The following is a 69,890-nucleotide window of genomic DNA, read 5'->3' on the forward strand; positions in this document are numbered from 1 at the left end:
TAAATATTAAGCAGCTGAAATGATTGAAATGATGATATCTCGTTTTTCTTGAATAACAAACGTACATAGATAACTTTAATTGTTGTTTAAAGGAAAAGGGAGAATACGAATATTGGTTTATGGAATAAATAATGTTTCCTTTTATTTTTTTATTTTAATTGTATTTATTATTATGATTAAATATTAAATTTAAGTATTTGTTATAAAAATTTGAATTCAATAGTCAGATATTTATTTTTACTGTTCCATTTTTTTTATCAGGGTATAGATATATGTAACTTTTCATCCACCGGTTGAATTTTTCCTGTGCAAAAATATTAATTTCATTTTTGGATGTCGTTTTTCTCTGCTGCCTAAATGCCGTCAAACAAAAACCGACAGAATCCGTTTTTGCTCTTATTTCGCTAATTGAAAAGTCACAATTTGCCACCTGTGACTGTTTTCCCCGCTTAATCGCCAGCCCTTTTTTGAATTTTCAACGAACTTTCTATGACCCATCCCTTTTTATGGCGCGACTAATTTCAGCCGGCAACGCGCTTTTAATTAGCTGCAAACTCCAGGACCCAAATTATGCATGACTCCCAAATGCAACAGTGTGGGTTTTTCTGTGTGTGTTTGTGGGTGTAAGTGTGTGTATGGCGACCGCGCCCATTTTAACTACAAAATAATTACGTGCTAGGCAATTAATGGCCCAAAGGGGTTAGAGTTACAAAAATCCGGTAATTTTTTGCCCTCGAAGCTGAAGCTTCCACGTGCGCCATGTGGCAACATCCGGAGGCCATTTGTTGCAAATCGACAACCATTTCCGGTGCATGAAATTCCGGACGGAGAGTGAGCGAGAGTGGAATAAAGCGGAACAGCATTTGTGAGTTGCGGTTTTTTAATGTGAAAAAGAACCCATCACATTGTTTAATGATAATTTAATCAGCTAAAGGAGAAGGGAAAAACAAGTTGAAGAAAAAGGGATTCAAAAGGTAATTAAACAGGAAAGACTGTTTGTAATTCTAAAAAAATATATGTGATGAGGTAGAACAAGTATTAAAAAATTAAACAAAATAATATAAAATGGTTAGATAATATACTTGGCTGCTTAATATTGGAATATATATCAAATTAAGTATAATTTTATGTTCAAGTGCAACCAATATCTTAATAATATTATCAACTAAATATGAAGAGAAAATAATTTGACGAAGAAAAAATGTATTTAAATGTTAATTAAACTTTTTGTAAAAAAAAGTAGAACGAAAGTTAAATAGTGATGAAAATGAATAGAAAATTTACTTGGCTTTGCTTAGTTACTTACATTTTATATCTCATTTTCTGCCCATGTGTGTGTGAGTTGATGACATTTTTTTTAAATTTCACGTTCATAAGTTAAACATTATCTTATCAGCTTATTTTCAATGATTGAAGTTTAAATGATGCTTCTTTTCTCGAATTTTGCCAGTCCTGTCCAATATATGTATTATCATTTAATAGCTTAAGTGGCAATACACAAAGTCATTGTTTATCTTGTGCCCAAGGCAAAGCAAATCAGCCAGTCAGCCAGCATCCTCTTGAAGGACAGACAGATGGGATTTCGGTGGGGCAACAGATGCGTTCGGCTTCAACTTGTCACCTAACGTTTAACGATAAATTTGCTGACAGCGACAACGGATAATTAGTTTCACTAACGAGAAAACTTCCACTGGCACCCACACACATGGCTCATGGATGGGAGCCGCCCTAATGCAACATGTTAACTTCGAGGGGAAGAAGCTGGAGCAGGATTTGCGAGGATAACAACGGAGCTGAGCTGATGTTCCACTGAACCGACGACGATATAGCAACAGGATGGACCATCCGGCGTAACGATTCACAAGCTTCAGTGCATCGTTCTCCTTGAGCTAATAAAATGATTATGTGTTATTTTTATGCTGACAGCACAAGGGAGTAAGTAAAATGGGATGGGGATAAGGACTTTCAGGGACAGACTCTTGCCAGCAATTGCCCATGATTGTTTACATATTAATCGCAACTTTTAATGGGCAGTAAAACCATTTTTGTTTGAGCGTTCACATAATTGAAGTGGCTTAATTTAAGCTCAAGGGAAAATTAAACGGTAATAATCCATGATAGGAAGTTGGGCATAAAGAATCAGCTAAAAAAGTAAAAAATTTTATAAAAAACGATATTGTATCCTTATGTAAAAGAAGATCTATTGTAAAGTTATAATAATTTTAAGAATATTGTTTTGAGCATGGTGCTAGAAGCTTTAAAGCAAAATTCAGAGACAAATTTAAAATTATGTATAAAAACTCTATATATTTTAATTTATTATATTTTGCAAATAGATCAACATTGTTTTTTTCTCAATCTTAGCCTCTTAGTTCTTTTTACGGCAGACATTTCAATGTTCTTCGAACTTTAAAGTTTAATTAATCGATAGGCTTCAAAAATTCCCAATTCAATCAACTTGAAAACGCATCAGCCGAAACTTGATGAGCAACTTGAGAGCTGTTTAACTAAATTAACAATGCCAGGCATGAAAACTTTTCAACTTTCCCCCCTCAAAACCCGCCTCTATTGAATTGAAATTTTTTATTGTTAGGTGAAAAGGCAAACAAACACGGAAATAAACAAACGAACAAAACGCACGACAGACTAGAGGACGAAGGACAACAACGGAAGCTGGCAAACAAGCGGAAGGCTCTTCTGGCACTCAACTAATGGCAACATAATGCGTTTATTGTGGGGGACTCAACTTCAGCTGGGGAATGGGATTTGGATTGGGAATGGGAACCAGCTGGGGAATCCCCCAAAGAAGTGATAACCCGGCGCAAATGTCAACGCAAAAGTCAATCAATGCATTGATGCTGAGCAGATGAGTGGAGGCAGGGGGCGGGGGCCGTGGCACGGGGCAAAGTGGGCCGGACTACATCCCCAGGGGGTGGCGCAATGCTCCCGTAGGCGTGGCAGACTCAACCAGACAAAAACTGGGGAGGTTACAGTGTAAAAAACAATGGTTTTTTTTTATCAACAATTTAAATTGGTACAGTATTTAACGAAAATTAAAATTAGGGAATTAGTTGATTGCTTTACTCAAATAATAGATATTTCTTTAGTGCTTGGTTTTAAGAAAAATATTTACAAAATAAAAATAATTAAATTTTTGAGACGTAAAAAACTTAAATATTGATCTATCAAAGGTTTCGCAATTGATTTAAATTTCTACAAATTGAAATCTACCTCAATTACTTCATATTTTACTATACATAAATTTCTTTCAATTTCTAACTATTAAATTATTAGGAATAATTTTCCGTGTAAAGGGTAGGCGTGGGGGTTTTTGGTTGTAGTAAAGTACGCACTTTTCAATGGGCCAAGCACAGACACAAGTCAGACAGAGCGCATTCAAAATCAATTCAATTGAAAAACATTTTCTCCTCCTGTTTTTTTTTCTTTGTCCCTTTTTTGGAGGGTTGACTTTTCACTCTGTGTTTTTTGGTATTCGTTTTCGTTTTGTTTTGTGGATAGTCTGCGTTGTCATTGCCGCTTTTTTGTTAGCTTAAAAATCACTTTGAGAGTTACACAAAGTTCAACCAAAATTGTGTTCATTTTCGTTTTCGCTTGGAATTGAATGATTTCCTGGATGCATTCAAAACGTTAATGAGACGTAATGTGATGGCCATGACGCGGATGAATCCCATTTCTCAGTGGGCCACTCATGGATCTGGATCGCCTTCGCAGTGCTGTCTCATCAAGTTGGACAATTAATTGCCAGTGACGCCCCCGTCGAGAGTCGTCGTCGTTTGTCAAAAACTTTGTTGCATACTTAGTGGCAGCCAGATATGGTATATATACAGTATAGTACAACGGCCAGAGATTGCCACATCATCATGCAAATGCCTCGACAGTTTTCAGATACTTATAGCTCATTAAGCCCGGAGCTCTGGCCTGGGGCCCAAAGTATTCGCCCAGTCATGCCACGCCCACATAATGACTAAGCCTGACAAATTTTCACAGCTCAACGCTTATTAAACTCGGCTGAAAACTTCAATTAGCTTGGGGGATACAAAGTCTTGAAGGCAGGAAGCTGGAGGAGATTCAAAGTTACTACGGAGTATATTTTACAAAATAAGAGACTCTTTTCAAAAAGGCTGCTAACGAATTCTGTTGCTTGCACTTAAATACCATAACAAACTTTTTAAATAGAAAGGGGGGTTACATCATAAAAATGACAAAAAATCAACCCCAAATATCAAACCAATTTTTAAACGCAGATTTTTAGAGACTGATGCCCCAATACTTTAGAGATATGCCACTTTAAAATCGGATGTTTGCAAAAAAAGTTATGGAATTAAAAGTGCAGGTTTATTGTACCTTTTTTGCAAAATTTTAAGAGGCTTAAGGCTTTTGTAGAGGCTTAAGCCACAAGACTTTAAAAATATATACAACTTTAAAATCGGATGCGTGAAAGAAAAGTTATTGATTTAGAACTGCAGGTTTTTGGTCACATTTTTGCTAAGACGATGTTTTCTGAGATTTAGAAAGGGGTTACATCATAAAAATGGCAAAAAAATCGACTCGAAATTACAAACCAATCCTTTAATGCAGAGTTTTAGAGACTGAAGCCCCAATACTTTAAAGATATGCCATTTTGAAATCGGACGTTTGCAAGAAAAGTTATGGTATTAAAACTGCAGGTTTTTGGTAACTTTTTTACAGTGAATTTTTCGGAAATAATTAAGAAAATATGTCCAAAAATAAAATAAACAATATTTTAAAACAAAATTTAAATGCAAATTTTAAGACACTTAAGCCACACGACTTTAAAGATATACAACTTTGAAATCGGATGCGTGAAAGAAAAGTTATGGATTTAGAACTGCAGGTTTTTGGTCACATTTTTGCAATGACGATTTTTTTCGGAGATTTAGTAAGGGGTTACATCATAAAAATGGCAAAAAATCGACTCGAAATTACAAACCAATCCTTAAACGCAGAGTTTTAGAGACTGAAGCCCCAATACTTTAAAGATATGCCATTTTGAAATCGGATGTTTGGAAGAAAAGTTATGGAATTAAAAGTGCAGGTTTTTGGTACCTTTTTTACAATGATTTGTTTGGGAAACTAATTAAGAAGATAGGTCAAAAAATAAAAAAAACCAAAATTTTAAAACAAAATTTAAATGCAAATTTTAAGAGGCTTAAGCCACAAGACTTTAAAGATATACAACTTTAAAATCGGATGCGTGAAAGAAAAGTTATGGATTTAAAACTGCAGGTTTTTGGTCACATTTTTGCAAAGACGATGTTTTCGGAGATTTAGTAAGGGGTTACATCATAAAAATGGCAAAAAATCGACTCGAAATTACAAACCAATTCTTAAACGCAGAGTTTTAGAGACTGAAGCCCCAATACTTTAAAGATATGCCATTTTGAAATCGGATGTTTGGAAGAAAAGTTATGGAATTAAAAGTGCAGGTTTTTGGTACCTTTTTTACAATGATTTGTTTGGGAAACTAATTAAGAAGATAGGTCAAAAAATAAAAAAAACAATATTTTAAAACAAAATTTAAATGCAAATTTTAAGAGGCTTAAGCCACAAGACTTTAAAGATATACAACTTTGAAATCGGATGCGTGAAAGAAAAGTTATGGATTTAGAACTGATGGTTTTTGGTCACTTTTCTGCAAAGACGATGTTTTCGGAGATTTAAAAAGGGGTTACATCATAAAAATGACAAAAAATCGACTCGAAATTACAAACCAATCCTTAAACGCAGAGTTTAAGAGAGTGAAGCCCTAATACTTTAAATATATGCCATTTCGAAATCGGATGTTTGCAAGAAAATTTATGGAATTAAAAGTGCAGGTTTTTGGTACCATTTTTACAATGATTTTTTTGGGAAATTAAATAAGAAGATAGGTAAACAAAAAACCAAAATTTGAAAGCAAAATTTAAATGCAAATTTTAAGAGGCTTAAGCCACAAGACTTTAAAGATATACAACTTTGGAATCGGATGCGTGAAAGAAAAGTTACGGATTTAGAACTGCAGGTTTTTGGTCACATTTTTGCAAAGACGATGTTTTCGGAGATTTAAAAAGGGGTTACATCATAAAAATGGCAAAAAATCGACTCGAAATTACAAACCAATCCTTAAACGCAGAGTTTTAGAGACTCAAGCCCCAATACTTTAAAGATATGCCATTTTGAAATCGGACGTTTGCAAGAAAAGTTATGGAATTAAAACTGCAGGTTTTTGGTAACTTTTTTACAGTGAATTTTTCGGAAATAATTAAGAAAATTGTCCAAAAATAAAAAAAACAATATTTTAAAACAAAATTTAAATGCAAATTTTAAGACACTTAAGCCACACGACTTTAAAGATATACAACTTTGAAATCGGATGCGTGAAAGAAAAGTTATGGATTTAGAACTGCAGGTTTTTGTTCACTTTTCTGCAAAGACGATTTTTTTCGGAGATTTAGTAAGGGGTTACATCATAAAAATGGCAAAAAATCGACTCGAAATTACAAACCAATCCTTAAACGCAGAGTTTTAGAGACTGAAGCCCCAATACTTTAAAGATATGCCATTTTGAAATCGGATGTTTGGAAGAAAAGTTATGGAATTAAAAGTGCAGGTTTTTGGTACCTTTTTTACAATGATTTGTTTGGGAAACTAATTAAGAAGATAGGTCAAAAAATAAAAAAAAACCAAAATTTTAAAACAAAATTTAAATGCAAATTTTAAGAGGCTTAAGCCACAAGACTTTAAAGATATACAACTTTGAAATCGGATGCGTGAAAGAAAAGTTACGGATTTAGAACTGCAGGTTTTTGGTCACATTTTTGCAAGGACGATGTTTTCGGAAATTTAGTAAGGGGTTACATCATAAAAATGGCAAAAAATCGACTCGAAATTACAAACCAATCCTTAAACGCAGAGTTTTAGAGACTGGAGCCCCAATACTTTTAAGATATGCTATTTTGCAATCGGATGTTTGGAAGAAAAGTTATGGAATTAAAACTGCAGGTTTTTGGTACCTTTTTTACAATGATTTTTTTCGGAAATGAATGTCGTAAAAATATCAACCAAATTAGACGAATTACTCCAGTTAACTTCAAAGCAACCTTTGGCCACCAACTATTTGCAAGCAGTTCAATTAATTACCCCCACCCAAAGGGTTTTGTTCGAATTTGGAAAATCTTTTTGGGACAGGCGGCAGGACATTTGTCACACGCTCGCTTTCACCAGCTCCATCATCATCTTGAATCATCTTGATTTGGCTGGCCATTCATTCATCCATTCGTTACCCTTATCCAGATCCTTATGTTGATGCTGGTGCCGGAGGGGGTCCTTTCTTGAGCTTTTCAATATTAATTGCGTAGCTTTGGCTCGCCGAAAACCAAGACGAAGACGGATAAGATGACTATGGGGTCAGGGGTCAAGTCGAACCAGCACAAAGGACACGCTGTCTGACCCGCGTCCTTTTCCCCTGCATTTGACTTTTGATGAATGGTCAAGAATTCGGCATGACATGAATGAGCATTTTAAATAAATTAGTTGTATTCGATACGCATTTCTTTTGGCCTGATTGAGTCCTTTGATTAGCTAGCTATAAATCAACAAAAAGGACTTGCAAAATGTAGTGTAGCTTGTCATATATATGACTCTCTGGGAGTAGAGTCATTGTTAGAAGTAAAATAAATTCGTTAAAGTTTGTTTATTAGGTAAATCTTTATATTTATACAATTTGCAGCCAATATTTTGTGAATCAAGACAATCAATGCAATTAATTAAGACAATAAACAGGTATACAAATTGTAATAAATGAGCGTTTTAAAATGATTAGTGGTTTTCAATACGCTTTTATTTTAAATCAAGGGAAAGACTTGAAAATGTAGAGGTATTAGTTTATCAACTATATAAGTAAGACAATCTTGGAAGTAAATGCTTACTAACTCTACAACCAATATTTTGTCAAGTAATTTTTAAATCCACTCCATCCATTTAAACTTACAATCCGCCCAAGATTTATGCCTGGGGCTTATTAATTAAGACAATAAACCGGCATAAAAATTGTTATAAGTTAATTAAGCTAAATGAAAAGCTCTTGAGCAGCCAGCTCCAGACAACGTAGCTGAAGGTGAAGATGGAGCACAAAAGTGCCAGATAAATTTGATATAAACAGAATATGAGCAGACCAAACGAAACCTAGAGAAAGACAAATGTCTGGCAATTTGGCTAAATGGCAAACTTGGCCAAGTAAAACATGCAATAATTATTATTGTCATGTGTGTATTTTGGGCGCTTTCCCCCCAAAAACTTCGTTCTTTGCTTCGGTTTGCCGTCTGTCTGGCACTCATCTTTCCAGATCCCCAAAATCACTCTGCTTTTTGCTCCGCTTCTCCACCGACTGACTGACAACGTGTGTTAATTATGGCCATCTGGGCGAGGAGACTCAACTTGAGTTTCGTTTTGTTTTGGGGCCCAAATCGCATTAGGGAAATTACCCTGAATGGCGAATACCTGGGCAGACATAAATAGTTCAGTTGTTTTGGCCATTGTCTTTGTCTGGCAGCCGCTTAAAGGCTTTCCCAGTTTACTTCTACACAGCTTCGAACTATGTGTAGTTTTTGCCTAATTAAGCGTTGAATTGGCATTCTCGAGTTAAACGAATCAATAGAATCTTTAAGCCGAGTCAGTCATGCTTCAATGCATACATAAGTATATGCACTTCAGTAAATATTAGCCTAAAGACTTATAAACTATTTCTTAATTCGAAACTTAAAAAAAATGTAAAATAAACAAACTCTACAATTATAAATATAAACATTTAAAATTCAAAAATTAAATCTTAATATTCGTTCCTTTTATTACAATTGCGTGTGCTTAAGAAAGAAATATAATCATTTTTAATGCTTTAAAGCCCAATAAAGCGAATTAATAAAGCCTTTCTCCAATTACAGATGTTATTTGGACACAACAAAATTTAACTATATAAATGCAGAACTTTAAATGCATTGCCATCCAAATATGCCTAGTTTTTAAATAAAATGTAATAAAAAAATATATATAATATTTTATTTACTGTGCATTCAGCTCGATAACCGATCATTAACCGCTTAAGTAAGCTGGGGAAGCCTAATAGTATAGATACTCGTTGAAAAGCCAGCTGAGGAGATATAATTAAATTGATGTACGCATAGTCACGCCTCCGGCATAATTGACTTGTCTTGACCTCAAAGTCCTGACCAAGCAACCTCAAAATCAGGCCCGAACACTTTGTCCAATTTGGGCGGATACAATTTCATTTTGGGCCCCTCCAATAATTGCTATTGACAGTTATGGTTAGCCGACAGACAACAGGATGATTAAAAATTTAATGAGTCTGAGTGGCGAGTGGTTTGGGAAAAGGGATAGACACTTTCCTGAGGCTAACCGCAGTCCATCAGTTTCTGGGAAAAATCAAAGATTTTTGGACGGAACAACAGAATTAAAACTGCCAGCAGGCATTTTCACTCGACCCTTGTTGTAGTTTTGTTTGATTTCCCCCACCTTCCGGCAACTATGGAAATTTGTTGTTCAACTTGTTGCTAAATACACAAACATAATTTGATTACGAAGTTACAAGGAATGGCATTAGAAGAGCGTATTTTGAGTGGCAAATTCGCAGAAATTGAAAATGTCTCAAGGTGTTGGGTAAGTGCAGCCGCAGGCCATCCAAAATCACAAAATGACATCTGCTCGAGTGCTCTTCGCAGTCTAATGAAAAGTGAAATGATATTTGGTGGCTTTGAGATTGGGGAGTCGAAAAATGGCCGGCACATTTCAGAAAAGCCAAATATTCTAGGAAATATTTCATATTTTGTGTGCTCAACGCAGCCTGAAATAAGATTTTAAATACTCTTTTAGGGGGTAACCAACTTTTGAGACAAATATGTTTTTATGGCTAAGTCTTAAAAATATTTACAAAAACAAAAGCCATAAATGAATATAAAATAATAGCCACATTTTGAATAGGAGTTTTTAGTAATTAAAAAAATAGATTTCAAAAATGTATATGGTCTTTTGAATCGTTTAATGCCTAAATTATATTTAAAATATAAAAAACAATAAAACAGTATACAAAGATATAAAGCAAACGCTTTATTTATTCATTCTAGACTTATAAAACTTATAAATAGCTCGGAGAATAAAATAAGAATATTTTTAATAGAATCAAAAATCAAGAATATGTAACACAAAGAGTATTTTATTATGTCATATTAAGATTTTTTCCAAGCTTCCATCGTGCATGTTGTATCCGTTGCTGATGTTTGTAATTCGAGCTTAGTGTAATGGAATTTTTAAGCGAATGTCACAGAGATGCACAAAGTACAATGAGACAACAAGCTGCTCAAATATGCAAAGATCTTTACCCCCAGCACACGCACTAGAAAACAGAAAAAGAACATAAAAAACACACAGGACACCTTACAGCTTATTACATTCAGCCAGCCAAGGAACTGCGACCCCATTTTCAAGGACTCCCCGCCGGAAAAAAAATGAAACTTATTTTCATAGACAAGAGCGAATCTTGTGTTTATTTGCGCTTATATGCACATCATCTATCATCTATCATCAGGTGGTGTGTGGGGCTCCGGCTTTCCTTTTCCATTTCCTTCCTGCCATTGCCCCACTGCATCAATTTTCTCGCTGCCATTATTATGATTGTTATTAACTTAAATAGAAAATACTTGACTGTTTCATAAATCTCACCCACTCGGTTTTCCCGCTGCGAGGAAAGGTCTGAAGTTGGGGTCTCGCTGCGTCAAGTAGATTTATTTGGCTGCTGCTGTTTTGTCGTGTGGTGATGAGTTCCCTTTTGATTTATTTGGGCGAAGAAAACTCGTACAAAGGAAGTTAAGTTAACCCCACGAAAAGAATGAAACATCTGATGGGATAATATTTATATCATCTGTTAATATTGGATCTTAAAGGTTGTAGTTTTTATTTTTTTATTTCTAGATACTAAAATTTCTTTTAAATTCCAAATCTACACAGAGATTTTAGGTCACCTTTTGACTATTTCCTTACCCAGGTACACAAAATGAAAAAAATTTTTAGTTAATGTAAAAAAAAAGATAATATGATTTTAAAAAGTGTTTCGATTTCCTCGGATCTTATTGGATTTAAAAGTTGTATTTAATTTACTTTGGCACTTTTTTTTCAAACTAACTAATTTAACATGTTGGAAAATTTTAGTTTAGTTTAGTTTTAATATACCTTCTTATTAAAAAAACCCCTTTGCAAATTATGATCATTGTATTCAAGTTTACTCATTCAAAAACCCAAAGCATCCAAACTTTTTAAACTGCTTAAATATGCTTCAACTGTTTGTCAACCAAGACCGCAGAATTCAATTAAAGCGTTTTGCGTTTCACCTCAGGAATTAGGCAAACTAATTGGCCTCCGTTTTCAGGGAGCGAAAGAAAAGCAGCCTTTTGCAGTCCGACAAAGACTGCGTCTGAAGGCGCTGAAAACTTTTAATAAATCCGCAAATTACTTTATAAGCAACTCGTTTTCGGGTTGGCTTGCTGCTTATTTTGTTTGCCTTGGGATGGTGGGATGACAATGGGAATGAGCGCGATAAGAAGTTGGCATAAACAAGCCCAAAGCCGTACATAAACTGCAGAGGGCGAAGGATGGCTGAAATGGCTGCAAAGGCTGAAAATTAAGGCAGATGGCCCGAGGATGAAAAGAAAATGCGTTCAGTCCAGTCAGGATATACTGCCATCCTACACAACACGTTGACTGCCGCGTTGGCAATTTTTATTTAGCTTTTGTAAGTTAATTTGTGCACTATTGTCCAGCAGGACCCGTCAAATGAAACGTTTGCCTTTTGCACTTTGCTCCTTTTCTCTTGCCTTTTTTTTAAATGTAATTCAATTTCAATGAAATTTAATCGTCCGTTCATGGCAGTGACCATACAATCACCCACCCCTCTTAAGCATTATTTGCGTCATTTTGTGGTGGTTAATTTCAGTGCAACGCTTTTACTATTCAATTATGTTGCCGCTTGTCGCCTCGTTCGCAGCATTTTTTATGCACTCTTGTTTATGATGAGGACTGCTTCGAAACTTCCTGCTCCATTGTCCTGCTAATGTTTGTCATCCCGCGTGTCCTGCTCCTTTCATTGTTATGAAAAATTAAATGGGCATAAATCATGCTAATGGCGCATTCAAAATTTATTATGCTTTAAAGCCCGGCAAGCACACAAAATCCACCATCAACTTATTTATGTATTTGCAATTATTTCTGCCTGGGGTGGAATTGGTTCCAAAGTCTAGTATTGAATGGTTTTTAGGTTTTAGTTTGGTGTGGGCTAGTACGGTTGATCTCATCTCGGTTTCAATTAGATGATTGTCAGAATGTGAGGATATTTTTATGGCGGGATAATGTCTGCGAAAGCTGATGATGTCAGCAGTGCTGTAGAAATAGGGGAAAGAATTGTTTTTAGTTGTACTTAATCTTGGAACAGTTGAAGGCAGATACATTTATTGAGGGTTTGGGCATGGAAATTGGATTGGCCAAACGATTTTATAATTGACAATAATTTAAAATTTATAATTTCTTATCAATTTACTAAAGTATTAGAATGCTGACAGAATTATAAAAAACGAAGGGTAAATATATATACCTGCTTTCTTAAACTTGATTAAAAATAGAATCCAAATTTGAATACAATCATATCTTCTATTACTCTGATTATATTTAATATTAATACATATTGAAAAATATGTAAATAAATAAATAATTAATGGAGAGAGGTTTAGAAATAGAGGACTTAATTAGCTTTATTAAATATTGCATATTTACGAAATTTTCAGATTATAATGAACTGATTATATATAGTCTAGTCTTATGCTGCTAACATTGTTTATGTATTTTTTTTTTGCAAAAACCACGTCTGTGCAAATCAAGCTCTCCACTTTGTGTCCTTGACGAATGTAACAAAAATGGTTGACAACTTTTGCGTGATTAACCCACCGGCAGCTGACATGGTGCATCCGCCCACTTAACCGCCATAAGTAACTGGGGCAATCTAAAATTTCATGCGCCACGCATCTGGTAACAATGTGCCCCGCCAAATCCGCCTCATAAAAGCAGGGGCAGTAGGGGGTTAAGGGCCCAGACCACCCACATAATGCAAATTGCTATTATAATTTGCACAGCAGCGGCGTCATTCATCAGGTTTAGTGGGTGTGTGGGTCTGTAGAAGTTAGACAAATTTCCCGGGGATTATCTGGAAGGATGCTCGACTGCCCTGGCTGCATTTTGCTGGTGCCCCACGCTGTTGCAACATTCTCTTGCAGCTCAACGCGCTGGCGCTTCATTCCATTTATTATAACAACTTTTTTAGACTTTTTCGGGGGTTATTTTCATTGCCAAAAATATATATTTCAAGTGGGTTCAAACTGCAGAGAGCATTTTATTTGGTTTTCTGGGATTTTTACCGAAAATTCACGACTTTGTTGCAAACTGTTTCGTATATACACACACGAACCTTGACTACGCAGACACATTGGCACTGCAGATACAGATACATTTGGCCATTGCAGTTTGCAGTACACAGATAGAGATACATACTCTGTTCGACCACCCGCAGAGCAGTTTTCATTTGGATTTTAGCTTAGTATCAGGGAAAGTTTGTTTTTTTTTCGTTGGATGGGAATATTCGAACAGAGATTAAAGTGATTTGAAATAAATAAAAACAACTTAAAACGTTTTATTTAATTTTCGCACAGAAGAAACTTAACTAAAAACAATACAAAACCATAAAATGTTTTGTATGTCAAACAATTTATAATATCTCCATAATAGCACAGATTTAATGGTATTTATTTAACAAAGCTATTAAAATGGTGAAAACTAAATTAAAAATTTTTAAATTCTTAAAAATAAATGGGATAACAAAATTGATTAATACAAACCTTGTCGATAAAATCAAAAAGTCACAGAATAAAAAACGATTTTTTCTGTGTTCAAAAGAATATAATATAAATAATTTAAATTCAATTAATTTAATTTAAATACACAAAAATACTCCAAATCAAGATAGGTAAATCCTTATTCGATTACAGCTAAAGCAACCGCAATAGGTCTTAGTTGATTTTCCTTTGCATTTTGGGTTTTCTTTTGTTTTTCCTGCCTGTCTCCCATTTCCCCCCTGTTTGCTGGCTTTTCCATTGGTCCACCTAGTGTGTTGTTTACATGTTCATTCGCGGGACTTTTCACTTGAAATTCGAAAGTCGACGTCGGCGCAAAGAGTTAAGACCTTACAGCATGTAGAGGAAAAGGAATCCTGTGGGGGAATGCCGCTTATTGTTCTGACCCACACACACACACATTGTTGCCTCAAATAAAGGATTTTTTGCGGTTGTCTTTGCATTAAGCTTGTTATGGCTTTAATTTAGAGGCATCCTTGGCGAAAATCGCATCAACGCAGCTGGAGATCGTTAAATAATTCATGTCAGGCCGCACCGAAATCGGAAAATGGAGGAAAAACCGAAGCAATGAAAGCCAAATTAAGCAGTGGAACGCGTTTAGCCGGTATGGGAATGGAAATGGGAGGATAATCGGTGGAGGATAACCAGGAGCCAGACTTTCCGAGGAGGATGTTCCCAGCTGGGCGCCTGATTTACGCTGCAATAATTTTCATCTCATTTTCATTACGTTTTCGGGCTTATCCTGGCACAGCCCTTCCTGCTTGTTTTTCCCCAGCACTTGCCATCTCCATCTTTTGCTTTTTGCATAAGGCTAAAAGGTGAGAAGCTCGTTTGGCCTGCAGGTTGGCCACTTGAGCCCGGCTATTTATCATTCCCCAGCAGCTTATACATAAGTTCCAGCCTGTCCATAGGCTTCTGGGTTCTGGATTCCTCGGTTACCAGGGGGAAAGTCCTCCAGACCTCCTCCTCCAGCCCGCAGCTGTGAAGTTTCCATGGTGTTGCCTTATTTTTTGCCCTGCAAGTGCCATCAAAAGTTGTGAACAAGTTGCAGGTTTGAAACAACAACAACTGGAACAGGAACAGGAATAAAAAGGATCAACAAGGTACTCAACACCAGCAGCAAGGGGAGAAAAAGGGAAATTGGAATGGCAACGAGTGTGGCACTTCGCAGTGGTGACAGATTTACATCAATTATTGATCAGGTGCGGGGTAACAGGTTGCTGATGGAGGGAAAAAGGGAAATTGAATATAAAATGGGTAAATCTTTAAGAGCATTGACAACTATTTCGAAAAAAAGCTTAACAAGTATTTGGCTTCGATTCGTATTGTCAAAATAAGATTGGTAAGTTTGTCAAAAGAAAAAGATCTATAAACAAATGCTATACAAATTTTATTCAAAATCGACCTACTTAGTACAGTTTAAATTAATATTTGTGGAACTTAATATTGCTCTTTAACTTAACAAAAATTAAACAAAATATAATCTAAACAAATCTAAACAAATCAAATCAAAATCAAAATGACCCATATTCTTTTTCCAATTGTATCAAAGATTTCTCAAAATTCCTCAAACAACTCTCGCTGAAAACTTTTCCCCTAGAATGTTTAACTTTTTGATTTGCGTAAAATTTGTTTGTGCCTTCTACGAAATCCTCACATCCGCTTTATTAAGTACTAAGACCTTTCAAAATGGTCGGCCAACAACAATAAGAATAAAAACGATTTTTACCAGGAAAAGGATTTGCAAATTCAAGAAGGAAAGCGAAATCCTCAACTCAATTAGTTGCACGCATCCATTAGATATTCCAGGCACAAAACAAAAGAGTAAAGCGATTGCAAAGCCATCGAATAGCCGAAGGCCAAGGGATCCTAAAAATGGGGGAATTTGGGGACTTGGGATCCAGAAAGGATGGAGATTATTTTTTGGCCGTGCAGGAGGTCAGACCACAAACAAAGATGTCACGCAGTGCGTTGCCCAAAGGGATTTGGCCATTGGTACGCCCAAAAATATAATATATGACATTTTGTTATGAATACTAATGCGAGCTGGAGGGTCGAAAGTGGGGGTGACTTAAAAGTTTATGCCAAGGATTGTTCTTTGCCTAGTCCAGAAATATTTATTGACAACTGGATTGGGAAATGGAGAAAATACTTGAGATGATTTAATGGGAAACTAGAAAGTTGTTGTAATTTTATTTTAATTGGCTACAGGGTGCAATTAAGAAAACTATTTTTAGAAGCAGATAGTATGTCTGTATGTTTCATAACTAAATTAAATAAATAATTATATATTTATTTATCATATATTAATATATGTGTTCTGTTAAATATTATTTACTCAAATAACATAAGGTAAAATATTTTAAACCCTAATACATCTATTTATCAAGCATACGACATGTTTTTAGGTCTAATTCTGATAATGTTATAACTTGTTTTTAACAAATAGCATTTACTCAGCATCAGGTAAAATATTTTCAATTTTAAAAATCGATAACAAAGTTGAGAAGTGATTTTAGTTAATAAAGCTTAAAAAGCCAGTATTTTTCATTCTCATATTTTAATAAACAGCTTCTGCTCAAAAGCGTTATTTTAAATACTTCAAATCTCTTGAACCTTGATTATAACTGTAAAAACGTTTCTTCTTTTTTTGAGCATTTAGAATACTAGGTAAATATATATTTAAGTAAATTGAAGGAATAGCCAATTTCTAAGGATTAATAGCAAAACGCATACCCAAACCCTGTAAAATAATCAAACTGATTCATAATCTCCTCTAGATTTCCACTTCCTCTGCAGCAAGAAGTACTATATAATCAAATCAATTGGCAGACAGGAAATGCCCAGACAGTTGGGCCAACCAACTGAGACTAATGCGTCGCCATCAGATATGCAAACAATCGGCGAGCTGGACGAATCTCCATTGGAGTCACAAATTTATTAACCGAACTGTTGGGGGCATGGGATATGGTTTTTTTTTGGGGGGAGGAGATACCTCTGCTCAATTGTGCTCCTTGGCTGGTTTTCGGCAGACACTGCGCAGGACATCGGGCAAAGGACGACCCGAAAGGCTGAGAACTGCACCCGGCTGGATATTCCGCAGTACATTGTACAATCGCTGGTGCTGATAGCCAAGGGGACCATTTCCATTGTAGATCTTGTCATCCACATAGACCACATCGATGCCCTCGTCCATGATCCTGGCATGATAGTGATGGTTGTGGGGGAAGAAGTTCAGCTCAGAGCCCAGTTCCTTTGTAATAAGGACATTTCTTCCATCAGCTGGCTGCTTGACCAGAAAAACCACGATATCCTTATCGCTGTAGAGACTTTGGCCAGCCGGCAAAAGCGTCAACTCCACAACAGCATTCTTGCAGCAAATGAACTCGGGTTCGTAGGGTTGCAGGGAATGGAAGCTCAGCAGAGTTGGATCCGGCTGGTAATGTTTATAATTTAAAAATTAAAAAAAAAAAAAAACAAAACGTAACTCCTCCACTCACATTAAATCGCTTTCTATAGCTATACAGCAACTCATCAGAACTGTAGATAGTACCATGCCAATTTGGCGGCATAAAGAACTCAACCTCCGCCGATGTCAGCAGTTTAGTGCCATGCTGCATTCAAATAACTATATTGTATATTATATATAATTATTTAGGCATACTTTATACCAGATCATAAGAATAGCTGTTTAGATTGTCGGCTGTCACCTCCTTGGGGTTCCCAAAAGCGTCCAGAAACATGGCTTTATTAGTTTTACAAAACGTATCTTGTTTCAGCTCAACGAGAATTTTGATGATGTTATAAATTTATCCGCGTGTGAGCTTTGTTTCCAGAAGTGCTTTGATCTAGGGGCTTATAAAGTGATTTTACAATATAATTTATCAGCACAATTTCTGTCAAAAAAGTTTTGCCGTGCTTTGAGTGTGACCGGAGTCTATTTCATCAGAGATCCATAGATTTTGGTGTTAATAGGCCATCAACAGTGCTGTAAGTTGTCCAAGAAAAGGGATTTCATAAATGCATAAGATTGTCTTTGAAAATAAGCTATTATAAATTTAACAGCAAATTTATGAGAGCTGAAATAAAATATTGAATTTTGATATTTAGTTCGTATTAAAAAAGTTTTTTTTTTAGGTAGTTCGTTTTTTTTTAGTTATTACTACCACATTGCATATCACAAGCCCAGGGTTGCATTTAAATCAACATATATCTTCTTGATTCGCTATCAAACTACTAAAAGAGTCATTTGTGATATTTTTATTATCTTTGATTATAATAAACAAATTTATGTTATTTTTTTGACAAAATCCATAAACTGTGCATTTCACAAGTGATTTTTGGTCCCAGAGTTGCAATTTAATTTATAGTGCTTTTTTCGTTAGACAAATTCTAAGGATGTCATTTGTGATATTTTTATATCACAACTATTTAGTTTTTAAGTCTTAAGTTTTACTTAATCACTTCAATACGCCAATTCATATTAAAGGACTTGTCAGTGTTGGTTGTCTTCAAAATTCAAGGTTGCATTTCACAAGTGATTTCCGGAGCCAGAGTTGCATTCTAATCCACAAAGAGAAGCCCCCCAAACATTTTCAAGGCGATTATCTGGGTCTGCTTGTTGGGCCCCATAAATTTGTCCACGCCCATAACTGGGCTGACAACTTAAGTGCGGTCATGTTTTTGGGGTCCTGCTCAGCTTAGCTCTCCCCTCCATTAGGAAAACAATTACAGACGACACTGACAGGCCCGAAATGCCGAGCGAATCTGAGATCCTGCAGGGGAATGGGTGGTATCCTAGCAGGAAGAGATAGCATTCGAAGTCTGGTCGGGATGTGGCCATAAATTATGAGTTTGTCGTCACATGCTGGCGGTCTTAGCCGGTGGTCCTGTCTATTAAGTAGCCTTTAGAGTCTCCGACTGTCCAGTGTGTCCAGTTTTTTGACACTCCTTGGGGCTTATTTTGCCAATCCTTTTTGGCTGCACAGTGCAATTCTGGGGGCAACATTCCGGTTACCGTTTTGTAAAGTTTTCCTAGGTGCTTTTCGGTGGTTTAACCCTCCCTCAATTCAAATCCCCAACAAACATAAATTATAGACCATTTTCATGCTCACGAACTAGAGAGAACGTCACATGTGTGTCTAAGTGATTTTCAATAAGTTCGTTTTCCTGGGGTTGGGTCAAAGTTTTTGGGGCACGATTTTTCACGGCTCCAGATGTCTATATATACATATAGATATATACTGTATGTGTATGGGAAGTAACATAATTTATGGCGCCTTCGCATGTGACTGTGTGTGTGTGTGTCTGAGCTGGCGGATTTTCGCAGGCGTCGATAATGACGAGCGATTTCTCATAGCCAAAAGTGAGTATTTTGGGTGGGTGCCCTCTCATTTCGCCAAAGCACCAGCCATTTGCAGCAGCTGCGACCGACCTTTGACATCCTTCAGGCCCGAAATTCTCCATTCCTCCACGTTCCCGGGCCCAACTATATGGCACGTAAAAGCAAACTTGATTCTCGGCCATCAAAAAACGCCATCCGTCTTCTAGCAAACGCTTTTCGCTTCTCGCTTTGACTGCCAAGCTGCCAAGTACGCGACGTGATTCAATATTTTTGCGAAATTATTTTTTAATCATAGTTCGACAGAAGTCAAACAAATATAGAATGTAGCGAAGAGACATGCTCGAATACAAAGTGAGCAGTCGGTTAAATCAATAAAACATAACATTGTAAGGTGACTTTTTCTTTAAGTCTTAAAAAGGCAAGTAATACCCAGCTGTATAGAATTTTAGAATAAAAAAGAAGTTTGCCCAGTGAAAGATTAAAGAACTTTAACATTTTTGGAATAAATTAAACAAACACATTTGTTTGGTAAGTGGAAAAAAGATTTTATTTTTAATCTAATTAAAAATTTTAAAAAAGAGATTATTATATAAAAACACTTATTTTTTTGTAAGTGAAAAAAGTCTGCTAGTTTCCGATCCTATTATAATTTAAGAAATTGAGTAATAAATAGAAGTATTGAAATATTTATAACTTTAAGATAAAGAAGTAGTTCAGTGGCCCAGCGAATAATAAAAAATACTTATTTCTTTGTTAGTGGGGAAAACATTTTATCTTATGAGGATTTTTAGTTTGTAAGTGGAAAAAAAAACAATTATTTTATTGTATTTATTATAAAATTAATATTTAAAAAAATTGAGTTTGAAGTCTGAACTGAACTAGATATTTTTTCTAAAAAGTGATATTATTTGCTCTTAAAATTATCAATCTACCATTTTTTCGAAAAGAAGTTCCAGCATACCTTGAATACCTCTTCGAAAAGAAAACCCCTGAGACAAAAGATGACAACTACATATGTATAAAACACATAAGCCAACAAAGAAGAAAACCAAAAAAAAGTGGAAAGAAAAACTTTTGCAATTTGTAAGATTTGCAGCTGGCATTGGTCGCCACTCTCGACTATTAACGCAATCGAATGACGTTCTTGGCTCGGATTCCGATTTGAATCCGCTTCCCTCTTTATGGTAAATGCCCGCAAAATGTTTGAAACGCTCAAATGGTGAAATTGTGAAATGGTGAAATGGCAACCAAATCAGCGGATCCCATGCCATCCTAAAAATTGCAATTGTGACAATGCTGACAATCTGCAGGCGACAACCAACAGCAGAGTTCCGAGGAAACTCGGAAGTCGGAGGGAATCGGAAAGTTACTGGCGATGAGGGGAAACAGACGGCCATGGCAGTTCCGTCTACATCTCCTATACAGAGAAAAAATATCTTATTTTCTAAAATTATATTAACCAATATTTTATTTATTTTCAAGCAATTACTTTATTGATTTTACCGTATAATGTTTTTTTTTCTATTTTATTCCATTTATGTGGTATTTTTAAAATACATTTAAATATTTTTTTTCAAATTTTTTTCGTAGTTTAAAAAATGTAACCTTTTCTAAATAATTTTACAGAAGTAAATATTTTTAACAAAGCAAAGAAGGGACACTTCTTTTATTTTCAAATATGTAGTTTGTCATTTTTTTTACAAATAGTTTGTAAAGCAAACCTTAAAATATTTGAATGAAAAATATATTCACCCTCTAAACTTTAGTCAAACTAAAGTATTTATCTAAAAAAAATTCAAAATTTTACCTGTGTATTGTCCGTCTAGGTTTTGCCTTCATGGCAACGTCAAGAAAACGGCGACACTTACAATCAGTATGAAATTTACGCGATTTTCATTGCGGCAAATGGTTCGCTTTTTTCGGTATTAACATTTCTCGCCAAGCATTCTGGGGAAGAATAAAGAAAGTGGGGGTAGTGATAAGTATGAGGTGTGGGAGCTGAATTCTACGGAGCCCAGCTGAAGTCGTGCCAATTTTCATGATTCCTTTCCTTTTTGGAAGGGCATAATAGTTCTTATAAAAAAAAATACAATTTAATAAAACTTTTAAAGAATTTTGGTAATTTCTAAAAAGTAAATATATTCTTGAAATATTGTTAAAGTAAATATTTGGGATATATAAAAAGTCAAAGTGTAAGCCGATATATATATTAAAAAGGCTTATCATGTTTCCAGTGTTTTAAATATTATTACTAAACCTTAAAAATATTAAAACGCTATTTATAAGCTTTATTTGCCTGGTTTATAATTTAAAAAACAAAATTTAAGATTTCCACTTAATGAATAAGATATGTTACCATTCATTAAAAGTCCTATCTGATATAATAACAAAAATCTTTATATGCCTTACTAATTCTTAAAAAGCTAAAGCTAAATGTGTTTCTTTTATTTATGTAAATAATAAAACATGACTTTACTTCGTCTGCAAAGTCACAAAGGCAAAGGCCATTAGTCTCCGGCGAGTGTAGCAGGTATTCGATGTACCCTCGATGGAATATGATTTTGTTGGCCGTGGCGCTGCAGCCATAACCGGGATAACAACAAACAGGCAAACAGCCCGCGGCTGCCACGAGCCAAAAGTGGCATCAGCTGCGGCAGTTGGCGCGGATATATCTTCCTGAACACTTCCACTTCCATAGACCGACATCTATCCGGGGGAGTGACTGCCTCTGGCCAAGAAGGATAATGCAATAAGCGTTTGCCAACGTCTTCGTCCTGCGAACTGCGAGCTGCGTTTGTGGGTGGGTTTTTCCCTTAGTTATTTTGGTTTGGGAGAGATTTTTCTAAGGGGGCTTGCACATGTGTGCCAGACAGGTTATGCGCTATAAAAAATTTAAGAAATTGCTACCAGCGCCAGCGCCAAAAACGACAATACTTACGAGCATTTCACAAATCAAAATACTTTCGAGACTTGGTATCCCCCTTGTCCTTTGTTGTCTGCCACGAGTTGTTATTGTTATTGTTCTCAATGTTAGCTTTCTTGTGTGCCAGACTTTTCCGCGTTTTCCCAATATTTTCTTCTTTTTTTTTTGTTTGACTCGGGGTAACAACTGATGCCCAAAGGAGCGATGCGAAAAACAATGTGCTAAATAAATAAATTTGTCCACGATTGCAACATCAAAATAAGGTGGAAAAACTTGGGATATGGCTGTGCGAATGGTTTGGTTTAATGGTGTGGCAGGTGATCAGGTAGGTATTATGTTGGATGTAAAGATTGAGAGAGTATGTGGTACAAGAAAACTATAAAAGATCAAATGGGAAAAGATAAATGTAAGCGATTAAGATTAAGTATGTATAACCGTTTCTTTTAATTACTTATATGTGCTTTATTAAATATTAAAAAAAAATACCATTTTAATTTTAGTTGAAAAACTGAAATCGTAATAGTTAGTATTATCTTCGCGAGTATATATATTGGGGACTTAAAAATATAGTTCTGAGTCAATTATTCCTTTCAATAAAGGATGCTGGTTAGGCTTAAATTGTGGATTTATGTTTCAATTACTTATCAACTTTTCCTTTTGAGTTTCTTTTTGGACGTATTTCTTGTTATAATATATGGAAATATAAGAGAAATAGTTCTCAGAATAACCTGAACACGTAAAGCATTTTTAAAAGTCTATATGATGGTTTGGTTACAATGTCATCAAATATAGATAAGAAGCCTTGTGGATTTATGTTTAAATTCTTTATCAATTATTCCTTTTGAGTTATTTCCCAGACTAGCAGTGTTTTTTTTTTTTTTTTGGCTCGAACTTCTTGGCCATATCTCTGTTTAATGGCGGCACTTGGCCAGCACCTCCCTGCCCCCTGGAACCATCCTGATATATGGCCCATTGCGTGCGTAGGAGAACACGAGCAGTTGGTAATATCCTAGGAGAATGGCATGCAAAAGGGAGCTGCCAACAAAAGCGAGCACAAATTGCGTCATGTTTTGCAATTCCCACGCCTTCCCCACCCCAACCCCCCCCCCTTTCGCAACTCCCACGCTCGGGTTAAAGGTCGCCGGAGTGTGTCTCCACCCACTTGATGTTGCTGCTGTTCCAGCTGTCCTCGCCTGAATGTTATTTAGCCGACAGTTTAGTGTGATCCCCCTTCGGAGGAATGGGAATGGGACTCCTTTCTTATGTCAACTGTTGATTGCTGTAGCAGTTGCAACCTGAACCCATCTGAACTGCAAAAATAATCAAAATTAATTCAATTTTGGCGGCTGGATTTAAAGGTAGCCACTTAATTAAATAGCCACACGCGTACTCCATATATATTCACGTATATTTTCCCATATCCTGTGGCACTGCACTGATTTTTATATATCAGGCCAAATTCTGTTTAAATCAAATTACATTCAACAAAATGCCCATAAAGCGAATGAATAACCACAAAATATTCGAGCACTTAAAATGGCAAAGTGATTGAATTGTGGAAAGGGCAGGGATTTTTGAAATGCCAACGTGACACGATCTTTCTGGATGGACAAAATTAGTTAACAGTTTTTTTATTAATTCTTAATCTAGGTTATTATAAATTTGTATCCTATGTAGACCATTATTATCATTAAACATTTTATTAAAGGTGTTTATTGTAGGTGCTTCTTTTAAATTCACTTAATTAAATTCAATTTATTTTTACTCCTTATATAAAAAGTTTTGGGATAATTATTTATTTAAATAATAAATATAAAGGAATTTTAAATATGCCTATACTAAATACTTTAAAGTCTTAAAACTTTTCTGTGTTATAAAATAAACTTTCTGTTGTATATATTTAAGGTAATGAAATTTTTTTTAAATCAATTTCCGTCATTTTATGTTATTCACGCACTCAACTCCAATTGTCAATGCACTTTGAACCACATTTATGAACCACAGTGACAGGTTGCAAAGGGGACCAACCGCAGGAAATACTAAGGACTCAACCCCAAATATAAACCAAATTTTTGAAAATAATAATATAAGTATATTAAAATTAATTAAATAAAATGAGTATGGCCCTTTGGGACTATTCCCAAAATACGCCCCTGTCCTCGGCAGAGGATATATGGATGAAAACTGCACTTCTGGCCTGTAATAACCAGCCGGATCTCATCTGTCCACTCCCAGCTGCAGGCTTATGGTTGCCTTTGATCAAATTATCCCTGGAACCCCACATCACCATTCCCCCTTAAGCATTGCACCTGTTTTTAAGCTCAGATGTCCGGCAAATGTGTACATATTTTAAATTTAATTACTACACGCTGCATGCAACAAACAGTGGCAGCCACAGCAAATCCGAGCAGAGGCCATCCATCCATCCATCCATCCATCCGAACGGGGCAATCCTTTCAGGGGGCAATGCGCTATAAATTCCCATACCCCAAATAGTTGGCTGGCCATTCAAAATATGCACAAGCCGCATATGGAAAAAAAAATATGAGTGCTTTAACGAGGGTAGTTCTTACTCAACAGTTAAAAAATCTATGTTAAGTTATTGGCAAAAATGATTTTCCATTTTTAGCTGTAAAATCAAACTGAAAGCTGTTAAAAAATATTTTAAAATAGAATGAAATGTACTATATTTAGTTATTGTACGAACACTATTCAATCCACCCTAGCCGAAACATACATCACCTGGAAAATCTCTCTTCAACCCAAAAAACCCCTTCGTCAGCATTCGTCCGGCGGGCATTTTTGAACATTTAACTCAATTTGTGGTTTACATTTAATTAATTTAATAATATATGGGAAAACGTAATTTCCCTACCTCTACCATCTGCAAAAAGAGAAAAAACCGCAGAAATCTCGTCACTGTCAACAGTTTTCCTGTCCAGTTTGAGTGCGAGATAAAGGATACGAGCTGAAGGAACCTCAAATATACGAAAAAATCCACTTATTTCATCGAGCAAAAAGCAAAGCGCTCAACAGATGGCGCCGTCAGAAGAGTGAGTAGATGGCGCCACAAATGCAATCCACATGGGGAGAAAAAGCTTTGCTTTGAATGGATGATAAGAATAACCATTTTCGTTTATATTAAATTATATATTTAATTAAATATTTGTTATATTTAATATTTAAAATATTAGATATAGAGAGTAAATTTACAAAAATATATTTTAGTACATTTTTTGATGATTTCGATGGACTGAACTTAACTGCTTTTATAACCCCCATAGCTTGAACCTTAAGATTTGTTGACTAGTTATCTAAAAATTAAAAAAAATTAAGATATGATATACAAAAATTTTATAAACTTTTTTTTTAACATTCCGAACCTTTTTTTTTGTCATGCCTCGCACTAATGTGAAGCATAAACTCATTCAAGTAGAATATTTTTGATAATGAAAATAACTAAGTTCACAAAAAGATAATTAAAAGCTCGTTGTCACTTAGTTCGCATATAAAAGGGACTAGGCAGCTACGGTCGAACATCAGTCCTAATCCAAAAGTAGTTCATTCGTATCACTTAATTCTTCTCCACAATGAATCACCGGTCAAGGTGCGCTCCACTAAAAAATTTTAACAAATACCTTTTTTTAATGTTTATTTGGTAAATAATATATACTTTTTTTTACTTAATTATCGTTACAGCTTGTGGCTGCTCATCTTGCTGGTTGTAAATGGAGTTTGGCTGGGAAGTGCCCAAGTTCCATTTCCCGGCAAGTGTCCGGATGTCAAAATTGTTGACCCCTTCGATGTGGAGGCGGTGAGTCCTTAGATTTAGCAATCGCATTGGTTTTCATTCCATCAACTTAGAATTCTTAGTCAAAACAATTAACTATAAAATTAATTTCATCTTCAATAGTAGACACGCGCCATTGATAGTGATTTTGATTGCAAATACTTTTGGAACTTCGTGTGAAGTCTTAGGCCTATTCAGCTGCAAGATAAGACCTCAATTGAAAACAATTTTTATTTGATTCGGTTAATTCATTAAATTTTTAAGGCAACCATATCTTATCAAATGTTCCTTTCTAATAAACAAAATTGGCAATTGTCACGATGAATAAGAAACTTTTATTTAACATAAACAAATCACACTTGAGTTTTCTTGATTATATTTTTTTTTGTATTGCATCACATAATAAATAACTTTGTTACGTGAAAAGAGCTTAATAATTAAGTGAAGTGACACTCGAAGATCTGTTTAAGTTAAAGTCATAATATAATCAAACATTAAAGCCATAAATAGTTAGGACTAATTTATTAATTTTCCATTTGTTTTAGTACCTGGGTGTCTGGTATGAGTACGCAAAGTATCCATTTTCCTTTGAGATCGGTAGGAAATGCATCTCCGCCACCTATGGTTTAATAGACGAAAGCACCGTATCTGTGCTCAACGCGGGTATATATCAACTGTGAGTAAAAACATATTGATTTCAATAAACTAAGTTAATTAAACCCTATCAAAACAGCACTGAACAGCCCTCGAATATAACTGGAACAGCGAAGCTCCTTGGACCTGGTCAATTGGCAGTCGAATTCTATCCTGGCCGTGAGTAATTCGAGCAATGAAGTAGTTCGTTTTTTTTATTATCCAGCTCATTTTAGAGCCGCAAACGGAGCCTAACTACTTGGTTTTGGGCACCGACTACAAATCATATGCCGTTGTCTATAGTTGCACTAGCATTACTCCCTTTGCCAATCTTAGTAAGTTAATTATTAGCTATTTAACTGGCAACGACAGAATTGTAATTAATTTCGTAACTCTAGGATTCGTTTGGATCCTGACTCGTGAGCGGTTACCTTCAATGGAGACTATTGATAAGGCCGAGAAGATCTTGGAGGATAATAAGATATCGCAAGCACCTCTCGTCAAAACTGTTCAAAATAATTGCCCCCAACAGTAGATGATGCGATACATGTGAATGACTTCGTCACCATTGTGGTGGCAAAAGCCATCAAAATTATGTTACTTAAACTGCTATTATTCAAGTGTAAAAATGTCAATATTTGAATGTTCTGAAATGAATCAATTAGTTATTATTGTGAGAAATAAAAGCAAAAAAAATCTATCGAGTTATTAAATGTTATTATTTATATACATTATAATAGTTTCCAAAATTAATGGACAGTTATAGTTTTTATTTCGACAGACGCTTAAAATAACTAAGTCGATAAATATTTTACCCTTTCATTTTTGTCAAAAATATAAATTGAAAACTTACAAAATCATCAATCAATTGTTTAATCACTACAACTACTACTTTTTTCACGTGTAATAATGTTATTTTATTAAAAATATTTTTTTTCAATTTTATTTCCCACATTTTAACAATATTGACGGACAACTGTAATAGTCAAAACAAAACGAATAGATATTTAAAATACATTTCTGAATTTTTGTTTGGCCAGATTGTTTACGTTTATTTAATAAGTAACTAAAACCAGGACATTGAACTCATTCCCACAATAATCTCTTTTAGATAGCATTTCAAATTGTTCCGCTCACAATGCGGAAGCCCTTATCGAAAGCGAATCATCGCGATGTGCATACGAAAATTATGTAAATAATACAATGACATCGGGCTAATTTTCTATATGTGCTAAGCGAGTGTAACGCGAACACTGCCAGACGGGTATTTCTAAGCCCCTCTCCCCAAAACTTTCATCCAGATCGTCTGCATTTCACTTTTGTTTACAGCACAAGCGATTGTTTTTGTTTACATTGCGTCGGCGTACTGAAAAAAGCTCGTGCGCAAAAAAAAAGCTCTCTCGGTTCGCATATAAAAGTTACAAGGCAGCTGCACTCGAACCTCAGTTCTAAGTCAGAAGTAGAACAGAAACTAAGTGTTAGGAAACTAAGTTCTCCTCTAGAATGAATCACCGGTCGAGGTTCGCGACACTCAAGAATAAAAGCCCATACCCTATTTACATATCACCATATTATCGTTACAGTTTGTGCCTGCTTATATTGCTGGTCGTTAATGGAATTTGGCTGGGAAATGCTCAAATTCCATTTCCCGGAAAGTGTCCGGATGTCAAAGTAGTGGACACCTTCGATGTGGAGGCGGTGAGTCTTTAATTAAGCGATCGCATTAGCTCTTAATCTACTCAATCATATCATTTAAATAAAAGCAAAGAACTATTGTTAGATATGCGAAAGTCAAAAGCTGTATACGATCAAATACCCTTAACAGTTAATTAGTTTTCAAGAAATAATCTTTAATTTATTTTAACTACAATATTTTGTTTGACAATCTGTCAAACCATCAAATGTCAATGACCTCATCAATTACTTTTTTAAGGATTATCCACTAATTTAAAAAGTGTAAAACTTGCATATCAATAAATTGCCATTCATAGCAAACATGATTTTGCTTGAAATTTGGTCGAAAACTCTAGACCCTTTCAAATTTATGATAAGATAAAAACAGAGACCCTAATTGAAATTTGTTTTCATTTGAATTGGCTAAAACATTTCATTGTTTTGGTACCAACATCTTATCAAATTTTCTTATCTAATAAACAAAACTATTTATCGTATGATGACTAATTAAAGTTTTCTTATCTTGTCGTAATTCTCATAATCATTCACATAATACAAATGTTTGTTACGTTCAAAGAGCTTATTAATTAAATTTGCTATATAGGTTGTAACTTTTTAATTCATTTTCACAAGGGCATCTGCTTAGACTAATGTTTTTTAAAGCCGGAAATAAATATGTTTTATTTATTATATTCCATCTTTGTTAGTACATGGGTGTCTGGTATGAGTACTCCAAATATCCATTTGCCTTCGAGATCGGAAAGAAATGCATCTACGCCAATTATGGTGTCATAGACAACAGCACCGTGTCTGTGCTGAATGCAGCTATCAATCAATTGTAAGTAAAATAGTATAATAATAACAATTAATTAAACTCATCAAATGTAATCAAAACAGAACTGGAAATCCATCGAATGTGACTGGAAAAGCCAAGCTGATCGCACCAGGTCAATTGGCGGTGGCATTCTATCCCGGCCGTGAGTACTGCCAAACTTCGAGTGGTCTCTTGTGCTTATTTTGCTGATTGTCCAAATCATTTTAGAGTCGTTAACGAAGGCCAACTACTTGGTGCTTGGCACAGATTATGAATCATATGCCGTTGTCTACAGTTGCACTAGTCTGACGCCCTTGGCTAATTTCAGTAAGTAAACGCGGAAGTCTACTCAAAACGTTGGCATGCAAGCTGTCTCGTAACTCACTTGGGATGACAACCATTTGCGACAGAATAATAATTGATATTTTAATTTCAGAAATTGTTTGGATCCTAACTCGTGAGCGCGAACCTTCAACGGAGACAATCGATGCGGCCAAGAAGATCTTAGACGACAATGAAATATCGCAGGCATTCCTCATCGACACCACCCAGAAGAATTGCCCCGAATTGGAGGGCAATGGCACTGAGTTGGCTGGAAGTGATGAGCTTGATGTGGATCACTTCGTCACCACTGTGGTGCCAAATGCCATTGGCAAGGCATGAGATTGGCTGCAACGCTTCTATGAGCGTTTCTACGACATTTTTATGAACTTTTTGAGTTACTAAAACTGCTAATATTCAAGTGTACATATATCGATAGTTGGCTGCTCTTTAAAGTAGCAATTTTAATTAGTTGTTATTGCTAAAAATAAAATCGAATAAGTCAATCGAATTATTAAATATGATTATTGAATTTATTATATAAAAATTATACTGCATAAATATTTTCAACGAATTTTCTAAAAGTATGCAATGAAACATAGAAATGAGCTCTTTCGAAAAAAATCGTTCGGAATTTCGTATTATTGCATATATTTAGACATCTTTATAAGTAATTATACAACCAAGCGATTTTTTTACGATTTCTTTATCGGAAATTTAGTGTAAAGATTACTCGTAAAATCTTGATTAAACTGTGTTAAAGCGTTTAAAGTAGATTTAACTTAGCCTGGCCAAACGATTTTGTTCTCATTTCTAGTTGAACTTTTTCAGCATGAACAAGTGGACATTTTTTGCGTGAGTATAGTATACATTTAAAATAATGTTTAATCCATCATTTATTATTAAGCCTTGTTTTGCTCGATCTTCAATTTTCCTTGGCCATGAGGGCTTTCCATGGACCCTGCCCATCAAACATGACATCAGTTAGCGACTTGGATATGGATCGTTTTAGAGGAAAGTGGTACACTCACTCCCTTTATCCTCCTCTCTCATTGCGAATAGCAAAATGTCAGTCAACGGAATTTTTGGAAGACACTGCGGATAAATTTTACGTTGTTGCCCGTGAACTGAGTTTGGCGTACGAATTTGTTATATATTTTAATGCCATGTAATTGAAATTCCCTCCACAGAACCGGTACAGTAAAGGTAAGAAAAGCGGATATTATGAAAATAGAGGCAAACATGGGAAGGTATATTTTGGGCACAAGAAATACAGGTAAGCGTATTGGCTATTGGCAATTATTGATAAAAAAGCATTAATGAATATTGTTTGTAGCATTTCCTGAAGGGGTGCTGATTTATGTTCTGGATACGGACTATGATAACTTTGCCATACGCTTTATGTGCTTTGATGCCAGCCACATTTTCAGTTTTCGTGAGTTGTGTTATGCTTAAACAGACTTGATTTTCTCATTATTAATATTATATATTTTATTTTTTAGACTGGGCTGTGATCCAGACCCGTAAACGTTTACCCCCCACGGATATAATATATTTGGCTCAGCACTATGCACATAATGCTGGGATTGTTATAAGTGACATGAGTAAAGTTGCCCAGGAGTCATGCCCTGAAGATACTTAAATTTTATTGGTCTTCTTTTGATATGTAAATAATTAAAATATGGAGCCCAAATTTATAAAAGCATAACCAATTGATTTTGAGTAATAAAAGTTGTACAATAATAATTAATAAACCATGACAAAGAAAAAACAGTTTATTGAAAAGTTAAATAGTCATTTGTATTTCAAACTGCACGACAAGGAATATCTTTTTTGAAGTTATTTATAAAAACTTGTTAAGGAATAAGAAAGTCAACTTAAAATACTATTGGAGAATATTACAAATCAAAATATTTTCGTATTTCATTTATTTAAAATTAAAAAATTAACTTTGTTTATCCTAGATAACTTTACTAGTGAAGTTAGTAAACAACAGTATTTTATGTTGATTTTTATATTCCTTACACATTCCGTGTTTTCATTGATTTAAGTTTTCAAAAAACGTAATCATAATGGTATTAAGCGACAACTTAAGCAATTAATCGATAGAATACAAGGTTATTTTCCTCTGTTCAGTCGGCCTTGGTAAGCAAAACAAATGTTGGCCAACAGAGAGGAGCATAAATCAGAAAACCGCACTTGGAACGGATGCGCATAGATAAACCTGACCCACCCACTCGTCTCATTCCCTGGGCAGAAATAACGAAAAAGGACAATTGTAAAATTAAACAGCGAAAAGGCAGAATGGAGGGTCCTTGCAAAACGAAAACTCCGAGCGACCATTGGGGAAATTTTCTGGTACAACGATTTTCAGAAGCTGTGCAAACATACACAATGTATATATCTCACTGTCTATATTTTATTTGTCCGCCTTTCCATTTTTGCTTTCCAGTTGTCCCAGACTGCCTCGAGTTGGGTGTGCAGTTCACCTCTTTTCTCCCAACAAAGACTACCACTACTACTCGCTATGCATACAAAATTTGTTTTGTAAACAAAGTAATGCCATTACAAACAAATTGGACTTTGTGCCCATGTTTTTTACCCACCCCCACCGCCCCCTCTCCACGACATTGTTGCACTGAAGACCCTTTGGGAAATCGCTCCAGAGGGCGTCGTGATGATTGAAGGAATATGTGACTGACATTTGAGCCTGCTATGCACATAGATGGATAACATTTATTGAGTGCCAAAGGATGACTGGGGCCTGCAGTTTTTGTGGCTTGCCCGCCAGCTATTGGGTTACTCTTTGGAGATTATAGCGTATACTATTTATTCAATTTGGCATTCCTTGCGGTGGCCCAAGGGTTGGGTTTGTCTTCTTTTCGGGATTCTGTCAAAAGGGATGTTTGGAGTCGCCATTGAAGACAAAGTACATATCTTGTTTAGATGATAGCAAAGCTCTTTAAAAATTAAATACAAAATAACTTGTGTATTGGTAAAAGAGCTAAGTGTTTAAAAACATTTAATAATTGTTTCTATAATTTTTTAATTTAGTTTCAAAGTTTTAATGTCTTTAATAAAGTTTTGTTTAGAGGAAATCGCTGACATTGATTTTACTTTGTATGAAATCCTCTTTACCCATTTTCCATGCTCCAAGCTCATTCAATCGCATTTCATTTCTTATTGACTCAATGGAAAATGCCAAATCACCCAAAGCAATTTGCTGTCAGCACCACCAAGGTGCTGGCTATAAAAGTGGCCCTTTCCACACACATCGCCCATTTAAGCACAACCCCATCCCATGCCAGTCAATAAAATGCCTTTTAATTAATCGGACGGTTAGCCGGAGGACGGACACTTTTCCGGACTCTGTGCGTCAGCTGTTGTGGCAACCAAATGAGAACAGGACTCGAGTTACAGGACATTCGAATGCAGTGACGAATTGTGTGCATAAATTATGCAGCCAGCCATTTCGGGTAGCCCAGCATTTATGACAAAACGTTTTAACTGTTTTACCTTTTTACATCAAGTACTTTTTGGATTAAAGGGAATATTTGCTTCTAATCTTTCTTAAAATATATTTATTAATTATTGTATAGATTTATTAGTATAATATATAACAATTCTTTACAGAATTAAAGAAAAATTAACAAAGCATACCGTTGAGAGCCATATTTATTTCAATTTGCTTAGTTTCTTTATCTAAATATATTTATTTTTATTGAATAGATTTGTTATTGTTAGTCCAACAATTATCAACAGAACTAGGGATCTATAAATGCATTGCCCGCATTGCCCATCGTTGAGCGCCAAATACATATATTAACGCTGTACGTAGTAACTTATGGTCTATACCGTATTTATTTTGGTAAGGGACATTCCCACTTCGTTTGGCAACAACAATATGTTGTAAACGTTTAATTTAAACGCGTCGTCTTTAATCGCTGTCGTGGCAACGTCGTTCTCCACCTGCCACCTGAAATCTGGGCGCTGTAATTGCGTTCATTGAATTGTTAACCGGTCTGCCCGCATTTCATTCCCTCAAAACCGCAAACTTGCAGCGACGGCGGCCAAAAGCCGTTGTTATCCTTGCGGTCGATGTGGCTATGTGTGTGTGTAGCTGTGTGTGTGTTTGACCAAATGTGTCCCCTTGAGCTGATTTCCACCGATGCGGACTGCCATTTGGTGGGTTGAATCCCTCGATATCCCGGTCAATGCACATCAAACTTTTTGGCTCTCCCTTTTGGCCATCTGCATTTGGCATTTATTGGTATTGTTCCAATTAAAGTTGGACTTGGCCATAAAATATGCAAGCTCAGCGAGCCAGTTAGCCATTCGACCATCCAAGCAGCCATCGAACCAACTTCTGGTTCGATTTTGGCGGCCACAGGACATTAATGCGTTACGGTCAATGGTTTTGAGTGCAACTGAAGCAACGTTGCCAATAAAAGGTAATAAAATTGCCCACTTCGTTGGATAGACAATGGGGCACTTGAGTTGAATTTTTCAAATGTTTAGATTTATGTAGATAATTGTGGTAGTATTTTTAATTAATTTAATAATTTCATTTTTAAAAAAACTACTAGTTGTGCCATTTAATAGTTTAATTTCTATAGATTTAATACTTTATTTATACTGTATCTTACATAAGTGTTCCTATTCTTATATTATCATTTGAAGTTTTTTTTTTTTATTTTCATTATTTTCTGAAATTTTTTTCAGGAAAATAAAAAGGTGTTTTTAAATTTCAGCATATCCTAAATTTCCATAGTCAACTTTCACGCAAAGTCTTTCAGCATGCACAAACATTTTCGTTAACTCGTTTTATACAGCCCCGGTACGTTTGGCCATTAAACCCGTCCCAAAATCAAGCATCGCGACGCATTCACCTTTGATACACCTCATCCACCCAGCCCACCGCAGAAACTTTTGCCCCACATCGCCACATGCTGCATGCACCACCCGTACCCACACCCATACCCATATCCATTCTGCCGAATTTTGTGGCACGTATTGGCCAAGGCCAAAGTTTCGGCGACGCCTTGCCGAAAACGTCTCTTGCGGCCTGGCTGCCAACTGCTTAATCAATTACGCAACTTTGTAACAACATGCGAACGGCAGGGGGATCTTGGCCGAAAAGCGTGCACCGCATGCATTAGACTTGGTTAAATGTATAAAAGTGCCAAAGTATCGCGAACAGGCGCCAAGGAAAACGACAGCCAAATGTTAAATTTTGAGCTCAATGAATTCTTATTAAAAAAAACCTTTTCTTAAAATATCTATAACTAAGAAAAGAAACATTTTATTTGGCTAATAACAATTAATTGTTACTTAACATAATAGACTTTTCTATCTACTTTTTTTATGAAACATGTATAAATAAAAGAATTATAAACTCAAATTAAATATTTTTCGTTTTGATTTTAAGTTATTTTAAATCTTATTGAAATTGTTCTTTAAACATCTCTTAATAAGAATATATTATTCAAATATACATTATTTTTAGCTCATCAAAAAAAATTGTTATCCAACATGATAGCTTTCCACATTATGTCTACATTTTGTAAAAGAAAATCTATTAATCAAATGTAAATATTTTGGATTTTGTTTTTGGATTGGAAAAACATAATATTAGTCAAAATTTAATCAGCATGTTGTGAGAAGAAAGGGCGGCCAAGACTCCAACTAAATAAAACAGCTTAAAAATGCCTTCGAAGAAATGTTTCTGTCCAGTCACCCATGTCATCTTCGATTGCGATGGCACCTTGATAGGTAAAGCCTATCATTTACAATAAAAATACAAGAAATGTGTTAATTCGTATTAATTCCTCCTAAACGGACTACGAACTTTTAATACTTTTCTCACCAAATATCGGTTAATTAACATGTTAAATCTCCTTTTTAGATAGCGAAGTCATTTACCTAAGAGCAGTTCAAGAAATTGTAGATCGGTTTGGCAAAACTTACAGCACAACTGATCATGCCCGTCATTTGGGAATGCCAGTGGACACTTTTTCGCAGGCCATCGTGCAGGAGATGAATCTTCCCATAAAAAAAGAGGAATTCGCCGAAATTTTCCAATCAATTTCTAATCGATATTTGGGAAATGTTCCGCTGCTACCAGGGGTCAAGGATTTGATACTCCATTTGCACGAATACCGAATACCCTTCTGCATTGCCACAAGTTCCGGCAGGGAGCTCTTTAAGGTGAAGGCCAAGCCACATAAGGACATAATGCTGGCCTTTCATCACGTTGTCTGTGGAGATGATCCCCAATTGCCAATTGGCAGGGGAAAACCCAAGCCGGATATCTTTCTTCTGGCCGCCTCGAGATTCAATCCACCAGCGGATCCCAAAAAGTGCCTGATATTCGAGGATTCTCCGGCGGGTCTAAGAGGTGGTGTGGAAGCTGGATCTCAAGTCGTTTTTATACCCCAGCCTCATGTGACCAAGGAGCAAAGAAAAGGCGCCACTTTGGTGCTCAAATCGATGACGGAATTTAAACCCGAGCATTTTGGCCTCCCCGCCTTTGGTAACTGCTCCAAATTCGAATTTGGCTAACTAGAAATTCATCTCTTGAAACTTGTAGATCTTTAAAAATAAAATATATATACTTAAATGTCGAAACGGAAATAAAGGCATTATATTTTATTTATTAGTTTTAAAATGTGCCCCATTTGATTTGAAAGCATTATTTTAGTTGAAACCAATATTATTAAATTTTAATTTAAATTTTTAGTATAAAATCTATTCCGAAAATTATCAAATGAACTACTTCAAAAAAATTGAAAATATTAAAATTTAACATAGCCAAAACCTGCAATTGATGAAAATTAAAGCGCAAAATATTAAAACTGAGTATGAAATACTTGTAGCACTCTAAATTTATCTCTCAAAATTTGTGGATCAATAACTCTTACAATAAAATAAATCAAAATTTAAGAATACAAATATGTCTGAGGAGGATAAAATAATGAAACCGTACTTGAGGTGTTGTTCATTTCAGCCCGTTACCCATTGCATTTTCGAGTTGGACGGATTGCTGATAGACAGCGAACGTCTGCGAACTGAATGTGTGCAAAAGATTCTGGATCCCTACGGTCACACATACAGCTTTGACATTAGGATGAGGTGCATGGGAAAGCCAGATGCCGAGCAGGCTGAACTGATAGTGAACACTTATAACCTGCCCTTCAGTCGCACCGAGTTCGAGACTCAGCAGGAGCTTCAAAGTCGCAGCAAATTGGGTTTCATACGACTGATGCCGGGTGTTGAGCGTCTCTTGAAACATCTTGATGAGTTCAATGTGCCCATGGCCATCGGAAGTGGCAGTTGTCGGGATTCGTTTGCCACAAAGACGAGGCGGCATTCCCGACTCTTCGATGTCTTCCATCATGTGGTTTTGAGCGGTTCGGATGAGGAGGTCAAGGAGGGAAAGCCAGCTCCAGATATCTTCCTAACCACAGCCTCTCGATTCGAGGATCCTCCAGAGCCGAGCAAGTGCCTCGTCTTCGAGTCCTCGCTTGCCGGAATGGAGGCTGCTCTGGCCGCCGGCATGCAGGTGGTCCTTGTTCCCGATCCTCTGGTCTCCATTCGAGCCAGTGCTCCGGCCACTTTGAGGCTGCGATCCCTGGAGGGCTTCAAGCCTCAGTACTTTGGACTACCACCTCTGTAGAATGTTTGCTTCAAATGTCTTTCATAAAGAACTCTCGCCATTAATTAATAATAAATTCCAACCATCTAAACTTTATATATTAATGAAATTTCCTTCTGATTGTGTCACTAAAAGATCGGAACAGACTGATTAGAATATTTTCTGAATTTCAGATCTAAGATTTATATTAATATAGAGCTGAAAATTAAAATGAACTTATTGTTTTGAGAGAGATTTACATAAAACTCAAATAGCATCTGTATCGCTCCATTTTATTTGGTAAAATTTCAAGAATAAAAATTAGGTCGAATTTTATAATTGAATCATTTTGAGAAGCTGACTTTATTACTTTAAAAAAATTGTAAAAGGTTCAAACTCACATTTGAATGCAATAAGTCGTTAGCATCGTTTCTACTGCCAAACACGACTTTATTAGGCCCTGATTCGGAGCATGTAGATATAAATTTGTAGAAAATTCAGATCTTTCCTGCAATCGTAGAGTCCTCAGGTGCTTCTGGCCCAATCAAGATGTGCAGTCCTTGCAAAGTTCCACCGGAATGTTGCGGTTGTCCACCGACGTGCTGTGGTCCGGCCATTAGCTACTGTATTTTTGATCTGGAAAGCGCAGTTTTTGGTGAGTTTATGCGAAACCCTTAAGAGTTTTAATAAGTGTCTATACTTAGACACCCGTTACATCTACCGGAAGGCCCTAAAGGAGCTGGCCCTGAGCTACGACAGGAGGATACCAGAACATTTACTTATTCAAAGCGGACCCATGACAACCTCAGAGATGTCGCAATTAATTTGCCGAAAATGCGATATGCCAATGGACTGGGAATCGTTTCGCTTCGAGTTGAATGAGCGCACTTCCCAGTTGATAGCGAATCCTCCCTTTATGGACGGCATTGAGCGGTTGGTGAATCACTTGCGTAACTGCTGTATAGGATTGGGATTGGTGACCTCTTGCTCGGAGGCGAACTATTGCGCCAAAATCCGCGGCAGGGAGGATTTCTTCGAGAACTTCTCGTCGGTGATCTGTGCGGATGATCCGGAATTGAGGGCCTTCAAGCCGGAACCAGATGTCTACCTGATTGCCATGTCTCGACTGGGCGATGCTGGACCGGATTGCACCCTGGTGTTCGATGGCACTCCCAAGGGAGTCCAGGCAGCTGCGGATGCTCGATTGCCAGTTGTCATGGTGGCGGATAAAGATCTGCCCTGTTGCTGGTCTGAGTTGGCCGCCCTGCGCTTTGAGTACCTGGACGATTTCGAGCCGGAGATGCTAAACATGCCTCCGTTTACGGACCCTCCTCCTCGAAGGCGATCGAGTCGTCGACGGACAAGATACAGCCGCAGATTGACCGTGATCCGGAGGAGAGCCGCCGAAGCCGCGGCAGCTGAGGAGGAGGAGGAGCAGGAGGAGGCAACGCCGGAGGTGCCACCACCTCTGATCGCAATCGCAGATCCATCCATTTTGAACTTAAGGGAATAACTTACTCCTTACTCTTAACCAGACTTTAATAAATATTATTGTTGAATCTTATTTATATTTAAATTTGTACATAATATTTTTTTGGTTTTAAACAACACAATTAAAAACAAATCAAATGTGACCACATGTTTTATTTCGCTTGATAACATTTTATTCGTATAAAACTTGTTTTTAAACCTTTAATATGAAAGTTTTGGTCCTCTGGGATCAACTTAGTCCTTCGATAAAATATTACAAAATTTGCGAATAACACAACGCTCAGCAGTTATGAAAATCCTATTCAGTTCCTGAAATACAATGACATTGTCTGGATCAATTGTAGGGCTTATACTAATTAAGAAACACTTTCGAATAATATGATTTCTGATATTTCAGCTGTCGGAGAAGACGGAACGAGCGGTGGCTCAAGTGATCCCGAAGAAAATGTATCTTTGTTTTCAATGCGACAAACGTCAGTGCTAAGCCAAAAATTCGTAGAATATAAAAACTAAAAATTTCGGAAAACTTATATTTGAATTTCTTCGGTAGAATTCTTGTGGTGCAGCCCCAAAGATGTGCACTCCCTGCTGTAAGGCATGCAGAGCACCGACGAAGTGTTCCAGTTGCCCACCGATGTGCTGTAGTCCGGGTATTAGCTTCTGCATTTTCGATCTGGAGAGTGCGGTGTTTGGTGAGATGGTGTTGGCAAAAAGAGCTTAGGGATTTTTAACACTCTAAGACTTCTCAAACAGACACTCGTCACGTTTACACGAGGGCTCTAAACGAGCTGGCTTCGAGTTACAACAGGATGGTGCCCGAGGATGTGCTGATCCAAAGTGGACCCATGGAAACGGCCGAAATGGCGGAGTTGATTTGCCGGAAGTGCGATTTGCCCGTGAGTTGGGAGAGTTTTCGCTTTCAGCTGAACGAACGCACCTCAGATTTGATTGCAAATCCCACGCTGATGCCTGGAGTCTTGCGATTGGTCACCCATTTACGCAAATGCTGTCTGGGATTGGGATTGGTCACCTCGTGCTCGGAATCCATGTACTGCACCAAGATCCGCGGTAGGGAGGACTTCTTCAAAAACTTCTCGTCGGTGATCTGTGCGGATGATCCGGAATTGAGGGCCTACAAGCCGGAACCGGATGTCTACCTGATTGCCATGTCTCGACTGGGCGATGCTGGACCGGATTGCACACTGGTGTTCGATGGCACTCCCAAAGGAGTCCAGGCAGCTGCGGATGCGCGATTGCCAGTTGTCATGCTGGCCGAAAATGATCTTCCCTGTTGCTGGTCTGAGTTGGCCACCCTGCGATTGGAAACCTTGGAGGAATTCGAGCCCGAGGAGTTCGATATGCCCCCATACAGTTGCACAGAGCCACCTCCTCGAAAATCCAAGACTGCAAGTCGCCGAAGTTCGCAAAAATCCGACGGAAGTCGAAGGAGTTCCGCTGCCAGGAGAAAAGCTGCTGAAGACTTGGCAGCCGATGAGGGCGAGGAGGAAGAAGATGAAGGCGAAGGAGTTGCCTAATTATGGTAGAAATTTTCGTGTACTATAACTTTTTTTTGTACTGAAGCTAGTTTAAAATTTTTGAAAATTGTATATAATAATAAATAAATAAATACTTAAATAAATAATTAATTAATTAATTATATTTCACTACATTTTATTCAACTAAAACCAGTTAGAAATTAAAGTCAATCTTATATTAAAGACAAGAAAATAGTGCAATTTAAAAAGCTAAAGATAGTTTAATTTGGCTTGAAAAAAACCGAAGAAATCACAGATATAAGCAAAAAGTATTCTATTAGAATTGGCTTTTAAATGAACTAAATATTTAATTTAAATTATAGTCAATTTTATAAAATACATTAATAAATAAAAAAAATTATTCTTTAATTAATACTTAGTTAACATCGCAGTAAATTTGCGGTTAAAGATACTCCTTTTCCAACTGCAAGTCCAGGCAATCTGCCTAAAAGCATTTAAAAGCTTTCAAAAAATAAAATCCAATGGTTAGGATTAAACAAACATAATAATTGCAACTGAAAGAAATAAACATAAACATTTTAGAAATCATAATTAAGCTAGAGTTCATTTTATTATTTATTAAATGAAATTTCCTTGTCAAACAAAATCACATTTAACTAAATCCCATTTCTTGACACTTTTGTTTAAAACGAAATTGATCCCCAGAAACTTTGAACAGCGATAAGCCGACTTAGCAATATTAACTATTTAACAGGGAATAGTTTGCTTTATCTGCTAAATAATAAATACAGTTTAATTGAAAATGTTTGCATGATGACAAGAAAATTGAATCCTATCAGCACACACTCATATAGAAAAAACAAGAGGAAAATGCAAATTCAGATGGAGATTAAAAAGCATTATAAATAATGCCGATTGTTCGAATCGTCCTTTGTTCATTGTTCGTTGTTCATTGGCATTTGACTAGCTCATCAAGTGCTTTCAATTAAAGATGATTAAGCGACTTTCATTCTTGGCTAAGACAATATAAATCCCAGTTAGCTTCAGCATTTTCTCTCATCTTCATCCTTTCTCCGTCTCTCGCACTTGCCAAAAGCCAATTGTTTGACAATTTAATTATTCAACACATTACGCATACGCAGTGTGCGCCAGTGTCTGCCTGTCTGCCAGAGTGTAGACATGCAATATGTGTTTGCCTAGTTGCAGATGCCAACTTGCAACTTTGTTCAGGCTGGCTCAACTCCTGGCCAACTTATAATTACTTAATGTTCAGCTCGGAAAATGTGTCTCCAGCCACCGAAACTCGGATTTAACGTCAGGCGGCGCAAAGTGAATTAACCTTTTAACTCTTTAGACACATTTTTTTAGCCCTCTATTTTTTTTTGACTTTTCGAGTTTTCTTCCGCTTTTGCCTAATGAACGAACGCCACAGGAAGGACTCAAGGGCGAAAAGCTCAGCAGAAATGAAAATAACAAAAAATAGTAAAAAGAAAATCATATAAAAAGGAAAGTGCCATGAGGAATAAAAATAATAATAATTGCTGGCGTCAAAAGTATGATGCTCAAACAAGATCTGCAAGTTCTTTAATGTCTTAATTTAATTAAGCCACCAAAGGGCCGCTGGGGATCACAGATTCAAAGAAATATGCACTTTGCAGTTGGAAAAAGCAAAAAAAAAAAACAGGAAAGAACTTTTTAGATCACAAAAGAACCTATGAGAAAGAAATGGAAAGTAGGTATACATTTTAGAAAATATTTTTAAAATGTGAATTTTTACTCAGGATAAAACATGTATTTATATAAGTTTAAAGCGTTGTCTGATAATAATTTAACCGTGTTGTTGAATATTATCAAATTGCAAAAATAAAACTCCTGAAAATCTAATTGTGTAAATTTGCTCAATTTGTTTTAATATATATTTTAGATGTAATTAATTTTCAATTTATTTAAAAAAAAATTGTAAAGGAAATTTCTATAACACTTTTTGCATCATTACCCAGCAATTCATTGATTATCGACTATCAAAGTATTCGAACCCTACAAAATCCCCATTGTTGCAGAACTTCAAGTGTTTTTGGGATTTTGGGTAGACCAACGGAAAGCAATTACAACAACACGGATTAACATGTGTCGACGAATGCTGAAAAGCTTTTCATAGTCTTCTGCAGCATTCCGCTAAATTAATGTTAAAATGCAAGGACGCAGTAGGTGGGTGTTTGGGTGGTGGGGCGTTGAACCGCCATCCAGTGGTTTGTGTGGGCGTGGGTGTGCATTCAGAGCGTGCTTTGTGCGAGCCTTGTTATAAAGCATTAATCAAGCATACCTGCTGGGCAATGGCAGACCCCGATCCCTTTTGTCCCCATTCCCCGCACCTGCGGCTTTTGCCTTTGCTTGTTTGCGGTGGCGACAACGACGAACCACCCAACCACCCAACCACCCCAGCACCAAAATTACCACCCACCCGTCCAGCGGCTCAGGCCCACATCCACCACCATTCAAAAGGGCACTAAATTGCCGCTCATTATGATGGGCTGGCAAAACACGTATGCGTTAGTGGTGACAATCTTAATTGGCAAATTCCCAAGCAATAGTCTTGACAATTTTATTAAAAACGAAGTCGATTTTAAAAATTAAACATATGATTTTTCTGTGAAAAAAAATCCAGTATTTATTGGACAATCTCAGAATGTCAACTTTTAATTATATAAATTCAAATTCATTGTAGTATTACGTTTAATTATATTGCTACTTAAAAGTTGTTATGTTTATATTATTATTATTAATAAATAAAATCAAATAAAAATATTTGTAATAAAAGGAAATGCTAGGAATATCATAAATTTAAGAGTGAAGTTGTAATAAAATGGTTAACGATGTTGCTAATTATAAAAAGCAACTTAATGTTGTTTTTTATTTAACAAATACTGAAAATCTATTTATTATTTTTTTGTATACATAATTATAACATTATTAATAGTTATTAATTAATTTTCAATAATACAAAACATATATTATAAAAGCTTTTTTATATATAAAACAATTTTTATTTGATCACAAATCCTGTGATAATCCAATTCCAATTCACGCCACCATTTCTTGCGCTTAAACCAATTTGTGTACGTGAGTGTGTGTCCCTTTTGCAATTTTCCAGCTAAATGGCATACATTAATTAACGGTTTTGTGCGACAGACGACTCGGGTCCAGATCCAGGTTCAGATTCAGATTCACATTCAGATCCAGACCTCGGCTCAGCAGCATTCATTCATTTTGACCCCCGTGCTCTCGGCTCACGAAAAAGATTAATGGTGCGCTATTTATGTGTAATGACAAATGTTAGTGCCCCCCAAAATGCCACGCCTCCACCTCGCCCGCCCCCTTCATCTGAAGGTCTCACTTCAGCAATGAATAGATTTTCGTACCTCGCCCCAACGGTGTCCATCCATTTGCCGAAAATGATTGAAATAAATATTTAATTAAGGTACCAAAGTGCAACCAACAGCAGTGGCATCAACGGCAGGCAAACAAAAAACCAAAAAAACAAGAAACAAAGAAACAGCCAACTTTGCTCTAAATTTTCATAAAAAATTCAATGCCACGTTCCGACAATAGCCGACAACGATATGCAATAAAGTGCGGGCAGCAAAATGTGTCACCGTGTTACAAATAAAACCAAATGGGGGTCTATAAATAATGGTCCCAACGAATCAAGGATACGCTTCTTAAGAAAATAATTTGCAAGAATGAAAGATATTTATATCACAAATTTTAAGTTTAAAATATAAATTCTTATTTAAGAAAGAAAATGTAATAAAAAGTGTATAATATAAATTAAATAATTCATTGATTGAAAAAACAATATTTTTACTACGAATTGTATAATGTAAAAATATGAAATACCACAGAACAAATATATCTCATAAATTTGAAAATGGCATTTTTAATGGAATTTAAATAAATGGCTTGAAAGGGTTTAACTTATTTGTCCTCAAAAACTTTTTAAAAATGGTTCATACAAAAGGTATTTTGGATCAGAAAATTGTCACTCAAAAGTTGTTTAATTATAAAATGTATGGTAGCGCTGCATTCCATTTAATTAATTTTTAGTTTATTTTAAAAGCCTTGTTAAGCAAACAGGCTGGGATTGTTTAGTAAAATATTTTAATTCCGTAAAAATACAAAGTAGTTGCTTTTTTACCTATACCCCGTGGACTGAAATAAAAGCAAAGGCGGCAACATCAACGTCAGCGTCAAACTGCCAACAACAGACGCACACGAGGAACTGGGCACAGATCGTTCCGGGGACTAGAGATATGGGCACAGGACTCGGAGAATGGGAGGTGGGACCCGTGAGGTGGTCGCTTTGACCAACTGTTGTGGCAAACAAGTAAATAAATGACAAACTAAAGCCAAATTAAGTAAATAAAATTGTTGCCGCTGTCAGGGGCAAACGACATACGTCTGACACGGACACGAGAACATGGAGCCAGGACACAGGACATAGGACACAGGACTCCAAACCTGGAGACTGACAGGACACACAGGTTCGGGATCTCAGAGTCCTGTGACAGGCCTGAAAATGTCAACAAGTTGAATGCAACCAACACACACACACACGACTAAAATGTTACATAAACGATACTCAAGTCAAAGATCAGGTTGAGGTTAAAGGTCAGGCGGCAGAACTTTAATGTAAGAAAAACCATTTCAAAATTGAAACGAAAAAAAGGACGATAACCCCACAGGATATTCAGTCCAGCCTAGACAAGCCCAAAAGACTGTTCGCATTGGGCAGACAAACGCTGACATGTGTCAGAACGAAAAGCGCACAATTTATCAAAGGCAACAATATAGAAAATAAAACCAGGAAAAGCAGTGCAAAAATCTAAAGAGACAATGGGAGCTGGATAAATACAAAGAACTACAGAGTTTCGAGACTGTAGGATACCCGGCAAATGACTAACGATTTTTTAAAAATTGTATCAATTAAACAAAACTGTTGTAAAATCAATACAGAACTTTTTGGCACAATAAAAAAAATAAAACCAGAAAAATAATGAGACAAACTGGAAAAACAAATGCTTTTAGACTATATAAAACCCGGTCAAGGATTTTTAAATATTAAAACAATATTTTTACTATTTTTAAATTACTAAACATATCGTATTTAATTTTGTAAAAATTTCTTAACTTCAACTACAATTTACACTTTTACAAAAAAAGCCCAAAGATTTAAAGCGACAAATGGTAACAAAAAAGTTTCGAAAGGACAACCAAATCCTGGTTTAAGCCAAGAAATGAGCTTAGAAGTGGTAAAAAAAAAACAAAAAAGTGGCAGGAGAAGAGCCTCGTTGACGACAATGGAATTGGTCAGGCAGAGATAGTGGCCAAAAAGAAGGGAGACAAGCTTTGGTTGATGATACGTAAGTCAAATGAAAAATCGACTCCCCAAGTGGGTGACTTTTGCATGTGTCCTTGTGGCTCCTTGTAGACTCATTCATCACACTACCCCTAAAAAAGGAGCAAAAACTGTGAAGAAGCATGCAACTTCCGCCATTTCGCAGAGGAAAATCCCATATCTTCGTCTTTTTCGCTTTTTTTTTTTTTACCAGTTATGCGATTATTTTTGTTTATGTGGACGATTATCCAGAGAAATGGGTTTATGGAAATTCACTGACCACGCCTACGCCATTTTCATGTATGGATGGTTGTTAAACAATAAAATTGTTTAGTATAAACTTGCAACATTTATATGTGTTTTTAGATTACCTTAAAATTGCATGACTTGAATTGAGATTGAATTAAATTTAATGTACCCTTAAAAGTGGTGAAAACAAATATATAGTTTATTTTTTAAGAGGTTGAGTTAAATACCCCACAAAAACTGAAAAGTAATGATGACTTTCTTTTATACGAGTATGCTCACAGCATATTACAGAGTAAAACAACTTTGCAGCGAAGGACAAAAGTAATTTTTCCATTTAATTTTTGGTACAGATTTGGAACATTTATTTTTTGCTTAATGAAAAATTGTTGTGACTTTTTATGCAGTGCGGTTTTTATTGTTTGTTGGCTGTGTGCTGAGTTTTATACAGCACCCACATGCCCCCACATTCCGTATTGTTTGTGTTTCATTAAGATTTTTTGTCATTGTCGAGAGTTAGCTCCTCTGTATTACGTGTTGTGATAAAACTAATGCTGACTTTGGGCTGACCCCTTTTTCTGGCTCATATATAGTAAGCTATATGTACATACGTGTGCCTTGAAAGCAACAAAAAATGGCCATAATTATAGCTGCTGAGGTCACAAAAAGTTTACATATCCATGTGCGTATGTTTCTGTGGTCGGTTCGGTTTGGTTTGGTTTTGGTTTTGGTTTTTCTAGCTTTGGCATTCAAGTAAAATGCAATTACACCCGTATCTATTACACTCGCAATTGTTCCACTGTCTGTGTGCATTGGTGTGTGTTCAAGTTATGTTGTGCAATTTTATATTGAGGTCACTGCTACTGACAGTAATTTATAAAAGTTTTGTTCATTTTTTCCACTCGGGGCTCAAAAAAGGTCAAGAGTTTTGCTCATTTGCAGTCACTTGATGTTGGCTGTATAGTGGGAACGGGACTATGCGAGATTAAATTGGAATTATGTGGGAAACAAAACAAAGCCATGAGTTTGCAAGAACTAAATGTGCCAGCAGATTTTTTTTATCATCTTCGGTGGTTTTCATGCGAGTCATAAATAAATGCAGATCGAAAAGAACCATTTTTTGTTTTAATGTTAATTAAAAAATTATAGTTGAGGTGAAAACTATTAATAAATTAAAAATATTGTGGCTTCAAAATAATTAGACAATGAATTTTTGGCCTTAATATACTTTTTATTTATATTTGTTTTTTTATATACTTTAACTTGTAACACTCTATAATATAAAAAATTAATTGTTTTAAATTTAATCTTACTTAGTATACATTTTATAGATAACAAACAGAAAAACTTTAAAAAAATGTTTACTTTAATTTTAAATGAAGCCAAAAAAAATATATTAAATTTTTTTTTATATTATTATTAAATTTTAAAATATATGTTAACTTTTATTTTACAAGCAACCCATAAAACCTTAGTTCAAAAATCATTATTATTATTCTTCAAAAATCTTTTAATACTGCTACGATGATTAGTATGCTTCAGTATTATTCCGAATTTTTAAGCCGTATTTGTTACTTAAGCTTTGACGTATTTTTTATGTATTTAAGCCCATAATGCCTAAAATTATAAAAATAAATATTTATTAGGATGCTAATTTCAAAAACTCTTGTTCAAAACAATTTGCTAAGTTGAAAATCCACAAAACTTCTCGCTGGCGCCATCTACCTTCTCGCTGGTTCAAAATTCCCAGTTAGTCTCTTTTTTCTAATGCGCAGACTCAACTCATCTCGGAGTAGTAAAAACCATTACTCATTCAGCCCAGTAAAAGCAGCGATGCCGAAAGAAATCAGAGAAGCTGCTGGGCAGAGTTGAAACTTCACTTCAAATATGAAGTAAGTAACGATGTGGGCAGTTATATTTAAAGAAGCTCAAGTATATATGTTGCATCTTTATTTGTAATATGAAAATGCATAAAAAATAAATAAAAATGTTTGTATTACACAAGAGGTAAAAAAATTAATAAAGGCTATGTCTGAAAGAGCGTAAAACTGATTGCGAGGCACTTAAGTTTTTACGACTCGCTTTGGCCTTAAAGTGTGGCATTAAATTTGGTATCCTTTGCCGTATTTAAGCAAGCCATGAAATATGCATGAGAATCTGTCTGACCGACCAATTCCCATCGAAATACGGATGCAGGAGTTCGAAAAAAACAGAAATGGGAGCCAGCTTGCGGAAAATCGAGGGGACAAGGCCAAAAGTCGTCAAACTGTGAAAGCGGCTCAAACCACTCGAAAACCAGGAAAACCCAAAAAAAAAACATTTTCATGTGTTGCGCCTGCCGGCGGTCAAGTGTTAAAGTATTTCGCAAAATATATTCGCACCCGTTGCGAACTTTATTAATATTATTTTTATGATTATTATTGCGGCCCTGGACGTGAGCTGGCATAATTACCCCGACGATGTCCTGTCCGAAAATGGCCAATCGCAGTGATAATAAAAACGCATAAATGCCGCCGCCGCCAGCACATCAGCACATGGAAATGGAAGCACAACGGACAGCGACAATATTTTAATTAACTTAATTAAGCAATTTTTATTTGCCCACAGCCAGGTGAGGTGAAGCTGCATCATCAGCAGCAGCCCGAAAATCCCCGCACTTTGCCCCAAAAAGTATTATCTGATGTGTCCGGGTCCTGCTGAATCATCACAGAATACGCAAGCTGAAATGTGGGATAAAAGTTCGTGCTTTCACATTTAACATAATATGCTTTATAGAAATATTATTATTATTAAATAATACCGATGTCTAAAGGTTTTAGAGATATGACTTTTCCAACTCGGATTGTAGGTCACTTTTCTGCAAAGCCATTTATTGACAAAGTAGAACGGGCTTACATAAAAAAATTACAGCTCAAAATTACAAAACAATTTTTAAACGCAGAGCTCATAAGACTTGATCCCAAGACTTTACAGATATACCATTTTGTAATCGCAAGTTTGAAAGAAAATTTATGGACTTAAAACTGCAGGGTTTTAATTACTTTTCCAGCAAGCCAAATGGCTTAAAAATTTTGTAAATGATAAAAAATATAGTCGAAATTATAATATAATTTTTTAACCCAGATTTTTAGAAATTGATGCCTGAAAGAAGAGTTATGGACTTAGAACTGCAAAATTTTGGTCACTTTTCCGCAACGACGATTTTTTCGGAGATTTAGTAAGGGGCTACATCATAAAAATGGCAAAAAATCGTCCCGAAATTACAAACCAATCCTTAAATGCAGAGTTTTAGAGACTAAAGCCCCAGTTCTTTAAAGATATGCCATTTTGAAATCGGATGCTTGCAAGAAAAGTTATGGAAATAAAACTGCAGGTTATTGGTACCATTTTTACAATGATTTTTTTTTGGAAATTTAATTAAGAAGATATGTCAAAAAATAAAAAAACAATATTTTAAAACAAAATTTAAATGCAAATTTTTACAGGCTTAAGCCACGAGACTTTAAAAATTTACAACTTTGAAATCGGAATCGTAAAAGAAAAGTTATGGATTTAGAACTGCAGATTTTTGGTCACTTTTCCGAAACGACGATTTTTTCGGAGATTTAGTAAGGGGATACATCATAAAAATGGCAAAAAATCGACCTGAAAGTACAAACCAATCTTTAAATGCAAAGTTTAAGAGACTAAAGCCCCAGTTCTTTAAAGATATGCCATTTTGAAATCGGATGCTTGCAAGAAAAGTTATGGAAATAAAACTGCAGGTTATTGGTACCATTTTTACAATGATTTTTTTTTGGAAATTTAATTAAGAAGATATGTCAAAAAATAAAAAAAACAATATTTTAAAACAAAATTTAAATGCAAATTTTTAGAGGCTTAAGCCACAAGACTTTAAAGATATACAACTTTGAAATTGGATGCGTGAGAGAAAAGTTATGGATTTAGAACTGCAGATTTTTGGTCACTTTTCCGCAAAGACGATTTTTTCGGAGATTTAGTAAGGGGTTACATCATAAAAATGGCAAAAAATCATACCGAAATTACAAACCAATCCTTAAACGCAGAGTTTTAGAGACTGAAGTCCCAATACTTTAAAAATATGCCATTTCGAAATCGGATGTTTGCAAGAAAAGTTATGGAATTAAAACTGCAGGTTCTTGGTTCCATTTTTACCACGATTTTTTTCCGGAAATTAATTAAGAAGATATGTCAAAAAATAAAAAACCCAAAATTTTAAAACAAAATTTAAATGCAAATTTTTAGAGGCTTAAGCCACAAGACTTTAAAGATATACAACTTTGAAATCGGATGCGTGAAAGAAAAGTTATGGATTTAAAACTGCAGAATTTTGGTCACTTTTCCGCAAAGACGATTTTTTCGGAGATTTAGTAAGAGGCTACATCATAAAAATGGCAAAAAATCGTCCCGAAACTACAAACCAATCCTTAAATGCAGAGTTTTAGAGACTAAAGCCCCAGTTCTTTAAAGATATGCCATTTCGAAATCTGATGTTTGCAAGAAAAGTTATGGAATTAAAACTGCAGGTTCTTGGTTCCATTTTTACCACGATTTTTTTCCGGAAATTAATTAAGAAGATATGTCAAAAAATAAAAAACCCAAAATTTTAAAACAAAATTTAAATGCAAATTTTTAGGGGCTTAAGCCACAAGACTTTAAAGATATACAACTTTGAAATTTAATGCGTGAAAGAAAAGTTATGGATTTAAAACTGCAGAATTTTGGTCACTTTTCCGCAAAGACGATTTTTTCGGAGATTTAGTAAGGGGCTACATCATAAAAATGGCAAAAAATCATACCGAAATTACAAACCAATCCTTAAACGCAGAGTTTTAGAGACTGAAGTCCCAATACTTTAAAAATATGCCATTTCTAAATCGGATGTTTGCAAGAAAAGTTATGGAATTAAAACTGCAGGTTCTTGGTTCCATTTTTACCACGATTTTTTTTGGGAATTAATTAAGAAAATATGTCAAAAAATAAAAAACCCAAAATTTTAAAACAAAATTTAAATGCAAATTTTTAGAGGCTTAAGCCACAAGAATTTAAAGATATACAACTTTGAAATTGGATGCGTGAGAGAAAAGTTATGGATTTAGAACTGCAGATTTTTGGTCACTTTTCCGCAAAGACGATTTTTTCGGAGATTTAGTAAGGGGTTACATCATAAAAATGGCAAAAAATCATACCGAAATTACAAACCAATCCTTAAACGCAGAGTTTTAGAGACTGAAGTCCCAATACTTTAAAAATATGCCATTTCGAAATCGGATGTTTGCAAGAAAAGTTATGGAATTAAAACTGCAGGTTCTTGGTTCCATTTTTACCACGATTTTTTTTGGGAATTAATTAAGAAAATATGTCAAAAAATAAAAAACCCAAAATTTTAAAACAAAATTTAAATGCAAATTTTTAGAGGCTTAAGCCACAAGAATTTAAAGATATACAACTTTGAAATTTAATGCGTGAAAGAAAAGTTATGGATTTAAAACTGCAGAATTTTGGTCACTTTTCCGCAAAGACGATTTTTTCGGAGATTTAGTAAGGGGCTACATCATAAAAATGGCAAAAAATCGTCCCGAAATTACAAACCAATCCTTAAATGCAGAGTTTTAGAGACTAAAGCCCCAGTTCTTTAAAGATATGCCATTTTGAAATCGGATGCTTGCAAGAAAAGTTATGGAATTAAAACTGCAGGTTATTGGTACCACTTTTACAATGATTTTTTTGGAAATTTAATTAAGGAGATATGTCAAAAAATAAAAAAACAATATTTTAAAACAAAATTTAAATGCAAATTTTTACAGGCTTAAGCCACGAGACTTTAAAAATTTACAACTTTGAAATCGGAATCGTAAAAGAAAAGTTATGGATTTAGAACTGCAGATTTTTGGTCACTTTTCCGAAACGACGATTTTTTCGGAGATTTAGTAAGGGGATACATCATAAAAATGGCAAAAAATCGACCTGAAAGTACAAACCAATCTTTAAATGCAAAGTTTAAGAGACTAAAGCCCCAGTTCTTTAAAGATATGCCATTTTGAAATCGGATGCTTGCAAGAAAAGTTATGGAACTAAAACTGCAGGTTATTGGTACCACTTTTACAATGATTTTTTTGGAAATTTAATTAAGGAGATATGTCAAAAAATAAAAAAACAATATTTTAAAACAAAATTTAAATGCAAATTTTTACAGGCTTTAGCCACGAGACTTTAAAGATTTACAAGTTTGAAATCGGAATCGTAAAAGAAAAGTTATGGATTTAGAACTGCAGATTTTTGGTCACTTTTCCGCAACGACGATTTTTTCGGAGATTTAGTAAGGGGATACATCATAAAAATGGCAAAAAAATCGACCCGAAATTACAAACCAATCTTTAAATGCAAAGTTTAAGAGACTAAAGCCCCAGTTCTTTAAAGATATGCCATTTTGAAATCGGATGCTTGCAAGAAAAGTTATGGAAATAAAACTGCAGGTTATTGGTACCATTTTTACAATGATTTTTTTTGGAAATTTAATTAAGAAGATATGTCAAAAAATAAAAAAACAATATTTTAAAACAAAATTTAAATGCAAATTTTTAGAGGCTTAAGCCACAAGACTTTAAAGATATACAACTTTGAAATTGGATGCGTGAGAAAAAAGTTATGGATTTAGAACTGCAGATTTTTGGTCACTTTTCCGCAAAGACGATTTTTTCGGAGATTTAGTAAGGGGTTACATCATAAAAATGGCAAAAAATCGAACCGAAATTACAAACCAATCCTTAAACGCAGAGTCTTAGAGACTGAAGTCCCAATACTTTAAAAATTTGCCATTTCGAAATCGGATGTTTGCAAGAAAAGTTATGGAATTAAAACTGCAGGTTCTTGGTTCCATTTTTACCACGATTTTTTTTGGGAATTAATTAAGAAAATATGTCAAAAAATAAAAAACCCAAAATTTTAAAACAAAATTTAAATGCAAATTTTTAGAGGCTTAAGCCACAAGAATTTAAAGATATACAACTTTGAAATTTAATGCGTGAAAGAAAAGTTATGGATTTAAAACTGCAGAATTTTGGTCACTTTTCCGCAAAGACGATTTTTTCGGAGATTTAGTAAGGGGCTACATCATAAAAATGGCAAAAAATCGTCCCGAAATTACAAACCAATCCTTAAATGCAGAGTTTTAGAGACTAAAGCCCCAGTTCTTTAAAGATATGCCATTTTGAAATCGGATGCTTGCAAGAAAAGTTATGGAATTAAAACTGCAGGTTATTGGTACCACTTTTACAATGATTTTTTTGGAAATTTAATTAAGGAGATATGTCAAAAAATAAAAAAACAATATTTTAAAACAAAATTTAAATGCAAATTTTTACAGGCTTAAGCCACGAGACTTTAAAAATTTACAACTTTGAAATCGGAATCGTAAAAGAAAAGTTATGGATTTAGAACTGCAGATTTTTGGTCACTTTTCCGAAACGACGATTTTTTCGGAGATTTAGTAAGGGGATACATCATAAAAATGGCAAAAAATCGACCTGAAAGTACAAACCAATCTTTAAATGCAAAGTTTAAGAGACTAAAGCCCCAGTTCTTTAAAGATATGCCATTTTGAAATCGGATGCTTGCAAGAAAAGTTATGGAACTAAAACTGCAGGTTATTGGTACCACTTTTACAATGATTTTTTTGGAAATTTAATTAAGGAGATATGTCAAAAATAAAAAAACAATATTTTAAAACAAAATTTAAATGCAAATTTTTACAGGCTTTAGCCACGAGACTTTAAAGATTTACAAGTTTGAAATCGGAATCGTAAAAGAAAAGTTATGGATTTAGAACTGCAGATTTTTGGTCACTTTTCCGCAACGACGATTTTTTCGGAGATTTAGTAAGGGGATACATCATAAAAATGGCAAAAAAATCGACCCGAAATTACAAACCAATCTTTAAATGCAAAGTTTAAGAGACTAAAGCCCCAGTTCTTTAAAGATATGCCATTTTGAAATCGGATGCTTGCAAGAAAAGTTATGGAAATAAAACTGCAGGTTATTGGTACCATTTTTACAATGATTTTTTTTGGAAATTTAATTAAGAAGATATGTCAAAAAATAAAAAAACAATATTTTAAAACAAAATTTAAATGCAAATTTTTAGAGGCTTAAGCCACAAGACTTTAAAGATATACAACTTTGAAATTGGATGCGTGAGAAAAAAGTTATGGATTTAGAACTGCAGATTTTTGGTCACTTTTCCGCAAAGACGATTTTTTCGGAGATTTAGTAAGGGGTTACATCATAAAAATGGCAAAAAATCGAACCGAAATTACAAACCAATCCTTAAACGCAGAGTCTTAGAGACTGAAGTCCCAATACTTTAAAAATTTGCCATTTCGAAATCGGATGTTTGCAAGAAAAGTTATGGAATTAAAACTGCAGGTTCTTGGTTCCATTTTTACCACGATTTTTTTTGGGAATTAATTAAGAAAATATGTCAAAAAATAAAAAACCCAAAATTTTAAAACAAAATTTAAATGCAAATTTTTAGAGGCTTAAGCCACAAGAATTTAAAGATATACAACTTTGAAATTTAATGCGTGAAAGAAAAGTTATGGATTTAAAACTGCAGAATTTTGGTCACTTTTCCGCAAAGACGATTTTTTCGGAGATTTAGTAAGGGGCTACATCATAAAAATGGCAAAAAGTCGTCCCGAAATTACAAACCAATCCTTAAACGCAGAGTTTTAGAGACTAAAGCCCCAGTTCTTTAAAGATATGCCATTTTGAAATCGGATGCTTGCAAGAAAAGTTATGGAATTAAAACTGCAGGTTATTGGTACCACTTTTACAATAATTTTTTTGGAAATTTAATTAAGGAGATATGTCAAAAAATAAAAAAACAATATTTTAAAACAAAATTTAAATGCAAATTTTTACAGGCTTTAGCCACGAGACTTTAAAGATTTACAAGTTTGAAATCGGAATCGTAAAAGAAAAGTTATGGATTTAGAACTGCAGATTTTTGGTCACTTTTCCGCAACGACGATTTTTTTCGGAGATTTAGTAAGGGGATACATCATAAAAATGGCAAAAAATCGACCTGAAATTACAAACCAATCTTTAAATGCAAAGTTTAAGAGACTAAAGCCCCAGTTCTTTAAAGATATGCCATTTTGAAATCGGATGCTTGCAAGAAAAGTTATGGAATTAAAACTGCAGGTTTTTGGTACCATTTTTACAATGATTGTTTTTGGAAATTTAATAAGGAAGATATGTCAAAAAATAAAAAAACAATATTTTAAAACAAAATTTAAATGCAAATTTTAAGAGGCTTAAGCCACAAGACTTTTAAGATATACAACTTTGAAATTGGATGCGTGAGAGAAAAGTTATAGATTTAGAACTGCAGATTTTTGGTCACTTTTCTGCAAAGACTACTTTTTCGGAGATTTAGTTAGGGGTTACATCATAAAAATGGCAAAAAATCGTACCGAAATTACAAACCAATCCTTTAATGTAGAGTGTTAGAGACTAAAGCCCCAGTACTTTTAAGATATGCCATTTTGAAATCGGATGCTTGCAAGAAAAGTTATGAAATTAAAACTGCAGGTTATTGGTACAATAAAAAAAACAATATTTTAAAACAAAATTTAAATGCAAATTTTTAGAGGCTTAAGCCACAAGACTTTAAGGATGTACAACTTCGAAATCGGATGTGTGAAAAAAAAGTTATGAACTTAGAACTGCATGTTCTATTTCCATTCTATCAAGTTTGTTTCTTCTCTGTTTAAATAAAGTAAGTCAATTTCGAGTAACAAGCATTTAATTTAATATCAGATCAAGTAAGTCGCCCCGGGAAAATGTTTTAGAATTTGTCGAAAAATAATTTGTGGGAACTTCAGTTTACCATGTGTTGATGTGACAGTTCAAGAAATGGATAATTAAATGCGCATAAACAGATATTGAAGTGTTGATATTCCATTGAAAGGCTGTGGCTTCTGCGTTTTGCTCCGGATAACAACGATGTGTGCCAGTTGGTGTAAGTGCTGAATCGATATTTAGCCGCTCTTGAAGAGCAGAATGGCCACTTGGCCCAGATAGAAGTATATGAAGTGGCGCGTCTCATGGGTCACATACGATCCAAAGTTGCGGCCGACGATGCAGTGCCAGGTGGGATTGTACTTCTTGTCGAACTCCTTCTTGATGTAGGCGGCAATGTCCTTCTCGATGTTGTACTTCTCCAAGGCCTGGGTGGCACAGTCCACAGCATCCTGCTGCATCTCCTCGCTCATGTCCGCATTCTTGATAACTGCCTTGCGATCCGACATCTTTGGTTCTTTTTTCGGTACCTTTCCTGATGGTTAATCTGGGGATTAAGCTTAGATTTCTATCTACTTTACGAATATTTATTTATTTTCAACGCACCCTGGTGCTCTCTGAATTCGGCTCTAGCTTCTGGCTTTTCGATTTTTTCTTCAGTGACTTGTACTTTTAGAACTTTGACAGCTAAATCAGCTGACTTTATTTCTTTACTAATTTTGTGGCTACCCTACAAGCTTCAAGGGTTTGCACACCTAAAATAGATAAAAACGTAGCACAACACTAGAAAAAGTGTTGGTCAGATATATGTTATACGTAACCAAGTCAAAATTTTAACTGCTAATAGCCTGATTCCATTGCGCATTTATTTACAGGGCTAAATGCAGCATATATAATAATTGTAAACAAATAAATGCAATTAAAAATCATTCGCCCCGAACGATTTTAGATAAAACAAGGGAAAACAATACTTTATTAGTGCCACCACTACAACAGCTGATTTTTACATGCAAGTATGGCGCAATTTTTGATTATTCTTTCTTTTTGATACATTTTATAAGTGATGTTCTGCTTTTTCAAGATTTACATACATTTTTCGCTATGTAGTTCACTATGAAAATGCCTAAGTGTGATGATTGGTAGATACCTGAATCGCACAAAAAACAAATTGGAAAGCAATTTAGTTATAAATTTCTTTTTTTCATAATCTTTTTTTTTTTATTTTTTGCTATACACTGCATATGCCTAATGTTTTAAAGAAGATATATAAGAAAAAGTTGGGAGGATTAATAGCTAAAATATGAAATATGTTATAAAAATATTTGGATTTTCAGTTGATAACTAAATTTATGTTAGTACGTAAGCTTTGAAAACAACTTAAACATTTAATTTACATGTTGGCTAGCCAGGTTGAGATTATATATTCTAGTTTTTCCGGAATCTAGGGATTTTCCATGCCAACCTGCCTCTGGTCACGTAGTAAACATGCAAATGGCATTAGAGTGGAAGGAAAAGCTTAGAGCGACTTCAAATCAGAATCGCATGACACGAGTTGCAGGCCGGAATTTGCACTTAATATGAAATTCGTTAATTTCCTCGCTACTGCTCTTTCCACATCCACACTGCAAAAGGTTGTTAAATTCGATTAGACATGCAACCTGCTCACGAGACTTCAACTTTTGAGGGGGGGGAGGGGAAATTTTAGATTGAATTTTAATAACAGCATTGCGCGGACACTAATCAAGTAATGCAACCAATTTGGAATAGGTTCGAGACATACCATATATAGAGTGTGTGTGCTTTTCACTCCTAACAACGACAACATTGTGAACAAATTTCACTTGTTATTCCTAATGAAAACGCTAATTTATTGGACACACGCTATGGTTATGGTCACGGTTCTTTTGCCAGGACTACTATATTTCTAAGCTTTGGTAATCTAATTTATGGAAGTTTTGCTTGGGCGGGAATTTTGCTACTTCCGCTTGGGCTCTCATAGTGCACATTTAGGCAAATCATTTATCATAAATAATTTGATTGGAGAAGTAAAATGCGGAAATTAAAAAACGCTTATTAAGCTTTGAGGGGTTATAGGAAATATTGGATAATTTTGTAAAAGTATAATAAATTTTATATATTACGAACTATAAAATAGAAGACTATATATATGTATATATCTGAGATATAATTTTGTCCTACTTTCACAGCTCTGAAAATTTGTTGAAGTACTCCTAAAAATACTTGGATATCTTGAGAGCTCACACCTCAATAAATACCAAAGAAGAGGTGTATCTGACTTTAAGCACTTTGTGTCAGCACTGCATTTTCTGACAGGACTCAATTGTGAAAATGAAAAGTTACTTCATAACCGCATGTTAAATCTTTTCTGCCCTGCCACGCCCCCTTTTTCCTGTTCTTGGGGCTTTGTGGCACATCCGCAGAGCGTTGAGAAGAGAAAGAGAAAGAGCCACGCAATTGCACAATATTTCCGGGCAGAGGTAATAAATAAATTGCATACGTAATTAAAATCGACGACTCTGCACAGGACTCTGAACTTGGGCACCTCCTACTTGGCGGCAATTACAGCAACGGCAACAACAATGGCCACAAAAACAGCAGAAACAATGCCAAGAACAAAAGTTTTCTTACTTGACTTGTGTTGTGTGCTGTGCTGCGTGTTGTGCACTGTGTGTGCCTTTCCCTTTAACGTCAACTGTATTTCTTTCACCATTTTCCCACTTTTGTTGCCTGTGTTGGCAGCTCTTTTGTTTTTTACTTAAGTTGCATGCGAACAACATGAAAATGGTTAATGGGGAAATGGGCTGGAAGGTAAGCCAAAGCCACGTCGCCTTAAGTTCCCTCCTTGATCCTGGGAATAGCCCCTACTTACGAGGAATTTGTATAAACAGCGGATTAGGAAACGATTTCGGATCAGCATCAATAAAATTAAACTGTTTGTAAAACTTTGAATTTGAGACAGCCGTTTGGCGAACACCTTTTGATAGAACTTTATTAATGTGCTCTTGTTCGTTAGATAAAAAAATAGCTAAATATATTTTAAAAGAAGCTTTGATTTGTTCAGCTTTTATTTTCAAGACATTGGAAATGCACCTACAATTAATATCATTTATTTATGCTTTGTTGAAAAGACCACTAAATGTTTTTTTAGTATCTGCTCACATTTATTTAATGAATTAAAACTTAAATAGATATATTACTTATTTTTATATTATATTATAATTATATATTTTTTATATTATATAGGGTATTTACAAACAGTCTTTTGATCCCTATGTTGTTTGCTTTTAATTTTTCTTCATGGGCAATCAACGTCACCGTCGACATCCCGCCTTGCTTGTTGAGCAATTTGCATGACAAAAGCCCAGACTCAGACCTAGACCATGTCAAATGCCGTGTATCCTTCACGATTCCATTCTGTTGTTTCCTTACTTGACAAAAGTCATCCAAAGTGTTCCAAAAAAATATAAATTTTCATTAAACTCGAGGGGAATTTCGAGAGTTTCGTGCAGATCTCTAAAATTTTGGTCCGTGGCTTTAAGATAAGGGTTATAAAAGCTTAAATGCTCTTGTTTGCTGTCGCCAGGCGATCCATTAAAAAATCAAAACAAGTTAACGGCAACTAGCCGAGGCGATGGCGATGGCGATGGCGTAGGGCGAACCGGAAACCGGAAGTGAGAACAGGGCTCAGTGCCGCAAGTTTGCGGTGGCGGCATGCGGCGTTTGCAGGAAGTATACCCCGTTTATATGGTAAATATAGGGAAAAACACAGCGCGGTAACAAGTCGATGGAAACGAAGGAGGACAACAACCAATGTTGTTGTGGTTGCACACGCAAAAAAAATGTATCAACACTTACTTATTAATCGTATTTTTCGACTTACAAAGACTTTTGTTTGAAATTTAAGAAAAAGGTTCTTATTTATTATTATAGTAAATATTTTTAGATCACAACATTTTAAAATGCGATCCAATTTTATCTACTAAGATGTACACTAGACTTCTGAAAAAGGTGTCATAAAATGCAATTCGGACTGACAATATATTGTAGCATACTTTTAGACACATCTTTTAGCAATGTATATACCGGTAGTCAATTCTGCATACTTTTCATTGCAAAAATAAAGCAAATAAAGTGTGCAATAAAAAATAACTTGTCTTTCGCAATTATTGTTGGGGACTTTTAGATTAAAAAATATTGTTGCTTACTTTTAGACATGTGTATAAGTAACGTCAAAGTTCCAATGATTTCTGGGTGTTGTTCTCTAGGAGAGTTTAAAAAATCTTTAAGGTGTAGCCTTAAATCCGTGTCCTGTGACTTTAGTCTCGCGATAAGAAGCAAAGATTATGGGCAAAAAGCTCAGAGTCCGGGGCTGCAAGGTGTTTGTCTTAGTCTGCGAGACCATGTGTGAGCTTGTGCGACCGATGCTGACATCGGTGACCTGTGTTAGCCACAGAGGACAACAAACGAGGGTCACTTGCCCACTCCGTGTGTCCGCCTTTGGGGCAACAAGTCATCGACAACAGCAGCAGCAGCTATGAAACAGGAGCCACGAATTTGTGCTTTAAAAGCATTTCTCATTGCAACGGAATTATGGCACACTTGCCCTTGGCCAACTTGAAATATCTGGGAATAGCTCAACTCCGCTTGGCTCGGGCAGATGTCAGCGTTTTGGCATTATAATGCCATTAACTTTGTCATAATTCAGTGCAGTTTCGCAGCGACAATTTATGCATAATGAGCACGGTCTTGTCCTGCTCCAAACTACTTGCACATGCAACTGGCAACCCAGCGAACAAATGTGGAAAACGGAAAACTATTTATTCCATATATAATATAAAATATTTTGAAGGAACTGTTATTTTATGATTAAGTTTTAATAATAATAACAAAAACAAGCAATTGTTTTATAATTATTTAACCATTTTTTTATAAAACAAAACACATACACATTGTTAAATAACATCACAAAGCAACAAAATTTTTTTAAAACTATTTAATCATGCTTATATTAAATCTATACTTCATAAATTCTTAAGGTCGATAAAATTTACAAATAATAACTAAAACATTTCTGAAGTAATATAAATTAATTAGTGAGTTTTATTTTAAAATACGATTTTTAATTAATATTTATTTTTATAAAATTATTTTGTATATTATAATAATTTATAAAATAATAAAATATATTTTTGGTTGATTTATTGACACTAAAAATACCATATCGTAGACCAACATAATTGTGTTCATAACTTGATTTTAAATACATACTTTTAAGAATTCAATTCAACTTTCTGGTAAGTATTAATGAAAAATTCTGAATGTTCTAGACAACTTCTTAGCTGTTGAAGCTCAACAGACTCAAAATGTTTGCTGGGTATGCACGCGGAACCTTTTGAAAATGAGCTTCTTGTTGGCAATGTCGCCCGCTGGGTAACTAACTGCAGTCGGCAGTAGTTGGCGGAGTAGTAATATAGCTGGCAAAGGACCGACATGAACTAAGCTAGCCCAGTGATATTAGCAAAGCATGTGAAAGCTGTGCTTGTGGGTGGATGTATCCCCAAGCAGGTGAAATTTCTTGGAAACTTGGAAACAGAAAGCGGAGATTTGCAGGGGTTTTGGCTCATTTTGGTTAGCTCATGACTTGCATTTCAATTGTGTGTGCGTTTGCAACGGGCTTACATTCACCACCCGACTCGTAAACGTCAGCGAAAATTTTTTAGGTTATTTGCCTTCATGGTTTTTGGGGGTTTTCCTCTCGACTCCAGAAGTTTATCACACCGCACATACAAAAAGCACACATTCGGCATGTTTGCATTAAGCAAATTAATTTTGCCTGCCATATTTACACATTCCTCTCCTTTTTGTACTCATTTTTGTGCACAAGTGTAATTGTGTGCCTGCTGCTGTACAAACACATATTTGGTTAACTAAAAATGGCTGTAAAATTATATGACCTTTATGGAAAAATGCTGGTTGCAATATTAGAAACTAGATTAAATGGGTGTCATATATCTTAAAACTATAGATAAATTACTCTAGATTAGTTATATTTCAAATTGTTTCTATAAATTGGCTTAAAAATCAATTTATTAGTTAATTAGTTTGCTATATCTGATGGTTCCACAAATGTGTTTATTCAGTTGCCCATGGTTTTCAATATTTATTTTGTATAAAGAATATGTGAGCAACCCACTTTCTATGTGTCATGTAGATATAAATAAATGCAACAAATATTTTGTATGCCAACTGCGCCAATAAAAAAAGGAAACCCACATTTATTTCAATAACCAGGACACATATTTGCCTTCCATTAGGAATATTTATTGTTTTCATTACTTTGCCTGAACAAAGTTAGCAAGTTCAAGCCCCTAAAATGCACCGCCCCATAACATAGAAAAGAAATGCCATCACAGGCCATTGTTTGCATGCCCTGTGCATACTTTCAAACTGCTTTTCCTTCGACTTTCGAGTGCATTGGCAAAACTTTCACATTTGTCTCTGTCACAGAGGATGGCGATCAAAGTTTTCGGCTTAAATTTCTGCATGCACTTCAAACACGCAATTGGCATGTGACGACAAAACATACGAATCGAATTTTTCTTATCTGCCTTCTACTTTTCTTTCCTTCTTTTTGTTGATATTTCAATTTGAAAAGTTTGACTTAGTTTCCTCAGTGTTGGCAGCTTTTCGATTAAAGTTTTGCATGCGGCAGATTAAAAACTTTCGTATCCCAAGTTGGAGCAACTTTTGTTCCTCTATCGCTTTTTTTTTATATTTTGTGGCATATCTAACATTTCTTGGCCACATCTGCTGGTTCTTGGTGGCATTCACATACACATTCGATTGCCAAGTGGCACAGCAACAAGCCACCAAAAGTAAATGTGCACATATGTGCATTCAATAGGTTACCAGAGGAATTTACTGGGTTCACAATTGTTTGCTCAATCGGGAAATAAATAAAAAAGAAAGAATAGCACTTTAACAAAGCTTTTATAGGTCTCAAAGTGTTATATGCATCAAATTGATTGGCTTTTATGGTATGCAGAAACAGGAAAAAAATAGAATTAGACATAAAAGCTTTAAAAAACTTTTGATAGTTTTTAAAATGTCATGTTTTTATTTGGAATTTGTTGTATGCAGAATCGGGAAATATTTACTTAAACAAGGTTTTACGAGTTCTTTAGATAAGCATACAATTCGTTTTTAATAAAAGCATTAATGCTTAAAGAATTGTATTGATTTGGTTGATAAAACAAGTTTACTTTAATAAAAATGCCGATTTAAAATATGTTCTTTTGACATAATAGTTTTTTTTGATTTTAAATACTTGCCAAATCTGCTTAAAATTCCTTTATTCTTTCTTTTAACTCAAAAAAGCTAAAATTCCTGCACAAACACAAAATGGTTTCTTACACGCTCCCACAGACACCCCGAGAAAATCGCTTTCTTTTTAATGTCATTAAGGACTTTTTGGCGTTTTCGCTTTTGACGGTCCACAAAACCAGAAAAAAAGAGCAGGCTGGGAAAAAATTTGAATTTTTAATGCTGTTTCAGCGTAATTTGGCAGTTCGTTAGGCTTGTTAAGGAGGCACTCACACACACGTAGACTCATAAATATGAATAACAACAAAGACCCGGGGAGAAAGTGGGAGGAGAAAGCTGGCGGAGAAAGAAGCAAAGCCAAGTGCGATATTTGCGGTTACGCGTGTGTGTGTGTGTGAGTGTGTTTGCCACATGACACATCGTTATGCTTTGTTAATGGACTTTGGGCCAGGTCTAAATAATGTAAAAGAGGAAGAGCGGGGGAAAATGCGTGGAAAGTCTGTCTCGGCCGGAAAAGCACATCAAATTATATTTAATTATTTAGATCATGTTAATTTGCATGCATTTAAAGGGACGATATTAGGTATTGTTGTCAATTACACTTAACTGCAAAATGATTGCAATTTACAATTGATTTGTAAATTTGTTTCGGAAGTAGAAAGATTGTATAAATGGTACTTAAGACATGTTCCTTGAAATACCTGATTTAATGGTCTATGTCAAAAGAAAAATATATATAATTAAATTGTTATTATTTCACAAGGAATTTAAAGACATTAAAACAAGTTTAAGTCGAGTTCCCAGCTAAGACATGTACTTTACTTAATTTTGTATTAACAATTTTTAAATAAATTATTTTAATTGACTTAAAGGCATAACAAATGTTAAACAAAACTTTATTTATTGTATTTTAAATTATTATATTCAAGTATTATCAACAATTAATCAATTTGGTTTGGCTTAAAGCTGGCGTAATTCCCTTTATCTTCGCCAGCCCAAAGCATACCCACCATTGCAAATGCGTTGAACGTTTGGGAAAGTCTGGATTCCACACCCACCCGAGTGCCCGCCCCTTTCCGTTTGCAGAGACGAGATCCTAAAATGTAACTTTAAACTGCCCGAGGAAGGGCAACAACATCAAACACTTTGCTGCCGGCAAAGCTTCAGCTCAAAAACTGCATGCGTGTGTTTACTCTGCGTTAATGAAGTTGTGCGACGGCTGAGGGGCTGCGGGGGTTGGGAAAATTTTGGGGCGGTAAAATGGGTGGAAAATGTGGGGGGATGGCACTGTCTACGCATGCAGACAGCTTAGCGTCATCAGCGCCCCGGTTGTCAAAGGTAAATGGCAACTGTAACGTTAATACCGCTGCACATGGAGCGCAAATGAAATGAAATTGCTGCCAGCCAGACAGAGACACCCATATATAGCCCTCTCACTTCCACTCCCTGAAATCAGACATCAATGTCAGAGCGTGTCTTCTATGCAATTAGTGCTTTTGTTGATTACGCTGCGAATGTGTGTAGGGGATTTTCGCTGCGTTTTCGTAGACGCCACTTGCAGGGCAGTAGGGGTATGCTCGATTTCATAAAAATATGGAATTAAAAAGGAAATTTTGAATAGCTCTAAATAAGTCAAGAATATCGACAAGTATTTTAGAAATTATATTAAACACTTAGTTATATCCAGAAACTATTATAATTAATGTTTTTTGACACCTCAATTATAATATTAAGATTAAACTTTATATGTACCAAACAATACAATTTGCTCTTACAATTTTTAAAGTTAAATCAAAAACAATTTAAAAAAAATTTATCAAAGCTATTTCTAAGTAAACCGTAAATGTATTTCTTAAATTTATTAAAGAGTATTTAGTCTTCGTAATGTTCTGTGATTTGACTGAGCCTTCTTGTTTTAAGGAGAAAAACTTCGTCGTTAGCTTTTTGAGCATGCTTAATTAAAGGGAATTTTGAAATGATGGGTGAAAAATGCTAAATTGATGATGCAATATTAATGAGGATAAGCAAGAGTTGTGATTAAGAAGAAACAAAATATAAGCTAAAAGAAAATCTTTTCTATAACCCATTACATGCCATTCAAAAAGTGAATTTTAAATTTTTTAACCATTCCCAAAAAAATTCTTAAAAAATACTTGCTTAACTTATCAGAACCAAAACATTCGCACACACTCTCATTAAAATGATCTATGGAGCCACTCATAGAAAAATGTAGAACTTTAACCAATTGTTTGAAGAAAAACATATTTATAAATATTGGAAAAAAAGGAAAAAAAACGATTGCGGAAGCAGGGCAAACCAGGCACAATAAATGGGAAAACATTAAACAGATTTAAGCAAATTTGTTTTGGTGCGTGTGCCATCAATAACTTTGGCAGCATATTTGACTTGTTATCCCCGGTTTTTGTTTTTCAGATTGCCGAGAGGGTTGATTGCCAAAAAGGGTTACCCACCATAAAAGTAAAAGAGCGGTAGAAGAATTTTGTTTGGCTTTCGGTGGCTAAAATCTCGTGGAACTGGAATCCACCCTTTGCTATCTGACTTGTGCTAATGTTTGTCCTTCTCCTACTTCAGTTTCATGCAAATGTGCTCCACTTTGCTGCGAATGTCCCGGGGAATTCCTCTCCCCACAAATTGCCCGAAAAAGTATGCAACACCTGACAGTTTCTGGCAGCGACGTGGCCTGTGCTAATTTCGTGTTTCCTTCGCCTGAACTTTTCCGCGTGTAATTTTAAAATCGATAAGCAACAGTGTAGAGCACCTACAACCCCACCTTTCGTCCCCCTTTTTCCACTTTTTTTTCTGCAAAATATATATTTTCGCATGGAAATCACGAAGTTGATGTCAAAAAATCCTATCGAATTTTTGTTTTGGCTATGGCGGAAATTCGTTGGCAACGCCTTTGGTCGGCCACTCAAAAGTATTGCCACAATCGGGGCGTAGGTGTGTGGACGTGGTCCAAGTTCTCAAATTGTGGAATGAACAATTTCCAAAGTTGTCAATAAAAAATATTTGTTGAGTTAGTCGACATAAATATACCATTAAAGCGAGGATACATATAAATTAAATTATATTAAAAAAAAACTCATAAAATGTGATATGTTTATTTATGAACACATGTCCTTTAAACAAATAACGAAATAGAAAGCAAAAAATGGGAAAAACAGTTAAATAACTTATGTGCTTGGTTGCTTCTTAATTTAGCTTAATTTAATTTATCCATTTGAAGAATACTTTATTTGTATTGCTGTCGTTTTTGGATTGAGAAACTTTAAGGGTCGCGGAACTCATTCCAATTTGGCATATCTAAATTTGAAAATTAAAAATATAAGTGATTGTTAAAAGGAATGGTTGGAAAACCCACCTTTTCGTCCAGAGACGTGCAGTTTTATCGTGTTCTTCTCGATTCAAAACATATTGCTTGGCAATGGAGCCCACCAAGGGATCGTCCGGATTGCAATCGGTGAGCAGTGACGAAATGGATAGAAGCACCTTTGTAATGGTCAGTGCCGGCGACCAGTTTTCCTTGAGAATATCCAGGCAAATGTGGCCCAGGTTGATATTACAATGATAGACGGGCGTGCGAAATTTGACTTTTGGCGGCTTAAAAGGATAATCCTTGGGGAAATGTATGTCGAGGCAGAACATGCCGCCCTCGTAAACGGATTCCGATGGTCCCATAATGGTAGATTCCCACTCGTACAGGTTGTCCTCCTTCAAACCGGCACTGCAATTGGCAGGTGGATCACGTGTGATCTCGTCCAGCTCCTTTTGAATGCGCTTTGAAGAAGTGCGAAGGATTTTCTGGTTACCGGAAACATTGCCATTGAAGTTGCCTTCTTCAGCAGTAGATATCATGTCCATATCGTTGGGTTTTTAAGTTTTTTTTCTTACTTTTTTATTTTTTTTTTTTTGACTAGAAGCCAAGAAGAAAAGCCCTTATTTGTTACTCTTTACAAAGCTGTCATAAACTGAAGTTTATCACCTGGAACAGTTGCTTATTATAAATTGTGTTTTTATTTTAGGAAAACAAATCCCAGAATTTCTCCACATACAATATACCCCAAAAAGTACCTTTTAAAAAAATTGTTAGGCGGTCTCATACCTCTAGAATATTTAAGCAGGTTGACTTGGGGCAAAACCTTCAACTGGCTTTTTAGCAAAATATTTGCTGTTCACCTCTCGACTTGTCACTTGCAGTGAGGCGAGCCACAGAAACGACAAAGGATTGACATATTTCAAGTGCCAGAAACTGGAAAATGACGAACCGCATTTCGTATTCATGAGCAAGCCTTCAAGACTCAATTTGTGTGATAAATATTTTTTCTTGGGAGTTTTTCTACTTCAGTGGAGTAGCAAAAAAATCAATAAAATAAAAATAATAATATTAAAGAAAAAGTGAAAAATGCGAGAACAAACCATGAAGATCTACAACAAAAAAAAAAATTGTCATAGAAACTATACTATTGCTACATGAACTTTAAAATTTAACGAATGAAAAATTTTATCAATAAGATAATTATTCGATTAATACCACTAAAATATCAAAATAAATATATATGTGGCTCAAAAACAAGCGCTTCGGTACAGAAATTAAACTAAAAAGTTATGGTGTTCTGTTATTTAGTATTGAATTAGTTCTTATTCTTTGACAGTGTCGGTAGTTAATTTCCAAGACAAACTTTTCAACAAAAACTATTAGATAAAAAAAACCATTAAAATCGTTCAAAACGAAAAATAAGTTAATAAGAAAGGTATGATTTTCAATAAATATTTTTTTTATTAAATATATTTTTAATGAAATCAATTGTCGTGAAATATTTTACTCATTTTTTCTAGTAAACGGGTCAAAAAACAAAAGATTATTTGCTAAACGGATACAATGCAATTAAGGCATATAAACTATTTATCTGAGATAAGTGATATGAAAACTGTGTAGCCAGTCAACTATGTTTAAAAGTTTCCTTGCGATTTAAAATGTAAATAGCTGGCAATTAGCTGGAAAACGGCGGCATATGCAGGCTGAAAACTGTACACACAGTGGCTCACACAAGTATGCGCTGTCTGTCACCTGGCATCAATGCCCCAGATGCCGCAGGCCTTGTTTCCTTTTGCCGCTTTTCCAACACCCCCTCCCGCTTATCCAACACCCCTCCTCCCCCACCCCTTCTATAAAATGAAAACCAACAATGCAGGCAGCCAAGTGGGAGAGCTCTCAAAAGTAGGGAGATGGGTGGCTCCTGTGTCCCATTGTGCCTTTGTTGGCCACTTTTTTTCGCCCCCACTGTGTGTGCGTGTGCATGGGGCATTGTTGAAAGTGATGCCCGACTCCTACTTGTTGCCACATCATCATCATTATCATCATCATTATCATCATCATCATTAACATCAGCAACATCAGCAGTCCAGCACTCGGCCTGTAATGAGTTTGCCATTTTATTTTATTTATTTGTCCGCGCTTTGTTTCAGACGACAAACAGCGACAGCCGTGGAAAATTCCTTGCTGCATTTTAAATTCAAATTAAATAATGATTTAAGTGCCCCAAGAGGCTTTGTCAGCACACAAGTGCGCATTAAGGGGGTGCGGGTGCTGATCCGCACCAGTGAAATGTGGAAATGGCCAGGTGCAGAATTTGCCTCATGTGTGGCGTAGTCAGATAGTGAATAACCTCAGGCATTGTTTCCAAACCACTCATTTAATGGGCTTCAAATAAATCTCTTTTTAAATGTTTTTAGTACAAGAAAAAAAATAATTAGAAAAATATAAAAAAGCTCAAATGAAACTGTATAAATGTAAATAAATATTTATTTACTTGTGACTTAAGCCACAAGAGTTTAAAGATATACAACTTTGAAATCGGATGCGTGAAAGAAAAGTTATGGATTTAGAACTCCAAGTTTTTGGTCACTTTTCTGCGAAGACGACTTTTTCGGAGATTTTTGAAAGGGGTTACATCATAAAAATGACAAAAAATCTACCCGAAATTACAAACCAATCCTTAAACGCAGAGTTTTAGAGACTGAAGCCTCAATACTTTAAAAATATGCCATTTCGAAATCGAATGTTTGCAAGAAAAGTTATGGAATTAAAACTGCAGGTTCTTGGTTCCATTTTTAACATGATTTTTTTCGGAAATTTATTAAGAAGATATGTCAAAAAATAAAAATCCCAAAATTTTAAAACAAAATTTAAATGCAAATTTTTAGAGGCTTAAGCCACAAGAGTTTAAAGATATACATCTTTGAAATCGGATGCGTGAAAGAAAAGTTATGGATTTAGAACTGCAGGTTTTTGGTCACTTTTCTGCGAAGACGACTTTTTCGGAGATTTTTGAAAGGGGTTACATCATAAAAATGGCAAAAAATCGACCCGAAATTACAAACCAATCCATAAACGCAAAGTTTTAGAGACTGAAGCCCCAAAACAATAAAGATATGACATTTCGAGATCGGATGTTTGCAAGAAAAGTTAAGGAATTAAAACTGCAGGTTCTGGGTTCCAATTTTACCATGACTTTTTTCGGAAATTTTATAAGAAGATATGTCAAAAAATAATATACCAACAATTTTAAAACAAAATGTAAATGCAAATTTTTAGAGGCTTAAGCCACAAGAGTTTAAAGATATACAACTTTGAAATCGGATGCGTGAAAGAAAAGTTATGGATTTAGAACTGCAGGTTTTTGGTCACATTTCTGCAAAGACGACTTTTTTGGAGATTTTTGAAAGGGGTTGCATCATAAAAATGGCAAAAAATCGACCCGAAATTACAAACCAATCCATAAACGCAAAGTTTTAGAGACTGAAGCCCCAAAACAATAAAGATATGCCATTTCGAGATCGGATGTTTGCAAGAAAAGTTAAGGAATTAAAACTGCAGGTTCTTGGTTCCAATTTTACCATGACTTTTTTCGGAAATTTTATAAGAAGATATGTCAAAAAATAATATACCAACAATTTT

The 69,890-nt window shown here is 35.3% G+C and overlaps 10 protein-coding genes across 10 annotated transcripts; 7 read left to right on the top strand and 3 right to left on the bottom strand.

The window, feature by feature from the left end:
• Positions 1–16,899: 16,899 nt before the first annotated feature.
• LOC128261582 (uncharacterized) lies at positions 16,900–17,912 on the bottom strand. The gene is made up of 3 exons (XM_052995353.1): positions 17,654–17,912; positions 17,483–17,596; positions 16,900–17,418 (listed from the first exon to the last, which is right to left on the bottom strand). The coding sequence occupies exons 1-3, from the start codon at positions 17,723–17,725 to the stop codon at positions 16,984–16,986; spliced, it is 621 nt and encodes a 206-aa protein (XP_052851313.1). The 5' UTR covers positions 17,726–17,912; the 3' UTR covers positions 16,900–16,983.
• Positions 17,913–25,759: 7,847 nt separating this feature from the next.
• On the top strand, positions 25,760–27,353 carry LOC128261580 (apolipoprotein D-like). The gene is made up of 6 exons (XM_052995351.1): positions 25,760–25,856; positions 25,949–26,063; positions 26,585–26,715; positions 26,773–26,852; positions 26,909–27,007; positions 27,071–27,353. The coding sequence occupies exons 1-6, from the start codon at positions 25,840–25,842 to the stop codon at positions 27,205–27,207; spliced, it is 579 nt and encodes a 192-aa protein (XP_052851311.1). The 5' UTR covers positions 25,760–25,839; the 3' UTR covers positions 27,208–27,353.
• Positions 27,354–28,098: 745 nt separating this feature from the next.
• On the top strand, positions 28,099–29,981 carry LOC128261352 (apolipoprotein D-like). Its single transcript, XM_052995013.1, has 6 exons — positions 28,099–28,192; positions 28,256–28,370; positions 29,054–29,184; positions 29,244–29,323; positions 29,389–29,487; positions 29,597–29,981. Exons 1-6 carry the CDS (start codon positions 28,176–28,178, stop codon positions 29,821–29,823), a joined length of 669 nt encoding a protein of 222 aa, XP_052850973.1. The 5' UTR covers positions 28,099–28,175; the 3' UTR covers positions 29,824–29,981.
• A 216-nt stretch (positions 29,982–30,197) lies between these two features.
• Positions 30,198–31,272, top strand: LOC128261828 (lopap). The gene is made up of 5 exons (XM_052995718.1): positions 30,198–30,336; positions 30,389–30,619; positions 30,672–30,757; positions 30,818–30,916; positions 30,984–31,272. Exons 1-5 carry the CDS (start codon positions 30,314–30,316, stop codon positions 31,121–31,123), a joined length of 579 nt encoding a protein of 192 aa, XP_052851678.1. The 5' UTR covers positions 30,198–30,313; the 3' UTR covers positions 31,124–31,272.
• Positions 31,273–35,008: 3,736 nt separating this feature from the next.
• Positions 35,009–36,108, top strand: LOC128261478 (pseudouridine-5'-phosphatase). The gene is made up of 2 exons (XM_052995197.1): positions 35,009–35,253; positions 35,387–36,108. Exons 1-2 carry the CDS (start codon positions 35,187–35,189, stop codon positions 36,040–36,042), a joined length of 723 nt encoding a protein of 240 aa, XP_052851157.1. The 5' UTR covers positions 35,009–35,186; the 3' UTR covers positions 36,043–36,108.
• Positions 36,109–36,327: 219 nt separating this feature from the next.
• Positions 36,328–37,231, top strand: LOC128261531 (probable pseudouridine-5'-phosphatase). Its single transcript, XM_052995266.1, has one exon. It carries the CDS (start codon positions 36,434–36,436, stop codon positions 37,154–37,156), a length of 723 nt encoding a protein of 240 aa, XP_052851226.1. The 5' UTR covers positions 36,328–36,433; the 3' UTR covers positions 37,157–37,231.
• A 274-nt stretch (positions 37,232–37,505) lies between these two features.
• LOC128261461 (pseudouridine-5'-phosphatase) lies at positions 37,506–38,684 on the top strand. Its single transcript, XM_052995176.1, has 2 exons — positions 37,506–37,769; positions 37,819–38,684. Exons 1-2 carry the CDS (start codon positions 37,664–37,666, stop codon positions 38,625–38,627), a joined length of 915 nt encoding a protein of 304 aa, XP_052851136.1. The 5' UTR covers positions 37,506–37,663; the 3' UTR covers positions 38,628–38,684.
• A 351-nt stretch (positions 38,685–39,035) lies between these two features.
• Positions 39,036–40,181, top strand: LOC128261456 (pseudouridine-5'-phosphatase). Its single transcript, XM_052995171.1, has 2 exons — positions 39,036–39,297; positions 39,359–40,181. Exons 1-2 carry the CDS (start codon positions 39,180–39,182, stop codon positions 40,138–40,140), a joined length of 900 nt encoding a protein of 299 aa, XP_052851131.1. The 5' UTR covers positions 39,036–39,179; the 3' UTR covers positions 40,141–40,181.
• Positions 40,182–55,553: 15,372 nt separating this feature from the next.
• LOC128261355 (dynein light chain 1, cytoplasmic) lies at positions 55,554–56,322 on the bottom strand. Its single transcript, XM_052995017.1, has 2 exons — positions 56,174–56,322; positions 55,554–56,114 (listed from the first exon to the last, which is right to left on the bottom strand). Exon 2 carries the CDS (start codon positions 56,074–56,076, stop codon positions 55,807–55,809), a length of 270 nt encoding a protein of 89 aa, XP_052850977.1. The 5' UTR covers positions 56,077–56,114; positions 56,174–56,322; the 3' UTR covers positions 55,554–55,806.
• A 9,717-nt stretch (positions 56,323–66,039) lies between these two features.
• Positions 66,040–66,884, bottom strand: LOC128261380 (ubiquitin-conjugating enzyme E2 E1). Its single transcript, XM_052995050.1, has 2 exons — positions 66,294–66,884; positions 66,040–66,235 (listed from the first exon to the last, which is right to left on the bottom strand). The coding sequence occupies exons 1-2, from the start codon at positions 66,791–66,793 to the stop codon at positions 66,217–66,219; spliced, it is 519 nt and encodes a 172-aa protein (XP_052851010.1). The 5' UTR covers positions 66,794–66,884; the 3' UTR covers positions 66,040–66,216.
• Between the last annotated feature and the right edge of the window lie 3,006 nt (positions 66,885–69,890).

The sequence above is a fragment of the Drosophila gunungcola genome, unplaced genomic scaffold, assembly GCF_025200985.1.
Source record: "Drosophila gunungcola strain Sukarami unplaced genomic scaffold, Dgunungcola_SK_2 000001F, whole genome shotgun sequence".
In the NCBI taxonomy this organism is placed as follows: domain Eukaryota; kingdom Metazoa; phylum Arthropoda; class Insecta; order Diptera; family Drosophilidae; genus Drosophila; species Drosophila gunungcola.

Excerpts from the sequence above, each read along its gene's own strand:
- LOC128261531 (XM_052995266.1), top strand. The coding sequence starts at position 36,434 with ATGTCTGAGGAGGATAAAATAATGAAACCGTACTTGAGGTGTTGTTCA.
- LOC128261461 (XM_052995176.1), top strand. The coding sequence starts at position 37,664 with ATGTGCAGTCCTTGCAAAGTTCCACCGGAATGTTGCGGTTGTCCACCG. Across the intron at positions 37,770-37,818 it reads TCTGGAAAGCGCAGTTTTTG|ACACCCGTTACATCTACCGG; the intron begins GTGAGTTTATGC and ends GTCTATACTTAG.
- LOC128261352 (XM_052995013.1), top strand. Across the intron at positions 29,324-29,388 it reads GGTGGCATTCTATCCCGGCC|AGTCGTTAACGAAGGCCAAC; the intron begins GTGAGTACTGCC and ends AAATCATTTTAG. Across the intron at positions 29,488-29,596 it reads GACGCCCTTGGCTAATTTCA|AAATTGTTTGGATCCTAACT; the intron begins GTAAGTAAACGC and ends TTTTAATTTCAG.
- LOC128261380 (XM_052995050.1), bottom strand. The coding sequence starts at position 66,793 with ATGGACATGATATCTACTGCTGAAGAAGGCAACTTCAATGGCAATGTT.
- LOC128261478 (XM_052995197.1), top strand. The coding sequence starts at position 35,187 with ATGCCTTCGAAGAAATGTTTCTGTCCAGTCACCCATGTCATCTTCGAT. Across the intron at positions 35,254-35,386 it reads TTGCGATGGCACCTTGATAG|ATAGCGAAGTCATTTACCTA; the intron begins GTAAAGCCTATC and ends TCTCCTTTTTAG.
- LOC128261828 (XM_052995718.1), top strand. The coding sequence starts at position 30,314 with ATGAACAAGTGGACATTTTTTGC. Across the intron at positions 30,620-30,671 it reads GCCCGTGAACTGAGTTTGGC|AACCGGTACAGTAAAGGTAA; the intron begins GTACGAATTTGT and ends TTCCCTCCACAG. Across the intron at positions 30,758-30,817 it reads TTTGGGCACAAGAAATACAG|CATTTCCTGAAGGGGTGCTG; the intron begins GTAAGCGTATTG and ends TATTGTTTGTAG.
- LOC128261582 (XM_052995353.1), bottom strand. The coding sequence starts at position 17,725 with ATGTTTCTGGACGCTTTTGGGAACCCCAAGGAGGTGACAGCCGACAAT. Across the intron at positions 17,597-17,653 it reads ACAGCTATTCTTATGATCTG|CATGGCACTAAACTGCTGAC; the intron begins GTATAAAGTATG and ends ATTTGAATGCAG. Across the intron at positions 17,419-17,482 it reads GCTATAGAAAGCGATTTAAT|CCGGATCCAACTCTGCTGAG; the intron begins GTGAGTGGAGGA and ends AAACATTACCAG.
- LOC128261580 (XM_052995351.1), top strand. Across the intron at positions 26,064-26,584 it reads ACCCCTTCGATGTGGAGGCG|TACCTGGGTGTCTGGTATGA; the intron begins GTGAGTCCTTAG and ends CATTTGTTTTAG. Across the intron at positions 26,853-26,908 it reads AGTCGAATTCTATCCTGGCC|AGCCGCAAACGGAGCCTAAC; the intron begins GTGAGTAATTCG and ends AGCTCATTTTAG.
- LOC128261355 (XM_052995017.1), bottom strand. The coding sequence starts at position 56,076 with ATGTCGGATCGCAAGGCAGTTATCAAGAATGCGGACATGAGCGAGGAG.
- LOC128261456 (XM_052995171.1), top strand. The coding sequence starts at position 39,180 with ATGTGCACTCCCTGCTGTAAGGCATGCAGAGCACCGACGAAGTGTTCC. Across the intron at positions 39,298-39,358 it reads TCTGGAGAGTGCGGTGTTTG|ACACTCGTCACGTTTACACG; the intron begins GTGAGATGGTGT and ends CTTCTCAAACAG.